Here is a 72,089-nt window from a genome sequence, read left to right on the forward strand (position 1 = left end):
CGGTCTGCACCAGCACCAAAATAAAAAAAATAAAAAAAATAATAATAATTCACGATCACGGGTCACTCTTTACTCCAGGCTCTTCCGACCTTTAATTCTGTCATCATTTCTCACTCTCACAGTATGTCTCATCTATCAGACACGAGGAATCCTTATCAATCCCTTAGTCTTCCGCTTCCGGCCACGGCAGCTCCATGTCACTCAGAAGTTGGACAATTCCAAAATTGATCAAGGAACTCAACAGCCGAGGGATTCGTTACCCAGCGTCGGCTCGGAAGGCGGAGCTATACAGACTCCTGGTGTCCGAGCCAACGGCTCCTCCGGCGGATCAAGTGCCCATGTCAACAATTCAGTTGTCGTTGGCACAGTTACATGCCACAATTAACAACATTGCCACTTCTGTCTCAGACATGCAGGCTAGATTGATCGTGGTAGAATCCAGAGGACTGTCACCTAGTCCCTCCGTCCCTCCGGTTCCAGTGGCCGCTGCTTCTTGTTCCCATTCCCCAGGTAGGGCCTCATACACACCTGAGGTAGCTCCGGTACATTTTGTCCCAGATAACATCAGGAGGGATATCCTAGACGGCAAGGGCATCAATTTAGCTTCTATTCTCATAGCTACCCATGACACCATCGATAATAGGACCATTGCTTGCTGCAACGTTTCTATCATGCTAAAGGCCAGGGATGTCCGCCTCAACAAAAAATTGTCTATCCCGGAATTTGTTCTGGCCTTCAGCTTATACAGGGACATCATCTGTTCTGCCCACCCTGGGAGACGGAAGGAACTGGACACCTATCTGTACAGGGTCACGGATCTGGGCCACAAGTATGGCGGCCACGCCTTTTACGACTACCATGGCTCATTTTCCGCTAAGGCGGCCGCCACTCTGGCCCAGTTCCAGCACACCACCAATTGGGCGTCCATGGATATGGAGCTCTTTTGTCGCCATTTCGCTGGTCTCAAGGCTCCAGCATGTGCTTCTTGCAATTCCATCCTCCACTCGTCGGATTGGTGCCCCAACGTGGTCCCTCCCGTCTCCCAGGGCATATTCCTTCCCAGCACCTCTGGTTTCCCGCAAAGACCCGCTCCATCCACCGATAAATTAGGCCGCCCCATAGTTTTCCTGGGTAATAGTCAATATGCAATAATTACAATATGGCCATCTGTAATTACAATAAATGTAGAGCCCTGCACATTTGCTCTGGTTGCTTTAGAGCCCACTCCCTGACAACCTGCCCACAGCGTTCCTCCAGGACCTCATGACTAGTCGGGGTCAACGTGAACCTCCTGGCAGCTCCCCTACATAACCATCCCAATCCCCGTTTAGTTCAGTTTCTTGCAGCCGGGTTTGCCGAGGGGTTCCATACGGGTCTGGTCGCTCTTCCCCAGTCCACTTGGGAGGGTCCTAATCTCCTTTCACCCGCCAAGGATCCCGACTCGGTAGGAATCCTTATACAATCTGAGTTAGAAAAGGGATTCCTCATAGGGCCATTTTCTACTGTCCCCTTTGATTCTTGGAGGGTCAGCCCTATCGGCATTGTGGCTAAAAAGTTTTCTAATAAAAAATGTCTCATTTACGACCTTTCTGCGCCTCATGGTTCCGACAGCCCGAGTTTAAATTCTCTGATTCCCTCTGAGGAGTTCTCCATGAGGTACTCCTCAGTCGATGAAGCCATATGTCTCATCCTCCAGGTAGGCAGAGGGGCTTGGCTATCCAAGGCGGATATCGCAGATGCGTTCAAATTGTTCCCCATTCACCCGCAGCTCTGGAGGTTTTATGGCATCAAATGGCAAAATCTTTACTATTTTGCTAGCCATCTGACCTTCGGATCCAAGAGCAGTCCCTGGCTGTTTGATCAATTTGCGCAGGCCCTGCATTGGATTTTAGTCAACTGCTGCGATTGCCCGCTGGTTATTCATTACCTGGATGATTTCCTGTTGGTTAAATCACCATGCAACAGACCCAGCCAGCTCAGGTCCCTTCTCCAAATCTTCTCCGAGCTCAACGTTCCCGTCGCCTCTTCAAAGGTAGAAGGCCCTTCGACGGTAATCACCTTCCTAGGAATAGTTTTGGACACCATAAAAATGCAAGCTAGGCTTCCGGAGGAGAAGCTCGCCAAAATCAGGGAAGAGATATCCAAAGCGGTGGGTTCCAGACGTTTTACTAAAGTGGAGTTACAATCGTTGCTGGGTATGTTGAACTTTGCCACCAGAATCATGCCGCAGGGCCGAGCCTTCACCTCCCGGTTGTTACAGTTGCTTCCATCAGCCCCCGAGCAGGATAGTCTCATCTGCTTAGACAGCCAAGCGATCGCGGATTTGGCGATGTGGAACACGTTCCTCGCCAGTTGGAACAGGGTCTCCATGTTTGTTCCTCAATGGGGTCCCACATTGGCCACGATTTTCACCGACACCGCAGCCTCTGCAGGTTACGCAGCAATCAGCGGGAATCAGTGGTTTGCTGGTTCCTGGCCCACAGAGGTGTCTTCTGCGCAGCAAGCTTTAAAGTCTTCCCCTTTGCTAGAGGTGTACCCCATTGTAGCAGCGGCTCAAGTTTGGGGCAGTCAATGGGCCAACTCATCTGTAGTTTTTGTCACCGATAATCAGGCGGTGGTAGACATCATCGCCAAAGGCAGATCTAAGTCACCGTTCATCATGTCATTTGTCCGCAGGTTGGTCTGGCTTTCACTGTGTCACAATTTTCATGTAACTTGCAGGCATATCCAGGGCACACAAAATATCGCCGCAGATGCCTTATCACGTTTTAATTTTCGTAATTTTTTCCAGGCAATGCCGGAAATCCACCTCCCTAGATGGCAATCCTTTTGGGCTCCTTGCTAGTACCGTTGTCAAAGCGGCCATGTACCTCAGCTTTTATGTTTTTTTAAGGCCAGGGGAGTTCACCAGCTCCTCTGCCAAAGTCAAAGGTTTAACCAAGGGCCAACTGGTCCGGCACGATGACCAGTTCATCCTGTACCTCGCTTCTTCCAAAACGGCCCAAGACAGCCCTTTGCTTCCGTTCAAAGTCAGATCCATCACGTCATCCCAGTTTATTTCGCACATCCGTTCACTAGTGGGGGGTTTAGGTTATGATCCGAAAACCATTTCGGGGCATTCTTTCCGCATTAGGGCTGCATCCGCAGCATCAAAGCATAATGTCCCAGCTCACATCATCCAAAAAATGGGTCGCTGGCACTCGGCATGCTACGGGCGGCACATTCCGAATCCCCACAGAGAGATATCTGAGGCTTTCTGTAGTCTGGTTTTATGACGTACTGCGTGTATAATAAACTCCTTTTCTACGCTACCTGGCTTATTCTTTGCCCCCTTATAGGCCTACCCTCGTTCATGGCTAAGGGCACACCACCAGCCATTCAATCCAGGTCTGAGTTAAGTAAACAGGGCAGGCCTGTTCCCCACTTCTCACACGAGGTCCTCGCATCCGCAGCCTTGACCACAAGTAGTTAAGGCTGACGTGTCAGCCAGTATTTGTGGGAGGGGCGGAGGTGCCTTTAAAAAGCCAAGGCGCGCGTCCCTCCTTGCCCGTGAGCTATCTGTGCCCCTCCCACCCTCCCTTATTTCTACTTTTACCAGGGTATGCCCCCTTATAGGCCTACCCTCGTTCATGGCTAAGGGCACACCACCAGCCATTCAGTCCAGGTCTGAGGTAAGTAAACAGGGCAGGCCTGTTCCCCACCTCTCACACAAGGTCCTCGCATCCACAGCCTTGACCACAAACAGAAAAATGCATTCTCAGTTCACGTCAGCGGCGGTTATATGTGTTGAAAGCGTTTCGTGGCCTATTTCGGTACAAAAAGAAAAATACATTCTCAGTTCACGTCGGTGAATACAAAATTTATTCAGCGGTCAGCACTGCAGTTATATGTGGTAAAATCTTTTGTGACTTATTTCGGTGGAAACAAAAATTGCATTCAGCGTTAAGCGCTGCACTTATATGCAGTATAATCTTTTGGGACTTATTTCAGTGGAAAAAAAATATTTATTCAGCGTTAAGCGCTGCACTTATATGCGGTAAAATCTTTTGTGAATTATTTCAGTGGGAAAAAAAATTGTATTTAGCGTTAAGCGCTGCACTTATATGCACTAAAATCTTTTGTGAATTATTTTGGTGGAAAAACAAATTTCGTTTAGCGCTGCAGTTATATGTGGTAAAATCTTTTGTGACTTATTTCGGTGGGAAAAAATAAATTATTTAGTGTTAAGCCCTGCACTTATATTCAGTAAAATCTTTTGTAAATTATTTTGGTGGAAAAACAAATTTCGTTTAGCGTTGCAGTTATATGTGGTAAAATCTTTTGTGAATTATTTTGGTGGAATTTTTTTTTCAAGATCCTCCATTAACTTCCTCCTCTCTTCAGTCTCATCCTCAACACACACACTGTCTTGAACCACGCCCCCCCCCCCAGGTGTATATATATATAAGTGGTATATTAGGGGTGAATAAAGGTAAATGACACTGCCAGCCTGTTAAAGGGAATTACAGCATGATACCATAATTCATTAGATATGACATTTAGCAAGAGTTTAAAGTGCCCACATATAGCACATAGTGCAACACTGCATCAAAATGAATCAGGCGTGGATCAGCCAGGATTTCCACTCACCAATGCCTGATGCATCAGACTAGATCACCCATGGTTCCACACAAACAATTTGGCAAAAGAGACAAGTTTCTTCTGGCTACCCTCCTCAGCTACTATTCTGATGCTGTTAGCCTGTTACCCGCCTGATGCCGCACATCTGATGCCAAGTTCTCTTTCTTTCACCCACCATCTTCAGCGAGTACTGGTATTGCCACTAACCTCCACAGTATGTCACCTTGCCACTCTGTGGCCTCCTGATGCTGCCGCCACCTCCAGACTCTGTCATTGTGCCGCTCTGTAGTCTCCTCATGCTGCTGCCACCTCCAGACTCTGTCATTGTGCCACTCTGTGGCCTCCTCCTGATGCTGCTGCTGACACCACCTCCAGACTGTGTCATTGTGCCACTCTGTGGCCTACTCCTGATGCTGCTGACGCCACCTCCAGACTCTGTCATTGTGCCACTCTGTGGCCTACTCATGCTGCCGCCACCTCCAGACTATCATTGTGCCACTCAGTGGTCTCTTCATGCTGCTGCCACCTCCACACTCTGTCATTGTGCCACTCTGTGGCCTCCTCCTGATGCTGCTGCTGCCGCCACCTCCAGACTTGGTCATTGTGCCACTCTGTGGCCTACTCATGCTGCCGCCACCTCCAGACTGTCATTGTGTCGCTCTGTGGTCTCCTCATTCTGCTGCCACCTCCAGTCTATGTCATTGTGCCACTCTGTGGCTTACTCCTGATGCTGCTGCCGCCACCTCCAGACTCTGTCATTGTGCCACTCTGTGGCCTCCTCATGCTGCTGCGATCTCCACACTCTGTCATTGTGCCACTCTATGGCCTCCTCCTTATGCTGCTGCTGCCGCCACCTCCAAACTCTGTCATTGTGCCACTCTGTGGCCTCCTCCTGATGCTGCTGCTGACACCACCTCCAGACTCTGTCATTGTGCCACTCTGTGGCCTACTCCTGATGCTGCTGACGCCACCTCCAGATTCTGTCATTGTGCCGCTCTGTGGCCTACTCATGCTGCCGCCACCTCCACACTCTGTCATTGTGCCACTCTGTGGCCTCCACCTGATGCTGCTGCTGCCGCCAACTCCAGACTCGGTCATTGTGCCACTCTGTGGCCTACTCATGCTGCCGCCAACTCCAGACTGTCATTGTGTCGCTCTGTGGTCTCCTCATGCTGCTGCCACCTCCAGTCTATGTCATTGTGCCACTCTGTTTCTTACTCCTGATGCTGCTGCCGCCACCTCCAGACTCTGTCATTGTGCCACTCTGTGGTCTCCTCATGCTGCTGCCATCTCCACACTCTGTCATTGTGCCACTCTATGGCCTCCTCCTTATGCTGCTGCTGCCGCCACCTCCAGACTCGGTCATTGTGCCACTCTGTGGCCTACTCATGCTGCTGCCGCCACCTCCATACTCTGTCATTGTGCAACTCTGTGGCCTCCTCCTGATGCTGCTGCCGCCACCTCCAGACTCGGTCATTGTGCCACTCTGTGGCCTACTTCGAATGCTGCTGCTGCTGCCGCCACCTCCAGACTCTGTCATTGTGCCACTCTGTGGCCTCCTCCTGATGCTGCTGCTGCCGCCACCTCCAGCCTCTGTAATTGTGCCGCTCTGTTGTTTCTTCATGCTGCTGCCACCTCCAGACTCTGTCATTGTGCCACTCTGTGGTCTCCTCATGCTGCTACCACCTGCAGACTTGGTCACTGTGCCGCTCGGTGGCCTCTTCATACTGCTGCCACCTCCAGACTCGGTCATTTTGCCACTCTGTGGCCTACTCATGCTGCTGCCACCTCCACACTCTGTCATTGTGCCACTTGGTGGCCTTCTTCTAATGCTGCTGCTACTGCTGCCGCCACCTACAGACTCTGTCATTGTGCCACTCCGTGGGCTCCTCATACTGCTTCCACCTCCAGACCCTGTCATTGGGCCACTCTGTGGTCTCCTCATGCTGCTTTCACCTCACCACTATGTCATAGGTCCACTCTGTGGACTTCTCATGCTGTTCTCACCCTCCCACTTCAAAACTGGTCCACTATTTTGGCTTTCAGGCTGGCTGACATCATCATTTATTTGACACTTCATTAGATTTGAGCGGACACCTGGATGTTCGGGTTCGGCCGAACTTCGGAAAAAAGTTTGAGTTCAGGAACCGAACTTGACCCGAATTGACCCCGAATCCGAACCCCATTGAAGTCAATGGGGACCCGAACTTTTGAGCAATAAAAAGGCTCTAAAAATGTCATGGAAAGGGCTAGAGGGCTGCAAATGTCGTCAAAATGTGGTTAAAAGCATGGCAAGTGCTCTGCAAACAAATGTGGATAGGGAAATGACTTAAAATAACATAAAATACGTAAAAATAAAAAATAATAATCTTGATCTAGGAGGACGAGGTCCATATGGAGTAGGAGGTTGAGGAGGCAGTGGATGTGGCGGTGTAGGTGGAAGTGGCGGTGGAGGAGGAGGAGGTAGCCTACACTGCTTTTTGGTTTAAAATTTATTTTTATTTATTTAAATTTTGGTACACCCCAAAACATTGGGAAATATAAACCTCCAGTCGTGCTAAACACACGTTCAGACAATACACTGGCTGCAAGGCAGGCCAGCACCTCCAAGGCGTAAAGGGCAAGCTCAGGCCATGTGCCCAATTTGGAGACCCAGAAGTTGCAGGGGCTGACCCCTGTCAGTTAGTTCGTGTAGGAGTGTGCATACTTACTGCCCCACGATTTCGCACGTCCCCGTGATGTTCACAATCCAATTTGATATCTGCTCTATCAACTTTCGATGTTCTTTTATGCGCCTACCATGGTGATCACGGGTGGCGGGGAATCAGGGTTCCAGGCCGGAGAGGGAGCATGAGAAAAAGAGACCAAATTTAAGGGAGATAAATTTATTTAAAAAAATTGCAATCGAGCAGAAATGTGGGAAAAGCTATTGAGGCGCAAATGTGGGACAAATTACAGAAGCCCAAATATGGGCCAAAAGAGTCAAGAGTAGAATTGAGCGAACACCTGGATGTTCGGGTTCGAGAAGTTCGGCCGAACTTCCCGGAAATGTTCGGGTTCGGGATCCGAACTCGACCTGAACTTCGCCCCGAACCCCATTGAAGTCAATGGGGACCCGAACTTTTCGGCACTAAAAAGGCTGTAAAACAGCCCAGGAAAGGGCTAGAGGGCTACAAAAGGCAGCAAAATGTAGGTAGATCCCTTGCAAACAAATGTGGATAGGGAAATGAATAAAAATAAAAATTAAATAAATAAAAATTAACCAATATCAATTGGAGAGAGGTCCCATAGCAGAGAATCAGGCTTCATGTCATAGCAAAGAATCCTGGCTTCACGTCACCCAACACTGGAACAGGCCACTGTCAGATATGTTTAGGCCCTAGCACCCAGACAGAGGAGAGAGGTCCCATAGCAGAGAATCAGGCTTCATGTCATAGCAGAGAATCATGCTTCACATCACCCAACACTGGAACAGGCCACTATCAGATATTTTTAGGCCCCGGCACCCAGACAGAGGAGAGAGGTCGCATAGCAGAGAATCAGGCTTCATGTCATAGCAGAGAATCAGGCTTCATGTCACCCACCACTGGAAAAGGCCCCTGTCAGATATTTTTAGGCCCCGGCACCCAGACAGAGGAGAGAGATCCCATAGCAGAGAATCAGGCTTCATGTCATAGCAGAGAATCATGCTTCACATCACCCAACACTGGAACAGGCCACTGTCAGATATTTTTAGGCCCCGGCACCCAGACAGAGGAGAGAGGTCCCATAGCAGAGAATCAGGCTTTATGTCACCCACCACTGGAACAGGCCACTGTCAGATATTTTTAGGCCCCGGCACCCAGACAGAGGAGAGAGGTCCCATAGCAGAGAATCAGGCTTCATGTCATAGCAGAGAATCAGGCTTCACGTCACCCAACACTGGAACAGGCCACTGTTAGATATTTTTAGGCCCCGGCACCCAGACAGAGGAGAGAGGTCCCATAGCAGAGAATCAGGCTTCATATCATAGCAGAGAATCAGGCTTCATGTCACCCACCACTGGAACAGGCCACTGTCAGATAATTTTTGGCCCCGGCACCCAGACAGAGGAGAGAGGTCCCATAGCAGAGAATCTGGCTTCATGTCATAGCAGAGAATCATTCTTCATGTCACCCACCACTGGAACAGGCCACTGTCAGATATTTTTAAGCCCCGGCACCCAGACAGAGGAGAGAGGTCCCATAGCAGAGAATCAGGCTTCATGTCACCCACCACTGGAACAGGCCACTGTCAGATATTTTTAGGCCCCGGCACCCAGACAGAGGAGAGAGGTCCCATAGCAGAGAATCAGGCTTCATGTCATAGCAGAGAATCAGGCTTCACGTCACCCAACACTGGAACAGGCCACTGTTAGATATTTTTAGGCCCCGGCACCCAGACAGAGGAGAGAGGTCCCATAGCAGAGAATCAGGCTTCATATCATAGCAGAGAATCAGGCTTCATGTCACCCACCATTGGAACAGGCCATTGTCAGATATTTTTAGGCCCCGGCACCCAGAAAGAGGAGAGAGGTCCCATAGCAGAGAATCTGGCTTCATGTCATAGCAGAGAATCAGGCTTCATGTCACCCACCACTGGAACAGGCCACTGTCAGATATTTTTAGGCCCCGGCACCCAGACAGAGGAGAGAGGTCCCATAGCAGAGAATCTGGCTTCATGTCATAGCAGAGAATCATTCTTCATGTCACCCACCACTGGAACAGGCCACTGTCAGATATTTTTAAGCCCCGGCACCCAGACAGAGGAGAGAGGTCCCATAGCAGAGAATCAGGCTTCATGTCATAGCAGAGAATCAGGCTTCATGTCACCCACCACTGGTACAGGCCATTGTCAGATATTTTTAGGCCCCGGCACCCAGACATAGGAGAGAGGTCGCATAGCAGAGAATCTGGCTTTATGTCATAGCAGAGAATCAGGCTTCACGTCACCCAACACTGGAACAGGCCACTGCCAGATATTTTTAGGCCCCGGCACCCAGACAGAGGAGAGGTTCATTCAACTTTGGGTTGCCCCGCAATTTAATGGTAAAATGAAAATAGAAAGAGGATTGAATGAGGAAGTGCCCTGGAGTACAATAATATATGGTTATGGGGATGTAGTTATAAATGTCTAATCTGCGCAAGGGATGGACAGGTCCTGTGGGATCCATGCCTGGTTCATATTTATGAACGTCAGCTTGTCCACATTGGCTGTAGACAGGCGGCTGCGTTTGACTGTAATGATGCCCCTTGCCGTGCTGAATACACGTTCAGACAAAACGCTAGCCGCCGGGCAGGCCAGCACCTCCAAGGCATAAAAGGCTAGCTCTGGTCACGTGGACAATTTGGAGACCCAGAAGTTGAATGGGGCCGAACCATCAGTCAGTACGTGGAGGGGTGTGCACACGTACTGTTCCACCATGTTAGTGAAATTTTGCCTCCTGCTAACACGTTCCGTATCAGGTGGTGGTGCAGTTAGCTGTGGCGTGTTGACAAAACTTTTCCACATCTCTGCCATGCTAACCCTGCCCTCAGAGGAGCTGGCCGTGACACAGCTGCGTTGGCGACCTCTTGCTCCTCCTCTGCCTTCACCTTGGGCTTCCACTTGTTCCCCTGTGACATTTGGGAATGCTCTCAGTAGCGCATCTACCAACGTGCGCTTGTACTCGCGCATCTTCCTATCACACTCCAGTGCAGGAAGTAAGGTGGGCACATTGTCTTTGTACCGGGGATCCAGCAGGGTGGCAACCCAGTAGTCCGCACAAGTTAAAATGTGGGCAACTCTGCTGTCGTTGCGCAGGCACTGCAGCATGTAGTCGCTCATGTGTGCCAGGCTGCCCAGAGGTAAGGACAAGCTGTCCTCTGTGGGAGGCGTATCGTCATCGTCCTGCGTTTCCCCCCAGCCACGCACCAGTGATGGACCCGAGCTGCGTTGGGTGCCACCCCGCTGTGAACATGATTCATCCTCATCCTCCTCCACCTCCTCCTCATCCTCCTCGTCCTCCAGTAGTGGGCCCTGTCTGGCCACATTTGTACCTGGCCTCTGCTGTTGCAAAAAACCTCCCTCTGAGTCACTTCTAAGAGACTGGCCTGAAAGTGCTAAAAATGAGCCCTCTTCCTCCTCCTCCTCCTCCTGGGCCACATCCTCTTCCATCATCGCCCTAAGTGTTTTCTCAAGGAGACATAGAAGTGGTATTGTAACGCTGATAACGGCGTCATCGCCACTGGCCATGTTGGTGGAGTACTCGAAACAGCGCAACAAGGAACACAGGTCTCGCATGGAGGCCCAGTCATTGGTGGTGAAGTGGTGCTGTTCCGCCGAGCAACTCACCCGTGCGTGCTGCAGCTGAAACTCCACTATCACCTGCTGCTTTTCGCACAGTCTGGCCAGCATGTGCAAGGTGGAGTTCCACCTTGTGGGCACGTCGCATATAAGGCGGTGAGTGGGAAGGCCCAAAGTTACGCTGCAGCGCTGACAGGCGAGCAGCAGCAGGGTGAGAACGCCGAAAGCGCGCACAGACGGCCCGCACTTTATGCAGCAGCTCTGACATATCAGGGTAATTTTTAAGGAATCTCTGCACCACCAAATTCAGCACATGCACCAGGCAAGAGATGTGCGTCAAACCGGCTAGTCCCAGCGCTGCTACAAGATTTCGCCCATTATCGCACACCAACAGGCCGGGCTTGAGGCTGACTCGCACAAACCACTCATCGGTCTGTTGTTCAAAGCCCGTCCACAACTCCTGCGCGGTGAGGGATTTATCCCCCAAACAGATACGTTTTAAAACTGCCTGCTGTCGTTTACACCTGTCTGTGCTTAAGTTGGTGGTGAAGGTGTTACGCTGACCGGATGAGGAGCTGGTAGAGGATGAGGAAGCAGAGTAGGAGGAGGAAGCAACAGGAGGCAAACTGAAGCGCCCTGCAATCCTCAGTGGTGGAAGGACATGCGCCAAACTGCTATCCGCCTCAGGCCCATCCGCCACTGCATTTACCCAGTGTGCTGTTATGGAGATATAACGGCCCTGACCGTGCTTACTGGTCCACGTATCCATAGTGAGGTGCACCTTGCCACAGATGGCGTTGCGCAGTGCAAACCTAATTTTGTCCCCTACTTGGTTGTGCAGGGAAGGGATGGCTCGCCTGGAAAAGTAGTGGCGGCTGGGCACTACTTACTGTGGGACAGCCACCGCCATAAGGCCTTTAAAACTATCCATCTCCACCAGACGGAATGACAGCATTTCAAAGGCCAGTAATTTAGAAATGCTGGCATCAGGGCTAGTGATCCCGGGTGGGTAGGGGTTTACTTCCTCTTGCTCTCCAGCGTTTGGGAGATGGAGAGCTGAACGCTTCCGTGGGACATTGTGCAGATGCTTGGTGACCCAGGTGGTGGTGTTGCTGGAAGATCCTCTGTTTGCGAGGTGGCACTGTCACTCCAGAGGTGGATAAAGAGGCCGAAACTGCAGCAGAAGAGGAAGCAGGAGGAGCCAGAGACTTTTCTTGGTTTTTGAGGTGTCTACTCCACTGCAGCTCGTGCTTTGCACTTAAATGCCTGGTCATGCAGGTTGTGCACAGGTTGAGAACGTTTATGCCTCGCTTCAGGCTCTGATTGCACAGCGTGCAAACCACTCGTGTCTTGTCGTCAAAACATTGTCTGAAGAACTGCCACGCCAGGGAACTCCTTGGAGCTGGCTTTGGTGTGCTCGGTCCGTTGCTGCGGTGGGCAGTAGCAGGCGTACTGTCTAGAGGACGGCCGCTCTGCTTTTGCACCCTGCTTCCTCTTCTGCTGTGCTGGTGGCTCTGTGCGACCACCACCTCTTCCTCCGAACTATGTGGGGTCGAGGACCTCATCGTCCTCCACATCATCTTCCACCCAGTCTTCACCCCTGCCTTCCTTGTCGGTCTGCACACTTTCGAAAGCCCCAGAAGTTGGCACCTGTGTTTCGTCATCATCATCCGAGACGTGCTGTGATGGTCCTCCCATGTACTCATCTTGAAAGATTAGTGGTTGGGCATCGGTGCACTCAATCTCTTCCACTTCTGGGGCAGGGCTAGGTGGATGGCCCTGGGAAACCCTGCTAACAGAGTCATCAAAAAGCAGAAGAGACTGCTGCATGACTTGGGGCTCAGACTGCTTGGCTGATTTGCAAGGGGGTGAAGTTAAAGACTGATAGACATTGGCTGCAGGTGCCAACTGTGGTCTTTCAGCAGGAGACTGGGTTGGAGACAATGTGAAGGAACTGGATCCACTGTCAGCAACCCAATCTACTATCGCCTGTACTTGTTCAGGCCTCACCATTTGTAGAGCCGCATTAGGCCCGACCAAATACTGCTGAGGAAGGGGTTTCACTTGTGCGTGTAGCTGGCACAGATCGACCACGTCCTCTCCCTGCAACAGGAGCTTCACCAGCAGCACCACGACCAGGGCCACGTCCCTTATTTACGCTCTTGTCATATTTCTCGAATTTAGGATCGTTCCCTAAATGGGTGTTTAATTACTAGTAGAATAGAACGACAGTATGTAAAGGGTGTATCTCACAAGGCCTGAACAGACTAGGCCTCAATTAAAGATTTTTTTGCCAAAAATGGCTGTATTTCAAATGCCTGAATCAAACCCCTGTATGTAAAGGGTGTATCTCACATGGCCTGAACCACTGTAGGCCTGAATTAAATATTGGTGCACCAAATGGCGGTATTTCAAATCTCTGAATCTAACCCAAATGTATTAAGGGTGTATCTCACAATGACATCTGCATCAAAGGCTGCCAACTAATTTTTTTTTGCCAAAACGAGTGTTTGTTTAACAACTGAATTTGACAGCAGTATATAAGCCTGTAATTTCACACGTGCTGATGCTGCAAGGCCTGAAAATAGTGGTTTTTGGCTAAAAAGTGTGTTTTTAAAACCCCAGAAAATGATGGCTGTACTTCTAGCTTAAATTCCAAACTGACTAATCCAGATGTTGTATATTGCCAAAAAAGTAGTTTTTGGTAACAGAATATGAAAGCTGTATATATTAAACTTGAATTTAACACTTGCAGATCAGGAAAATAGTGTTTTTTGGCAAAAAAGTGTGTTTTTAAAACCCCAGAAAATGATGGCTGTATTTCTAGCTTTAATTGCACACTGACTAATGTTTTTTGGCAAAAAAGTGTCACTTGCTCTAGCACCTGGAATCTCAATTGGGAGATTCTATGTTGGTGCTTATGAAAATGAAAAGGTAGGGGGAGCAACAAATTGCCTGTGCGAATATGCGATTTATGCTTGCTAATGCGATCTTTTACTGCTTGTATGGTTTCCCCTATGTATACCAGACCGCAGGGACATTTCACCAAATAAACAACATTTGCAGAATCGCAAGTAAAAAAAACTTTAAATTTAAAGGTTTTTCCTGTATAGGGATTGTGGAAGGAGTCTCCTTTAATTATATGGGAACACTGTACACAGTGCAAACAAGGGTAAGTGCAATTCTTGCCACTACCAATTGTCCTCTGTATTAGTGTGGTTTTCATAGTGCCAATATCTGCACGTACCAGTTGGTCTCGGTAAGTGGCCCTTTTCGCTTGTTGCAAATCAAAAGGTGCATTATTAAATTCAACAATCGGTGGGTACGCCTTACCTAACAGTGGCCAATGTTTACGTATAATACCATCAAATTTTCCATTATATGGATGGTATTTATGGGTAAATGCAATACGTAGATCTCCCTTGTTACCACTCGCCCGCCTGCCGCCACCACCAACACTAGCACCACAGCCGCTTCACTTGATCTGTCAGAGGAGTTATTTACACATCAGTTGGAAGAAATGAGTGATGCACAACCATTATTGCCAGAGGATGTAGATAACAGGGATATGTCTCAGTCAGGCAGCATTACACACATGGACGTACGGTGTGATGATGATGATGTTGTACCCGCTGCTGCTTCCTTTGCTGATTTGTCAGATACAAGTGAAGCGGTTGATGATGACGATGTGTCCGTGGATGTCACGTGGGTGCCCACTCGAAGAGAAGAAGAACAGGGGGAAGTTCAGATGGGGAGACAGCGAGGAGGAGGAGACAAGTTGGAAGCAGGGGGAGGTCGTCGCAAGGAGCTAGTGGCACAGTCAGACAGCATGCATCGGCACCCGGGGTCAGCCAGACAGCATGCCAATCAACGCATGCTGTTGCCACCACTAGAATGCCGTCTGTAACAGTCGCGTACACACACACACAGGGGGAGGGAAGTGACCACTGCGCTCCACCATTACCCCTGGCCCTGCCTACTTGCCTCGCGAGTCCTAATGACAGGGGACAACTAGACGGCAATCCCTAGCTTGGACTAAGTGCAGGGATGACAGACAGACAAACAACAGAACGAGAAAGGACCGAGTCAATACCAGGAAAGCTACAAAGTACAAATGGAGCAAGCAGAGAATTGTCAGGAGAAACCGGGGTCATAAATACCAGGAGAGTCGTGTAGTACCAAAGGAGTCAGCAGAGGATCGTCAGGAGGAGGCCGTGGTCAGAATACCATGAGAGCAGCAAAGTACACAAGGAGCAAGCAGAGGATCGTCAGGAATTCAGCAGGAGGTAAGTACGCCAGGAAAGACAAAACCACAGGTGGAACCTAAATTAACAGGCAACCTGTGGCCAGCAGACTGCCTGTATTTATAGTGGGGAGTGAGGATCATGTGACGTGGCCAGCGTCACATGACTGACAGACCAACCAGTCGAGTACCGAGGTATCAGCTCGGCGCTCAAGGCAGACTTAGGAGCAGGGAGCCACCCAGCTAGTAAAGCCGCCCTGGGAACGAGGTCAAACACAGATCCTCGCTCCCGAAGCTAAGCAGCAGGTCTGCGGCTAATGGGGGACGAGTGCACCTTCGGAACCCCGTTACACCGTCATTGCAGAGCTCAGCAGTGTAGCATTTTTTTTGTGTGTCTGTGTCATGCCCCACTCTGACGATGTGCGGAGGTCAGCCAGGATTGCAGCACAAGTCTAGTATTTGTTTTGATGCTGTGCTGGATCCACCTCGCATCAGGTGCACTGGGTGGAGTCATTAGTTTAAATAGTCTCCAGCTAAGGTGCTCTGAGCGGATTATACTATTCATTGTGGTCTTGGAAGCTAGAAAGGAAGGTTGGCTGTTTGTTCCTGCTCTCAGCAGATAAGTGTCTTTGGTTGTTTATGTCATCTATCCCATCCAGGTTCTGTGCGAGCTGGCAGCTCCTTTCTCCCCACTTCACCATCTCAGGGAGTTCAGGGTTCTGTTAGCATAGGCTGGTGGACACAGCAAATCTACCTTTAAGATTTGATCTGTGGGCTGAGCATTGTAGGGAAAGAGGTCAGGGATTAATTAGGAGGTGACCCTTCCCCCGTCTCTCGTCCAGAGCCTGGTTGGTGTGTTATCTGCTTTACTGTGCACGTCCGCCGTGACAGTCTGCCTCTGACAACAGCGATGCCATTTGCAACCTGTGCCAAAAGAAACTGAATCGTGGGAAGTCCAACACCCACCTAGGTACAACTGCTTTGCGAAGGCACATGATCGCACATCACAAACGCCTATGGGATCAACACATGAGTACAAGCAGCACACAAACTCAAAGCCGCCATCCTCCTCCTGGTCCAGCATCTTCAGCCACGTCAACCACTGCTGTCCTCCTTGCCCCCTCTCAACCATCCGCCACTCCGTCTCTCGCCTTGAGCAGTTCCTGCTCATCTGCCCACAGTCAGGTGTCTGTCAAGGACACGTTTGAGCATAAGAAGCCAATATCACAAAGTCACCCCCTTGCCCGGCGTCTGACAGCTGGCTTGTCGGAACTCTTAGCCCGCCAGCTTTTACCATACAAGCTGGGGGAGTCTGAGGCCTTCCAAAAATTTGTAGCTATTGGGACACCGCAGTGGAAGGTACCCAGCTGAAATTTCTTTGCACAAAAGGCAATCCCGAACCTGTACTTGATTGTGCAAAAGGAAGTAATGGCATGTCTGGCACACAGTGTTGGGGCAAGGGTCCATCTGACCACTGATACCTGGTCTGCAAAGCACGGTCAGGGCAGGTATATCACCTACACTGCACATTGGGTAAACCTGCTGACGGCTGCCAAGCATGGAGTTGGTGACACCGCCACGACTTGCAGGCAGGCCTGCTGCCACCTCCTCTACTCCTCCTACTCCATCCTCTTCCATAACCTTCTCGGCTGAGTCCTCTTCCGCTGCTGCGTCTTGCTCCGCATCAACCCCCCCCCCCCCCCCCAGCTCCCCCGGATACGACAGTGTCACGCCGTCTTGGGGTTGACTTGTCTGAAAGCAGAGAGTCACACCGGACCAGCACTCCTGTCCGCCCTGAACGCACAGGTGGATCAGTGGCTGACTCCGCACCAACTTGAGATCCGCAAAGTGGTGTGTGACAACAGAAGCATTTTGTTGGCAGCATTGAATTTGGGCAAGTTGACACATGTGCCGTGCATGGCACATGTGTGTAATCTGATCGTACAACGCTTTGTGCATAAATACCCAGGCTTACGGGACGTCCTCAAGCAGGCCAGGAAGGTGTGTGGCCATTTCAGGCGTTCCTACACGGCCATGGCGCACTTTTTCGATATCCAGTGCCGAAACAACATGCCAGTGAGGCGCTTGACTTGCGACAGCCCGACACGTTGGAATTCAACACTCCTAATGTTCGACCGCCTGCTCCAACAAGAAAAAGCCGTCAACGAGTATTTGTATGACCGGAGTGCTAGGACAGCCTCTGCGGAGCTGGGAATTATTTTGCCACGTTACTGGACGCTCATGCGCAATGCCTGTAGGCTCATGCGTCCTTTTGAGGAGGTGACAAACCTAGTCAGTCGCACCGAAGGCACCATCAGCGACATCATCCGATTTGTTTTCTTCCTGGAGCATACCCTGCGAAGAGTGCTGGTCCAGGCTGTAGATGAGCGTGAGGAGGAAGAGTTGTGGTCACCATCACCACCAGAAACAGGCTTATCAGCATCGCTTGCTGGACCTGCGGCAACGCTGGAAGAGGAGTGTGAGGAAGAGGAGTCAGAGGAGGAATGTGGCTTTGAGGAGGAGGAGGAAGACCAACCACAGAAGGCATCCCAGGGTGCTCGTTGTCACCTATCTGGTACCCGTGGTGTTGTACGTGGCTGGGGGGAAGAACATACCTTCAGTGAGATCACTGAGGACGAGGAACAGGACATGAGTAGCTCGGCATCCAACCTTGTGCAAATGGAGTCTTTCATGCTGTCGTGCCTGTTGAGGGACCCTCGTATAAAAAGGCTGAAGGAGAACGACCTGTGCTGGGTAGCCACGCCACTAGACCCCGGTATAAGCAGAAAGTGCTTGAAATGTTACCGAATTACCGCAAGTCGGAAAGGATGCAGCAGTTCCAAAATAAATTAAAAAGTATGCTTTACACAGCATATAAGGGTGATGTCCCAGCACAACGAGAATCTAACAGGGGAAGAGGTGAAAGTAATCCTCCTCCTACCACGACCACGCCGGCAAGGACAGGATGCTATACAGACGTGTTGTTGATGGAGGACATGCAGAGCTTTTTAAGTCCTTCGCATCGCCACTGCCCTTCGGGGTCCACCCTCAGAGAACGACTCGACCGACAGGTAGCAGACTACCTCGCCTTAACTGCAGATATCGACACTCTGAGGAGCGATGAACCCCTTGACTACTGGGTGTGCAGGCTTGACCTGTGGCCTGAGCTATCCCAATTTGCGATAGAACTTCTGGCCTGCCCCGCTTCAAGTGTCCTGTCAGAAAGGACCTTCAGTGCAGAAGGAGGTATTGTCACTGAGAAGAGAAGTCGCCTAGGTCAAAAAAGTCTAGATTACCTCACCTTTATTAAGATGAATGAGGCATGGATCCCGAAGGGACTGACAGTGGGCGATACATTCGACTAAAAAAGGCCTGATGAGATGAGCTGCCTTGGGCTAAAAATGGTCCACACGCTGCTGTATTTTATTTCTGAATGCCGGATGACTTGCGTGACTTATCCGCCACCAACTAGGGTTCAAGCCGCAATGTTTTAGGGCACTTTCTGCCTGGGAAACATAAAATTTTCTGGCCGCTGCTACAGCAGCGGCTGCAACAATACCAAATTTTTCAGGCATCTGTACATGCCAAATATTTCTGGCCTCTGGTGCTGCACTGTGGCTGCAAAAACAAAACAAAAAAAAAGGCACATACATGTGTCAATTCCCCTTCGTGATCGTTACCTTGTTGTGGTGAAGGGGCTTGCGTATCACAATGAAGCAACCACCTCTATGAGTGTGTTGGCAATGGCAATGTTGGCACACCCCAGATGATAAGGTCGTTGCTTCATTGTGAACAGACCAAAAGCGATCGGCTGGATAATTTTGCATAGAAAAAACATTAATTTTCTTTGTGATCATCTAAGGTGATCATTAAAGCCTACTAGGCCAACAATGGGCCCACACTGCAGAATCATTGTTTTCTGGGTCACTTAACTGTCACTGAACTACCTCAGCACGACCATAGGCTTTGAAAAACCGCCATCGCCTGCAATCTCCCAAACGTGCGCACGAGCACAGTCATCACTACACCAAGATTGACGAATAGAGGAATAAAATTTATGTCATGAGTGTGTCAACTATTGACAACTCTTTGCGGTTGTCTAAAATCTATTCCATACACGTCCCCTGATAGGGGACGTTACAGGGATTAAACTGATAGGAATAGTACTACTTAACACACCACTCGTATCTGGTAGTACAGTAGATTGCACGCACAGTGCCCCAAATTGGAAGTAGGAGGACCGACCAAGCATCTTTTTCCATATCCCGGTTCCTAAAATCTATTCCATATACACGTCCCCTGATAGGGGATGTAACAGGGATTAAACTGATAGAAATATTACTACTTAACACACCTTATAATAATAATAATACTAGTGGATGTAACAGGGATTAAACTGATAGGAATAGTACTACTTAACACACCACTTCTATCTGGTGGCACAGTACATTGCACGCGCAGTGCCCCAAATTGGAAGTAGGAGGACCGACCAAGCATCTTTTGCCATCTCCCGGTTCCTAAAATATATTCCATATACACGTCCTCTGATAGGGGATGTAACAGGGATTAAACTGATAGGAATAGTACTACTTAACACACCTTATAATAACGCAGAGAGAGGCAATGCAGAGAGAGGAGTCTGAAGAAGAGGAGTCAGAGGAGGAAGGTGGCTTTGAGGAGGTGGAAGACCAAACACAGCAGGTGTCCCAGGGGGCTTGTTGTCACCTTTTGGGGACCCTTGGTGTTGTACGTGGCTGGGTGGAGGAAGAGACCTTCAATGACATCAGTGAGGACAAGGAACGGGACATGGCTAGCTTGGTATCCAACCTTGTGCAAATGGGGAGTTTGCGGTTGTACAAATGGACTGTTTGCGGTTGTTTGTGGTGCATTAAACAGGCAATTTGGTCTGTCATAGTTTTGGTCTGTCACTGTGAAGCGGGCGTAACCCTTACACTACCTAATCGATACAACATCATACCTGATGTTTTAAAGCACCTTATTCCAAACAATTTAGGAATGTTAGGTGATTTATGGATTAAAACCCGACTCTGCGTCAACTATGTAATTTTCCATGGGAGTTTTGCCATGGATCCCCCTCCGGCATGCCACAGTCCAGGTGTTAGTCCCCTTGAAACAACTTTTCCATCACTATTGTGGCCAGAAAGAGTCCCTGTGGGTTTTAAAATTCGCCTGCCTATTGAAGTCTATGGCGGTTCGCCTGGTTCACGAACATTTGCGAAAATTTGCGTTCTCCGTTCGCGACATCTCTAGTGGTCACTAAGGGGTTAAGCTTTGGATTTTGGACAGGGATGATGCAGTACATGTATACAGTATATCTACATGTATATGTAGATGTTTCACCTAATAGACAAACGAGTATATCTAATAAAAAAATAACTGACATTCACATTTACTAAATGTCTAGAAATCAAGACTCCTAATAACTTAGGGGGTCATTTTTTATTAGATGTACGCCAATTTCTGGCGTATATCTGTTGCAGATTCGGTCGCAAGGGGTATTTACAGGCAAATCTGCAACTTCTTCCCCATCTGTGCCACGTACACCAGTTCTAAAAATTGGAGGCGTAGCAGGGGCGGGGAAGGGGTGGGCCGGCCAACCAGTCTCATTTATCATTTTCTACGCCTGTTTCAGATTTAGGCCGGTGGTGGATGCACCTAAGTTATGTATAGGTCGATGCCTCTACTTAACTTAGGCACATTAAGCGCCAGCGCAGGGCTATTAAGACCAGCGTCTAAAACACTGGTCTTAATAAATGACCCCATTAGTGTCTAAATGAATTTAATTTATCTTGATTTACCAGTCTGGATTAGTGTTGAGGGAAGTGTTGGATGTAAATATATATGTATATATGCCCTTACATATATGCATGTATATTGGCCCTTTTGCATGGGCCGGTCCAGGTGGTATGGGTGTATACATGGAGATGTATGTATGCCCCCTTGTCAGCATACATCTCTATGTATAATATATCCATAGGCAGGTGGGCTTATTACGGGCCATTTATACCCCAGAATTATATTGTGTATATGTACATGCAGGTAGATGTGCCCCAAACATCTATATGGATGTATATACCTAAATGTGGGCCCAGTATATATATATATATATATATATATGTGTGTGTATGTGTATGTATATGTGTATATATTGGTCAGCCTGGTTCTGTTATGACGTAGGCGTGTGATTGTGGCATCTGGGGGGATGCTCTCATTTACACCTTGGGCAGGAAGTCTTTTGATTCCTGAGCTAGCCTCAGGGGGGGGGCAACTGATTCAAGCATTCCGTCACACGCCCACGATGATGTCATCACCCTCATGTTGAAGAAGGAGGAGGGGGCTGCTTTTGGGCTATATTAGCCCAAGCAGGACAGAGGTGCAGCCTCTTGGAACCACACTACAATCAGAGACACATGGGAACTGCTCCCTGAAGGAAGAGAGGCCACATGCCCCTGAAGATGCCTGAGTAACCCTTTCCCTCCATACCCCTAATCCCCCTATAACCCTTACCTTCCCCTGTATCTCATTTACCCTTACCCCCTGAACCCTTGGTAACCCTTACCTTCTCCTGCCCTGAGTCCCCCTATACTCCTAATATCCCCTGTGTTCCCCCAGGATTGTAGATCCCTCATATCCCCTGTTACCCTGGTATTGCCCCTGTGCTTCTACCCCTTCACGGCTGCCCTGCTTACCCCAGTAGCAGCAGTGTCCGTAATAACCCCTTGTTATTCCCCGTAGAGATAGTATATTGACAGGATTGGGTGGGCTACTGATATTTGTGTGTGTGTATGTGTATTATTGTAATTGTAGTTAGATTCTGGGGAGGACTTGGGACTGTGTTAGTGTAGTTAGAACCGTATTAGTGTGTTGTTATAGTGTGTGTACTTATATTGCTGTGTGCTGCTATAAATATATATATCTATTCCCTTGATATAGATATATATAGTTATAAGCAAATATTTTATACTGTGACGTATAGTGTGTTAATAAATACCTTTTATTTAAGCACCACAGTGTGTAGTCTTTTGTAGTATAAGGCGCCGCAGCAATAGCCGCAGGTAGTTCAGTGGAGTGTATAGGTAACAGAGGTAGTTAGTTAACATAACTTAGCTCAATAGGTTAGTTATTTATATTATGATTTAGGCATAAATAGGCGGAGTCATCACTAGACAACTCACGCCTATTTATGAATATTAATTATTGAGATTTGCATAAATATCAATAATTAATATCCCCTTTAACAATTAGAAAATATCAAAATAGATAATTAACATTTATGAAACTGTCTAAACTAAAAGTAAAATTGTGTTGCCAATAGCAACCAATCACATTGCATATTTCATTTCTTATAGCACCCTTTAATGATGAAAGCTGTGCTGTGATTGGTTGCTATGGGCAACAAAGACAGATTTCTTTTAGACAGTTTTCATAAATATGCCCCTGTAAAGTTTTTTTTTCTTGGCTTGTTTTTTACAGTGCAAAAGATATGAATACGCAACAAAACCTGATGAAAAGTCCCATCTTTTTGACTCCCCAAACATGTGATAGTAAGTAGATCACAAAGTAAATAAATATTCTAAAACGTACATGTGCTGAAGAATGGACTTCTTTCAGTCTCAACAGTATTGGCTAGAGAAAGCATAGAGTGAGTGGTAGAAAGTGAAGCCATACTCATTTTAAAATCCATGGGGAACTGTCAACCAGTCCAGTATGCAAAGCCACTTCTTTACTCTCGCTCCCATACTTTCATATCTGTCATTTCAAAATATGCAAAACTTTGATATTACCCTTTAGGCATTTTCAGTTTGATTAATAGATGAGGATTCTCAACTGTAAGAGCAGTGAAACTACGGAACTCTCTGTCTGAGGAGGTTGTAATGGTTGATTCATTGAACAATTTTAAGAAGGGCCTGTCTTGAATGCTTTTCGTGGAAGTAATATCATAATTAATAGTTACTAGATTACTGGTGAAGGGATATTCACCAGGGGGCCTCCGTGATCAGTGGTATTGGTATGTGCCAGGTTTGGATAAATAAACATTATAATTCATAGCAATATTTATACTACATATCCATACACACCAATGTTGTGCCTGTTTTTTTTATATACCATACATTTATTATATATTTTTTAACTTCCATATTAACCTTCCTTCTGTTCCAATCCCTATTTATTTAGATGTTTCTGTTTTTGTGGCAGTTAGAACTGAGAATTTGTCATCTGCACAATATACTGTACAGTAAACATAGCCAGATTTATAAGAAACGTGTCTGGCTTTGTTTGCTTTGTGCTGTTTGAGACTACTACATTGCTCACTATGGGCAACATTTATTAACCCCTTAAGGACATAGGACGTACCGGTACGCCCTATTTCCCGAGTCCTTAAGGACACAGGACGTACCGGTACGTCCTGACTTAAAATCGGCATTCCGGCGCCGCGGGGGTTAATCGGAACGGGATGCCGGCTGAAATCATTCAGCCGGCATCCCGTAACAATGCAGGGGGGGGTCATTTGACCCCCCCGTATCGACGATCGCAGAAAACCGCAGGTCAATTCAGACCTGCGGTTTTCTGCGTTTCCGGTCCATTCGGGTGTCCTGTGACCCGATGAACCGGAAAAAGACTGCGATCGGTGGCGTAATTATACACCACCTATCGCAGTCCGAGGATTTGGAGAGGCGGTGCTGGCCCTGGTGCTGAACGCCGCTGTCCAGGGTGCTGATTGGAGCAGGGGAGAGAGGCGCGAGATTCAAACTTCCTGCGCTCCTCTCTCCCCTCCTCTTCCTGTCCAGCACCCTGACCGTGCAGCACCGTTCGGCACCAGCTCCTGCGTCCCCCTAATCGCCATCCATCACCCTCCTGCACCCATCGCCACCCAGGTAGGTTAGGGTCAGTGAGGGAGAGGCATCGTTAGGCAGGGAAAGAATGGAAAAGTTAGAAAAAAAAAAAAGTTCTTTTATTTCAAAACTTTTTTTGATCCATCAGACCCCAGACCCCCCCTGCCACTTGTGCCCCCCCACCAGCCCCGCACCCCCCCCACCCCCACCAGCCCCCCACCCCCCACCAGCCCCCCCTTCCCCTACCAGCCCCCCCACCCCCCACCAGCCCCCCTTCCCCTCACCACCACTTTTTTTTTTTTTTTTTTTCTGCGTGCGCTGACTGGCCGGCACTTTTTAGCGTCCGTCCACTGTTAGCGCATCGCCCACCCCACCACCGCACCACCCCACCGACCGCTGATCAGCGTTGTACCGCTAGGGATCATGCTAGGGATCCTGTGGCCCACCCTAGTACGAGCCGCCCTGGGGTTCGTACTGGTTTCCCGGCCCACCAAATAAGTCCACCGGAGCCCCCTGCCGATGAACTTAGTTGGTGTCCCCCAGTGGACTTTGAGCCTAAGATTCCGGATTTTGCTGGCAATCCTGGAATCCAGATTCCCACAGTGGGGTTTACTGAAATTGACTATTTTAGTTTTTTTTTCAGTAACCCACTGGTGAATCTGATGGTGGAGCAGACGAATCTGTACGCCCAACAGTTCGTCGCTCAAAACCCAGGCTCATTTTTGGCTAGACCCGGTGGCTGGACGCCGGTCAGTGCAGCCGAGATGAGGACATTTTGGGGCCTCGTGCTGCATATGGGTCTAGTCCAAAAACCCAGTGTCAGGCAATACTGGAGTGGGGACGTCCTATACCAGACCCCACTGTACAGTATGGTCATGACACGCTCCCGGTTTGAGGCCGTCCGGAAATGTCTGCATTATTCCGATAATGCAGCATGTCCACCCCGAGGTGATCCTGCCTATGACCGGCTGTATAAGATACGGCCGGTCATCGATCACTTTGGGGCCAAATTCATGGAGGCCTACGTACCTGGAAGGGAGGTCGCGGTTGATGAGTCTCTCGTTGCGTTCAAGGGGAGACTCAGTTTCCGCCAATACATTCCCACAAAGCGGGCGAGGTATGGCGTGAAGCTATACAAAATTTGTGAGAGTACCTCAGGGTACACTTACAAATTTCGTGTGTACGAGGGGCGAGATTCCCGTATTCAACCCCCAGAATGTCCCCCCACTCTGGGTGTTACCGGGAAACTCGTGTGGGACCTTATGTACCCACTGCTGGATAACGGTTACCACTTGTACGTGGACAACTTTTATACCAGTATCCCCTTGTTCAGGTCCCTTGCCGCCAGATCCACGTTCGCTTGTGGGACCGTGCGGAAAAATCAACGCGGCCTCCCTGCCTACCCCCTCCAGGTACCTATCCCCAGGGGTGAGACCTGTGCCCTTACCAGTGGAAACCTGTTGCTGGTCAGGTATAAGGACAAGAGGGATGTCCTTATGCTGTCCACAATCCACAGTAACAGCACCACCCCAGTCCCTGTGCGAGGTACCGCGGCAACGGTCCTCAAGCCCGATTGTATCGTCGACTACAATCGGTATATGGGAGGAGTTGATCTCTCTGATCAAGTCCTCAAGCCATATAACGCCATGCGCAAAACCCGGGCATGGTACAAAAAAGTTGCGGTCTACTTGGTGCAGGTTGCCATGTACAACTCTTTTGTACTATCCCGAAGCGCTGGCAGCACAGGGACATTCCTCCAATTCTATGAGGCAGTCCTCAAGGCCCTGATCTTTTCGGACCGGGAAAGAGCAGGCCGGAGTACCTCGGGAATTGGAGGCGCCCGGATCGTCCCTGGCCAACACTTTCCAGGTGTGGTCCCCCATACTGGAAAGAAGGGACGAACCCAAAAAAAGTGCAGAGTGTGTCACAAGAGGGGGATACGGAAGGACACCACCACTCAGTGTGACACGTGCCCCGATCATCCGGGCCTCTGCATTATCGATTGCTTCAGGGAGTATCACACTTCCATGGAGTACTAAATTTTTATAATCCCCAACAGTCCACTAGAGAACATAAAAAACTATGGCTCTCAGACTTTGGAGACACGGAAACATTTTTTTTTTCCCAAAAAAATATTAGTTTTAGTGCAGGCATCCTCAAACTGCGGCCCTCCAGATGTTGTAAAACTATAACTCCCAGCATGCCCAGACAACCTACAGCCATCAGCAGGGCATGGTGGGAATTGTAGTTTTACAACATCTGGAGGGCCGCAGTTTTTAGGATGCCTGCTTAGTGTCTCCAAAGTCTGAGAGCCATACATATTGGGCATCGTCGCGTGCGTAAAAGTCGTCGCTATAAAAATAACTTTTGCCCAAACGCCTCGGATGAACGGTGTTAAAAATATAAAATAAAAACGGTGCCAAAACACCCATTTTTGGGCAAAATTTCCATTTGAATCCTTTTTGCCGGTAATAAAGCTAGAGTTAACAGCCAAACAAAACTCAATATTTATGGCCCTGATTCTGTAGTTTGCAGAAACACCCCATATGTGGTCGTAAATGGCTATATAGCCGCACGGCAGGGCATAGAACGAAGGGAACTCCATATGGTTTCTGGAAGGCAGATTTTGATGGACAGTTTTTTTTTTGACACCATGTCCCATTAGAAGCCCCCCCTGATGTAGCCTAGACTAGAAACTCCAAAAAAGTGACCCCATCTAAGAAACTACACCCCTCAAGGTATTCAAAAGTTACTTTACAAACTACGTTAAACCTTTAGGTGTTCCACAAAACTAAATAGCTAATGTAGAAACAATTTTAGAATTTAATTTTTTTGTTACATTGCCTCAAAAAGAGTAATATAGAGCAACCAAAAATCTAATTTACCCCTAAAATAGTCCCAAAACAACAACCACCTTATCCCGTAGTTTCCTAGATGGGGTCACTTTTATGGAGTTTCTACTCTAGGGGTGCATCAGGGGGCTTGAAAGGGTACATGGTGTCAATAAACCAGTCCAGCAAAATCTGCCTTCCAAAAACCATATGACATTCCCCTTCTTCTATGTCCTGCCGTTTAGCCAAACAGTAGTTTACGACCACATATGGGGTGTTTTTGCAAACTACAGAATCAGGGCAACCCATTTTGAGTGTTGTTTGGCAGTTAACCCTTGTTTTACTCCTGGAAAAAATTGATTATATTGGAAACTTTTCCAAAAAATAGAAATTTCAAAATTGTTTCTCCATCTGCCATTAACTCTTGTGGAACACCTAAAGGGTTAACAAAGTTTGTAAACCCAGTTTTGAATACCTTGAGGGGTGTACTTTCTTAGATGGAGTCACTTTTTTGAAATTTCTATTCTAGGGGTGCAACAGGTGGCTTCAAATGGGACATGGTATAAACAAAACCAGTCCTGCCAAATCTGCCTTCCAAAACCCATATGGCGTTCCCCTCCTTCTATGTGCTACCGTTCGGCCAAACAGTAGTTTACGACCACATATGGGGTGTTTTTGCAAACTACAGAATCAGGGCAACCCATTTTGAGTGTTGTTTGGCAGTTAATTTCACTGGAATAATTTGGTACACGGTATACGTTCCACCTATTAAATTATATCACTGTCGTTTGGAACGCTATTTTACTGCTAAAACTAATATTTTATTAATTCAAAAAAGGGGGGAAAGGGAAACTACCTATATTTAAAATTCTAGGACACCATCTAACCAGTATAAATTCGATGGAATGGACCATATGAGACCGCATGCGGTGCATATAACTGTGGATGGGGTCACTGGAAATGCCGCAGCTAGTGCTATACTAAAGGCTGAATCATAAGGCCATGAGGCCGTACTAGATCCACTCCACCAGAAGTATGCACTGTGGCGCGGTCAAGGTGCTCTGAACCATTGCCAGCTAGTGTGGCCCTAGGCTAAAGTTTAATCAGTTAGGACTAATCCGTTGATAAACATCTACCTGCAGAAGCCGACCTCACTGAAAGCATCCGTTCAGGTAGAATCAGATGTCTGAGTGTCAGCCCTGCAGGCACGAATCAAGGGACCTAAACTAAGCTGGATAGAGCAGAACGGCCTGATTGCATGTACTCATCAGCTGCAGAGGGCTGGAATCCACAGACCTCAACTGCAATGTGAGCGCGTTACAGGCACTATAGACATTAGTTCATCCCCACAACACACTCGACGCGTTTCGCCATACTCGGCTCGTCAGGAGCATAGTTCTGTGGGTATTTGGACAAACAATCAGAGCTGCTAAGCCTCCATGGCAGAGGCTGCAGCTGTCAGTACGAGGTGGCCGAACGCGGCCGCTCAAGTGCACGATATATAAGGAGAGTCCTCCTCCCCTGTGCTGAGTCACGCCTTCAGGACGGCCAATGAGAAGGTGGGAGGCGCGGCACCGCCGCATCATCCATCCCGCCCCCATTGTTCCGCCCCCTCTGTGAGGCGGGCCCAGATGAATGTCACAACATTCATACACTAAAGACAAAGTTGATACATACGGCGACTTGGTAATCCGGTCGCATGGTATAGCAGCCGTAGGAACAAGGATTATAAAGCGGTCTCAGGTATATTATGTAAAAGACGTCATTCAGTTGTGGTCAGAGTATCGCTGCAGGGTCATGGAAAAGACCCTGTAGCATTTCTCATCATGGGCGATATCACAGCGATCAGGTCAATACGTAATGTGATGGTGAGCCCTGCTAAAATTAGGTTGGGATATAATATGGTGTGTGCAACCTGTACTTAATAAATACACTCCCATACCCCTGCTATCATTGTGGCCCTATTAAGCGCTCTAAGAATCACATTACTGATGGCCTCCTGACAATAATGTCTAGTGATCCGTATTTATGAGGCACATACATCACGGAGAGATAATATTACTCCTGATGTTCCACCTGTTGCACTCTTTAGGAAGAAATATTTTACCTGTTACACCTGTTGGTGAGGGTCCATACACGGATCTGAAATTACCCTCCACAAAAAACCCACCCCTAAGTGATGGTACACCGCCTGACATTTTTCTTAAGGTCGTGACTGACCAATTGAGAATTTTGGACACATCCAGAGGGATTGAGTCCAATCTCCATAAAAGGGAGATTGATGCACTAATCTCACTGGAACGCGACAACTCCCTTGTCATTAAACCATCGGACAAGGGAGGTAACATTGTCGTGATGAATTGTGAACAGTACAAGACCATGTGTCTTAACATTCTCAGTGATGATGCCTGTTATCGTGTGCTGGAAACGAATCCAACTGAGACATTCAGGAGACAATTGAAGGATCTTTTGGATACAGCACATGATCATGACCTTATCAGTCGGTCTGAGTTTGATTTTTTGTTCCCCAAATATCCCCAGATCCCTTGCTTCTATGGGTTACCCAAGGTGCACAAGGGACTTTCCCCATTAAAGGGACGTCCCATTGTTTCAGGGACTGGGAGCTTGACACATCCAATCAGTACATACGTGGATAGGATTTTACGACCCTTTGCGGTGGCCCTATCCTCGTATGTACGTGATTCTATGGATGTGATCAAGAAACTGGAGGGAATTCATCTTGGTGAGAACGTTATGCTGGCCAGCTTGGATGTCGAGGCCTTATACAGCTCCATACCCCATGATAGGGGATGTGGAGTTGTGGCCTCATTTCTTAAACAACGTGGCATCCATTGCTGGCAGCATAACGAGTTTGTCCTTGAACTAATGAAGTTCATCCTTGAACACAACTGTTTTATCTTTGATCACCGTATGTACCACCAGCTCAGGGGAGTGGCGATGGGGAGCCCTTGTGCCCCGACCTTCGCCAATCTCTACCTGGGCTGGTGGGAACGGGAAGTTGTGTTCGCGGACAACCAGAGATGGGCTAACCACATTAATTTGTGGTTACGCTTCATCGATGATGTGCTGATTTTATGGTCGGGGAGTGTAGATGATTTTAATCAGTTTGTCTCAGACCTGAACATAAACACTATGGGACTATTCTTCACATCGGAGATCCAGGAATCTCAAATCACCTTTCTGGATTTAACCATCTTCAGGGACAAGATGGGTAACATTGGCACACGACTGTTCCGCAAAGAGACGGCGACCAATAGCCTCCTTAGGTGGGACAGTTGCCACCCCTTGCCCCTGAAGAGGGGAATTCCCAAAGGGCAATACCTTCGGGTAAGGCGCAATTGTTCCAGCATGTCGGATTTCAGAACGGCATCCAGTGATCTACAGACCAGGTTCAGGAATAGGGGGTACCCGCAACATGTATTAACTAAGGCATACCATCATTCGCTGGCCCAAAATCGGGATGCCCTTCTTACCCCTAAACCAGGATCATTGGAAACGGAGCAGTTGCGCATCATAGCCACGTATGATGAAGCGCATAACACAGTGAGAGAGCTGTTGACGACCTACTGGGGCATTTTAAAATCAGACCCAGATATTGGACACATGATAGGCGACACACCTCTAATCACATACAGACGTGGACGTAATTTGAGAGATCGCCTGGTCCACAGCTTCTTTCAGGCCCCTACCACATCCACTTGGCTTAGCACCAGCCTCAAAGGTACCTTCCGTTGTGGAGGGTGTGTGGCTTGCCCTGCAATTCGGTTGGGCGCTACATTTGTTTGCAGCGTTACTGAGCGGAGATTCACTATTAGATCGTTTGTGAATTGCAAAACCAGAGGTCTGGTATACCTGGCCACTTGTGTTTGTGGAAAACAATACGTGGGTAAAACCACAAGGGAATTCCGCAGAAGAGTAGCAGAACATCTAAATGACATCCGCAAAGGGGCTGATACCCCGATTGCTAGACACACATCCACTGTACATGGTGGTGATGTGGATGTCATTAAATTTCAGGCTGTGGAGGTGGTTAGAAGATCGCCAAGAGGAGGCGACTTTGACAGGCGTTTATTACAAAAAGAGACACAGTGGATCTACCGCCTGTATGCACTCCAACCTTATGGATTGAATGAGTATAACTCTTTCACATGTTTTCTCTAGATTTTTTTCTAGAGAGTGTAACAGGTAAAATATTTCTTCCTAAAGAGTGCAACAGGTGGAACATCAGGAGTAATATTATCTCTCCGTGATGTATGTGCCTCATAAATACGGATCACTAGACATTATTGTCAGGAGGCCATCAGTAATGTGATTCTTAGAGCGCTTAATAGGGCCACAATGATAGCAGGGGTATGGGAGTGTATTTATTAAGTACAGGTTGCACACACCATATTATATCCCAACCTAATTTTAGCAGGGCTCACCATCACATTACGTATTGACCTGATCGCTGTGATATCGCCCATGATGAGAAATGCTACAGGGTCTTTTCCATGACCCTGCAGCGATACTCTGACCACAACTGAATGACGTCTTTTACATAATATACCTGAGACCGCTTTATAATCCTTGTTCCTACGGCTGCTATACCATGCGACCGGATTACCAAGTCGCCGTATGTATCAACTTTGTCTTTAGTGTATGAATGTTGTGACATTCATCTGGGCCCGCCTCACAGAGGGGGCGGAACAATGGGGGCGGGATGGATGATGCGGCGGTGCCGCGCCTCCCACCTTCTCATTGGCCGTCCTGAAGGCGTGACTCAGCACAGGGGAGGAGGACTCTCCTTATATATCGTGCACTTGAGCGGCCGCGTTCGGCCACCTCGTACTGACAGCTGCAGCCTCTGCCATGGAGGCTTAGCAGCTCTGATTGTTTGTCCAAATACCCACAGAACTATGCTCCTGACGAGCCGAGTATGGCGAAACGCGTCGAGTGTGTTGTGGGGATGAACTAATGTCTATAGTGCCTGTAACGCGCTCACATTGCAGTTGAGGTCTGTGGATTCCAGCCCTCTGCAGCTGATGAGTACATGCAATCAGGCCGTTCTGCTCTATCCAGCTTAGTTTAGGTCCCTTGATTCGTGCCTGCAGGGCTGACACTCAGACATCTGATTCTACCTGAACGGATGCTTTCAGTGAGGTCGGCTTCTGCAGGTAGATGTTTATCAACGGATTAGTCCTAACTGATTAAACTTTAGCCTAGGGCCACACTAGCTGGCAATGGTTCAGAGCACCTTGACCGCGCCACAGTGCATACTTCTGGTGGAGTGGATCTAGTACGGCCTCATGGCCTTATGATTCAGCCTTTAGTATAGCACTAGCTGCGGCATTTCCAGTGACCCCATCCACAGTTATATGCACCGCATGCGGTCTCATATGGTCCATTCCATCGAATTTATACTGGTTAGATGGTGTCCTAGAATTTTAAATATAGGTAGTTTCCCTTTCCCCCCTTTTTTGAATTAATAAAATATTAGTTTTAGCAGTAAAATAGCGTTCCAAACGACAGTGATATAATTGTTTGGCAGTTAACCCTTGTTTTACTCCTGAAAAAAATTGATTATATTGGAAACTTTTCCAAAAAATAGAAATTTCAAAATTGTTTCTCCATCTGCCATTAACTCTCGTGGAACACCTAAAGGGTTAACAAAGTTTGTAAACCCAGTTTTGAATACCTTGAGGGGTGTACTTTCTTAGATGGAGTCACTTTTTTGACATTTCTATTCTAGGGGTGCAACAGGGGGCTTCAAATGGGACATGGTATAAACAAAACCAGTCCTGCCAAATCTGCCTTCCAAAACCCATATGGCGTTCCCCTCCTTCTATGTGCTACCGTTCGGCCAAACAGTAGTTTACGACCACATATGGGGTGTTTTTGCAAACTACAGAATCAGGGCAACCCATTTTGAGTGTTGTTTGGCAGTTAACCCTTGTTTTACTCCTGGAAAAAATTGATTATATTGGAAACTTTTCCAAAAAATAGAAATTTCAAAATTGTTTCTCCATCTGCCATTAACTCTTGTGGAACACCTAAAGAGTTAACAAAGTTTGTAAACCCAGTTTTGAATACCTTGAGGGGTGTACTTTCTTAGATGGAGTCACTTTTTTGAAATTTCTATTCTAGGGGTGCAACAGGGGGCTTCAAATGGGACATGGTATAAACAAAACCAGTCCTGCCAAATCTGCCTTCCAAAACCCATATGGCGTTCCCCTCCTTCTATGTGCTACCGTTCGGCCAAACAGTAGTTTACGACCACATATGGGGTGTTTTTGCTAACTACAGAATCAGGGCAACCCATTTTGAGTGTTGTTTGGCAGTTAACCCTTGTTTTACTCCTGGAAAAAATGTATTATATTGGAAACTTTTCCAAAAAATAGAAATTTCAAAATTGTTTCTCCATCTGCCATTAACTCTTGTGGAACACCTAAAGGGTTAACAAAGTTTGTAAACCCAGTTTTGAATACCTTGAGGGGTGTACTTTCTTAGATGGAGTCACTTTTTTGAAATTTCTATTCTAGGGGTGCAACAGGGGGCTTCAAATGGGACATGGTATAAACAAAACCAGTCCTGCCAAATCTGCCTTCCAAAACCCATATGGCGTTCCCCTCCTTCTATGTGCTACCGTTCGGCCAAACAGTAGTTTACGACCACATATGGGGTGTTTTTGCAAACTACAGAATCAGGGCAACCCATTTTGAGTGTTGTTTGGCAGTTAACCCTTGTTTTACTCCTGGAAAAAATTGATTATATTGGAAAATTTTCCAAAAAATAGAAATTTCAAAATTGTTTCTCCATCTGCCATTAACTCTTGTGGAAGACCTAAAGGGTTAATAAAGTTTGAAAAAACAGTTTTGAATACCTTGAGGGGTGTAGTTTCTAGAATGGGGTCATTTTTGGGAGGTTTCTATTATCTAAGCCTCACAAAGTGACTTCAAACCTGAACTGGTCCATAAAAAGTGGGATTTTGAAGATTTCTGAAAATTTCGAAATTTGCTTCTAAACTTCTAAGCCTTGTAACATCCCCAAAAAATAAAATATCATTCCCAAAACAATTCAAACATGAAGTAGACATATGGGGAATGTAAAATCATCACAATTTTTGGGGGTATTACTATGTATTACAGAAGTAGAGAAACTGAAAGTTTGAAATTTGCTAATTTTTCAAAATTTTTGGTAAAAATTGTATTTTTTTATGCAAAAAAATTAAATTTTTTGACCCAATTTTAGCAGTGACATGAAGTACAATATGTGACGAAAAAACAATCTCAGAACGGCCTGGGTAAGTCAAAGCGTTTTAAAGTTATGAGCACTTAAAGTGACACTGGTCAGATTTCCAAAAAATGGCCTGGTCCTTAAGGTGAAAATGAGCCCGGTCCTTAAGGGGTTAAAACGGGCATATTACATGCCAGTATTAAAGTATTCTACGCTGATATCAGATGTTTCACAATTTTCAAGAGCCGCATTCCCCTTAATAATTGTGGTGCATTTACGCAGGTCTGTGCACCGGAACAGACATCTACACCAGCAAGGAAGCTGTTATAAATGTCTTCTATAATCTAGGCCAGTTTCCTGGTGTAGATTATAATAAATGTGTTGGGCCTGCTATAGTCGCCTCTGAATCACCCATTCTCCACTCCACAAAGCGGAGGGGGGCTCTAAACCCCCAAAAGGTTTTGGGCATCCATGGCAAGCGTTAAACTCTGCAACTTCTTGATGCCAGTTTTATGGCTTCCAGGGGATGATACATTTCTCCCCTATGGAACACAGAGTACTAGCTCCATGACAATCAAACTACATAGAAACCTTGGCACACATAAGTGCATATTCTTAGAAAAAAAAACAATATTCATGTACGTTCTGTGGCTGTTCAATAGCCCTTGGGGAAATGAATTTAATTAATTCTATTAATACAGCAGTGTTCAATGACGTCATATACGTATACCATTTTACACAGCAATGTGCCATTTGGGCTAGCTACATATACATGTATTTTAGTTCCTGTTTGGAAAGGAAATGTAACATGATATTTGAAGTGCACTTATTAATGTTTTGAGGTACTACAAAGAAAATATTATCTACTATACCTATGATTAGTAATTGCCATATAGTAAAGAATCAGTATGAATACTTTTCCATCTATCTTGAAGACAATTCCAAGACTCATTCAAGCTGAGCACATTTTCTGCTTGTCACAGTCCAAATCATCACAAACGCATATAATCCTGCTTAGGTTTGCAGTCTCATTCCTCAGAGAATACCAACTTCTTCTCTGTTTGATAAATTATGTCTTGATCTTCCCATGAGTGTGCTTGGGGATGAAAACATGTGTTGTACATAACAAGTTTCCCAGTGGTATCTTGCAGGTGGCATCTTGTGATATATGTGCTAAAAAAGGTTTAAAGTCAAAATTCATGATTCTTTCAATCAAAAGCAAATCGGAAAACCAGAAATGTCAATGACAATTCCCCAAACTGATGCTTCATTGGTGGTTGATCACCATCACTTTTCCAGGGGTCTCTTGCTTGCACAGGGCATACAGACTTCTGACCCATTGCCTCAGATCCTTGAATGAGCATTGCCACCTCTACCTATGGTAGAGATATAGATTTCTTATCCTGCTATTCTCTGACTTGTTGATCAAAGAGAGCTTTAGGCCTGCGGCCTTCAATATGCCGACACACAGTGTCAGTATATCTGCCAAGACAACTTCACAGGCTAGATAAGACTTCTGCAGCTTTTCTCATTGTGGTATCTAGATTAGGTGAATCTTTTCCTATGAAAAAGAATGGGCACTATTGTGCCAAGATCATTCATTTTTAGGTACACATAGGGGGCATTATTGATTTCTAGTGAGCACATACCGTAGGAAGCATTATGACTTTATTGTGTGGTGCATTACTATATGTAAACTCTGAAGTTCAATATTGGGAATTGTATGTTTTGAAATATTATTTTTGCGGCATTATCCATCTAGCACCACTGTTTTCAGAGGTGATTCCTATGTGCACAGTTTTTTGGGGGAGGGGTAATTATACAGTCAGGTCCATAAATATTGGGACATCGACACAATTCTAACATTTTTGGCTCTATACACCACAACAATGGATTTGAAATGAAACGAACAAGATGTGCTTTAACTGCAGACTAAAATACAGTATACTGGGCACTCACACTATAAATAGAACCATGAGAGAGAAACCGTAATATTCAAATAGATTAATTTATTAATATACCCATAAATTGATAATAATAAAATATACAGTATACTAAGACTACCTAAAAGTTAATAGAATAGAATATTAGCTGGATTAATAAACAATAAGAACACAATGAATTAACACAATATTAAGCGGCTTAAACTCATACAGTAATAAATAACATCTGTTACCATAAAAGGTTAAATGAAAGATCCGCTATTTGGGACAAAGTCTCTGAGTATTGAGAAGTCCAATATTACATTGAATTTGAGTCCTGTGATACAATGAGTGTTTGATGCGGCGTCCCGCTTATACTCACTGTTCGGTGATTAAGTGAATTCTACTTCTGCAGCTATGGTTCAATGTCTCACCAAAAAACTAGTTCTCAGGTTATGTTTGCCACCGGTCTGTATGGCTCTGGGCACCGCTCCATATGATTGAAGAGCCGGTGTCCTCCAAGCCTATAGTTTGCCTGCTTCCACGCTGAATAGTCTCTGCGGTCACGATGTTAGATATACTCGTGCTGAGGTCTTGAAAAATCAACGCTTAATGAGTCAGCGTGCCAGGACCTCTTGCCTTACTGGATATTCCGGTTTTGTGGCATCAGCCTGGAGTAGTTTCGGCAAAATATTCAATGTAGATTCATACAGAGATGGAATGGGGGTCTTGGATCAAACGCGTTTCGAGGCTTCACGTTGCCCCTTCCTCAGTGATAAACAATCCCCCTTACAAAAGCTCTTTTTATGTGAAAAAGCCATACTGATTCCAATTATTCAATTAGATGTTACTCCTCCTATTTTTCACATTGTGATACAAATCAGTGAGTTCTGGGTTTGAAAGTCTTTGTTACTCTACCAGAATATATCTTTATGTCTTCATCACATTCCTGCATTTATATTCAGATTCTATATACATGCCACATTGGATCTTATTTGTATGACAAACGATATAAATAAATAAAGAACATATCTAAATATAAATGTCTCCATAAATATGTGCATATAATATATATATAAATAAACATTATTATAGGAGTCTCCTCTAGAATGTGTCTTTATAATTATTATAACCATATAGCTGATAACAAATTATTCCTAAGAATGTTGAAGAAATATTAAAGAGATATTAAACATTATTGCAAAAATAGGAAAAATATTATTTATTTCAATCCTTATGATCCCAAATATTATATTCCATTATATATAAAAAACAGATCTCCTTCACTAAGGCCCCTAGTTTAGGCACTTTAGTAGCCCCAACGATAAAAAGAAAAGATACAAATAACAAAAGTATACAAAAATGGCTAAATATGGAAGGTTTTCATAGATGTGGTAAATGTGGGAACTGTAGGGAAGACCACATTTCCTCGCAAAACCAAAGAAATCACATCTAGGACAAATAATCATAAACACATAATAAAAGAATTTCTTACTTGCAATTCGGATAATGTTATATATATTATTGAATGCCCATGCGGACGTCAGTATGTGGGAAGAACAAAAAGAACTTTAAAAAAACGCATTTCTGAACACGTTGCGAATATTAAAAAAGGTTTGGAAACGCATGCTTTGTCTAAACATTTTAAATTAAAACATGACAAGAACCCAAAAGGGATGATATTCGCAGCAATAGATAAAGTGGAGAAAGGATGGAGGGGAGGGGACCATATAAGTAAGATGTCAAGGCTAGAAACGCAAAGAATCTATGAATTGAATACATTAATGCCGGGTGGATTAAATGCAGAATTCGAATTGTTCGGGTTTCTGTAAAATTGGGTGGATGTCCCCCGCGGATGGCAAAACCCTTCCCAGTGTATATATTCTGGGGGGTTCAGCCCTTCGCGGGGCACTTCCACCTATACACCACATCTTCAGATCAAAAGATCAACTAGTCCCCTATCTTCACTGTTGGTACGAAGTTGTTTATATATAAGAATGGAATAACCAAAAAATTTGTGCAAAGATTTTGTTTTTAAAAAGAAAAGTTTTTTAAAAAAGTTTTTAAAAAAACATTTTGAAACATTTTTGGAGAATTTTTCTAGAGAAGTTTTAAATTAAAACATTTTTTGAAATTTTTTTTTTTTTAATAAAAGCTTTTAACTGAATATTGTTTAACAAACGATTTTGCATATTTGCTCTCTTTTTTTTATATATAATGGAATATAATATTTGGGATAATAAGGATTGAAATAAATAATATTTTTCCTATTTTTGCAATAATGTTTAATATCTCTTTAATATTTCTTCAACATTCTTAGGAATAATTTGTTATCAGCTATATGGTTATAATAATTATAAAGACACATTCTAGAGGAGACTCCTATAATAATGTTTATTTATATATATATTATATGCACATATTTATGGAGACATTTATATTTAGATATGTTCTTTATTTATTTATATCGTTTGTCATACAAATAAGATCCAATGCGGCATGTATATAGAATCTGAATATAAATGAAGGAATGTGATGAAGACATAAAGATATATTCTGGTAGAGTAACAAAGACTTTCAAACCCAGAACTCACTGATTTGTATCACAATGTGAAAAATAGGAGGAGTAACATCTAATTGAATAATTGGAATCAGTATGGCTTTTTCACATAAAAAGAGCTTTTGTAAGGGGGATTGTTTATCACTGAGGAAGGGGCAACGTGAAGCCCCGAAACGCGTTTGATCCAAGACCCCCAGTCCATCTACGTATGAATCTACATTGAATATTTTGCAGAAACTACTCCAGGCTGATGCCACAAAACCGGAATATCCAGTAAGTCAAGAGGTCCTGGCACGCTGACTCATTAAGCGTTGATTTTTCAAGACCTCAGCACGAGTATATCTAACATCGTGACCGCAGAGACTATTCAGCGTGGAAGCAGGCAAACTATAGGCTTGGAGGACACCAGCTCTTCAATCATAAGGAGCGGTGCCCAGAGCCATACGGACCGGTGGCAAACATAACCTGAGAACTAGCTTTTTGGTGAGACATTGAGCCATAACTGCAGCAGTGGAATTCACTTAATCACCGAACAGTGAGTATAAGCGGACGCCGCATCAAACACTCAATGTATCAGAGGACTCAAATTCAATGTAATATTGGACTTCTCAATACTCAGAGACTTTGTCCCAAATAGCGGATCTTTCATTTAACCTTTTATGGTAACAGATGTTATTTATTACTGTATGGGTTTAAGCCGCTTATTATTGTGTTAATTCATTGTGTTCTTATTGTTTATTAATCCAGCTAATATTCTATTCTATAAAATTTTAGGTAGTCTTAGTATACTGTATATTTTATTATTATCAATTTATGGGTATATTAATAAATTAATCTATTTGAATATTACGGTTTCTCTCTCATGGTTCTATTTATAGTGTGAGTGCCCAGTATACTGTATTTTATTGTTAACTTTGTAAAGGAGGGGCGAATCCTTTTTTACTGTGAGCACCTCCTTCTGTGGTCCCATCCACTCCTGTGCGTCTCATAACTGTTACTACATTATTTTAACTGCAGACTGTCAGCTTTAATTTGAGGGTATTTACATCCAAATATAGGTGAACGGTGTAGGAATTACAACAGTTTGCATATGTGCCTCCCACTTGTTAAGGTACCAAAAGTTATGGGACAACTGGCTTCTCAGCTGTTCCATGGCCAGGTGTGTGTTATTCCCTCATTATCCCAATTACAATGAACAGATAAAAGGTCCAGAGTTCATTTCAAGTGTGCTATTTGCATTTGGAATCTGTTGCTGTCAACTCTTAAGATGAGATCCAAAGAGCTGTCACTATCAGTGAATCAAGCCATAATTAGGCTGAAAAACAAAACAAACCCATCAGAGAGATAGCAAAAATATTAGGCGTGGCCAAAACAACTGTTTGGAACCTTCTTAAAAAGAAGGAACGTACCGGTGAGCTCAGCAACACCAAAAGACCCGAAAGACCACGGAAAACAACTGTAGTGGATGACCGTAGAATTCTTTCCCTGGTGAAGAAAACACCCTTCACAACAGTTGGCCAGATCAAGTACACTCTCCAGGAGGTAGGTGTATGTGTGTCAAAGTCAACAATCAAGAGAAGACTTCACCAGAGTGAATACAGAGGGTTCACCACAAGATGTAAACCATTGGTGAGCCTCAAAAACAGGAAGACCAGACTAGAGTTTGCCAAACGACATCTAAAAAAGCCTTCGCAGTTCTGGAACAACATCCTATGGACAGATGAGACCAAGATCAACTTGTACCAGAGTGATGGGAAGAGAAAAGTATGGAGAAGGAAAGGAACTGCTCATGATCCTAAGCATACCATCTCATCAGTGAAGCATGGTGGTGGTAGTGTCATGGCGTGGGCATGTATGGCTGCCAATGGAACTGGTTCTCTTGTATTTATTGATAATGTGACTGCTGACAAAAGCAGCAGGATGAATTCTGAAGTGTTTCGGGCAATATTTTCTGCTTATATTCAGCCAAATGCTTCAGAACTCATTGGACGGCGCTTCACAGTGCAGATGGACAATGACCCAAAGCATACTGCAAAAGCAACCAAAGAGTTTTTTATGGGAAAGAAGTGGAATGTTATGCAATGTCCAAGTCAATCACCTGACCTGAATCCGATTGAGTATGCATTTCACTTGCTGAAGACAAAACTTAAGAGAAAATGCCCCAAGAACAAGCAGGAACTGAAGACAGTTGCAGTAGAGGCCTGGCAGAGCACCACCAGGGATTAAACACAGTGTCTAGTGATGTCTATGCGTTCCAGACTTCAGGCTGTAAATGACTGCAAAGGATTTGCAACCAAGTATTAAAAAGTGAAAGTTTGATTTATGATTATTATTATGTCCCATTACTTTTGGTCCCTTAACAAGTAGGAGGCACATATGCAAACTGTTGTAATTCCTACTCCGTTCACCTGATTTGAATGTAAATACCCTCAAATTAAAGCTGACAGTCTGCAGTTAAAGCACATCTTGTTTGTTTCATTTCAAATCTATTGTGGTGGTGTATAGAGCCAAAAATGTTAGAATTGTGTCGATGTCCCAATATTTATGGACATGACTGTAACTATGATAAATATCTAACAGTATTTCATGGCACTGTGCAACACAGCAGAAACAGTAAGGGGAACAAATGGGGCAATAACAGGAACAAAATTGGGGGTAGCAGAAGATTTACGAGTTTGTTTAAGCAAGGAAAAGGTAAAGAGGGTGCTGTAAAATTGAGGAGCCAAAGATATCCGGTCAACAATCTCTGCAGACAAGACATCTTTATGGTGGTCTGGGCCAGATGAAAGACATGGCAAAAGCTGTGAGGCATTGGGCTAAACTGTACTGTTGTTAGGGTCATGTGCCAGAAGATGGAATCCCTAAGCCACAATCTGTTTGATGCTCACTGACTAGTATGGAGTGTGCAGCCTGAGGTATCCACTATTTTTCACCCATAATCACCCCATAAGGAGTTTTTGGAATTTGCCATAGCAAGATCCCAAGGTTACAGTCCACAGAATAGTCATGGATTGGTAACAATAGTGCTGATTGAGTAGTATCATAATCAATAACTGAGACAAAGGATGTCACATCACAAGGAGAGCAATCAGGATGCAACAGAAGAAGCAGATGGGAGCATAGTCAGAAACATAGCCCAGTGTCAAAGCGAGAAATAGAACAACAGATCCTAGATGAACTATCCAAGGGACAAGACAAACTTACAGATGTAGCCAGCATTATTTTGACAGCGGGCTGCACAGGACGGTCACTTGAACACAATTTGTTGTATTGCTGTACGGTGCTTTTGTTCCATTGACACATTAAGCCAGTCAAAATAATGGTGGCTACATCTGTAATATCTGAGAATAAAGCTGCAGTAAGAATTAATCAGGAATCTGTGAGATTGAGATTGAGAAACAGCTCCCATTGTTTGAACACTGTTTGGGTGTGGATTAAAATAAATGCTCTGGACTGACGTTCTGCTGTTTGGCCACAAGATGTTGCTGTTTCCCAGGCACAGCTGACTGACTGCATATATATTTCCATATTCATGGGAGGTGTGGTTTGAGAACCTGCTAGAAAAAGGTGCAGCCATCTTAGCTAAGAGCTAAAGAACTGTGCGTGAGCAGACAAACTGATGGATCCAGGAGAAAGAGGACCCACTCAGTGACCACAGCTGCAGCTGAGTGAAGCTTGTTCAAGACCCAGATCCTGTCTATGGAAAGAAGGATTGTTTCCAGGAAGGCTGACAAGAGCTAAGGAACAATAGCAGCATACTCTGCGGGGCCTCATGTTTGCTGGAGAAACTTGTTGTTCGGTTCAGAGACATCAGTGCATAAAGAGCAAACCCGGGTCGGTAAGATTGTGCACGCAACTTACTGCAGTTTGGCGACTAGAAACTTCGACCAGGGCTGTAGTTAGTTAGTTAGGGTCTCTGCTCTGTGTCAGGTCTAAAGTGTTGCTACTGTTACTAAAAGGGACATTGCACATTTGAGAGCTGATAAATACCCCACGAACTCTATCCAGTTCAGCGTTTTGCGCATGCTACCGGACTAGTTATAGGAGGGGGAATAATATAGAGCACGGTAAGATTGTGAACTACTGTATTGCACTGCAGGCCAGCCCGTACTAAGCACCAAACCAATTGTTTGTGTTTGTTCCAGGGTAATAATAGGTACGGCAAGGCAGTTTTAGTTGTGCCTGCCAGTAGGTAAATTACTGCCAAATTTCCGCTGGCATCCATCAGGGGGCGCCATGCTGTGCAACACAGGGATCTCAGCCTTTGGGCTGGGTGTATGTAAAGTTATTTTATGTTCTCAGCATTTGTGGTTGTGTTTAGTATCATGTGTTAGTAAAATTCAGTTTTTGCAAAAGCTGGTTGTCAGAGTTGCTTTCCTCGTTCATGACTTTGCTGTATCCTGGGGAGCCCACCCTGGTACACAGCTTACAAATCAAATCAGGAACAATAGCAGAGGGAGTAAGAGAAAGGACAAAAATGAGCCTCAAACACTCGGTAAGATATAGCAAAGTGATGCATATTAAATAGGCTGCCAAGTCTGCTGTCTTCTTTATGCGCTATTTCCTTTAGTAAATCAAAAGCCAAAGCCAGGACCCAAAACCAGGGCCACAGTGTCAAACAAGATCCAGAGCAGAGAAGAAAAAATAAACCTTTTGCTTAGCAACCTGATGAAATCATCAGCAGGAACTGCAACTGCATATGTGACAAGATGAGTAAAAACTGTATTCACTCAATATGGTCTGCCAAGTACCTATATAGAACTAGTATCACTATCTACCACTCTATTTTGACTGTATGGTAGTAAAATTGGTCAGGTTCATCATGGAATATTGATTTTCAGTAACAGTATGGTGGTATCATTCAGACACTTAGGGGCAGATTTACTAATCCTGTAGATCAGTGTTCCTCAACTCCAGTCCTACCTGCCAGTCATGTTTTCAGGATTTCCTTAGTATATAATTAGTGTAAATGCATCAGGTCTTACCACAGGTATTCATTCTGTGGGACAGCCTCCAATCATGACTGACAAGTGGGCATTAGTAAATGTGAGCCTAGGTAGGATAATAAGTGGTCATGATGTGGTGGAATAATTATTTGGGCATTGTAGAGGGATATTATTGGTTATCTTGGTCTTTGTGTAGTGCATTTTGTTTTGTATGGAAGTAATATTTAATCACTGTACAATGTTTATATTTGCTCCTAGTAGTTTGGCAATGTTATATTTTATAAATATGTGTATAAATAATTTTCTTTCTTTTTGAGGGAGTTCATATGGGTTGCGCTTGTGATCCTGATCTTTTAAGGCAAAATGGCTAAACGGTTACATTGCATCCATGGTTAATGGGGATGCATGCAGTGTGGCAAACCATGACTGTGACATGAAAGAGGCAAAATAAAATTCAACACTGTTAGATTTTTGGTTACAGTTTGCAAGTGGCACGTGACTTTCCCAACTGTCCTAAATTCTCTGTGATTGTTTCTGATTTTCAGAGACAGGCTCAGCAAATTCAGGCTGTCTCGTGCTGAAAACAGGCAAGGATAATGTAAAGGCCTCCCACATGTGGGCATTCCCTGTTCGGGCAAGGCTTAGATATCTCGATTTTACCATTGGTATGTCATCACAAACCCTATTGCAAGTTGTGTGTGACTGCAACTTGCCTGTGATTTTGGCTGTTCTTTTACAGGCAAATTACCGCTCCTAAAAAGTCACATGGCAGCAAGTTGCAGACAAGTCACACAAATGTTTTTGGTAGCGCAACTTTTCTGAGATTTGCTGAGTGAGACACATGTCACCATGTAGCCCCAGCCTTAGACTTTAGCAACGACATAATGTCAGTGGCATCTATGGAAACACTCTTTGTTACAAATACACAGCTATAATTTATGAATTTAAAGTTAGCGTACCATGAGAACCTTTAGTCATGCAAAAATTGCTGTAAAATTATATGTTACTATGAACATCACCAAACCTCTTTGGTCATTTGCTTTTGCTGAGACAGTATTTTATGCTATACTGTGCTATTTGGTTCAGTTGGGGCACTGTTTTGTGCTGCACTACAGTATGGCAGGCCCTGACTACTTCTGCTGTCCCAGCCTACTTGCGTTGCTTCGCCTTCTGTCAGTCACATTATAAAATCTGAAGGTTCATTTAAAGATTATAATGTAAACCTAATATAATTCTATGTTCTGTTGATAATAGTGTAATATTGCAAAGTCAACATGGGCCTCTGTCTTTGATAAATTACTGTATTTTAGTCACGGTCATAGCCATGGCCGTGACTCCTGAACCGCATGCGGTTGTCAGCGGTTTTCATTGGTGTTCAATCACAGGTGAGGGCTGTGGTATTGGCCTCACCTGTGGTTGCCGCTGGCAACAGTATGTATGTGGCAGCGTAGCAGGCTGAGCTGTGCCATGCAGCTCGCTACGCTGCGCATGCGGTTTTGTGTGTGATGTGTGGATGTGTGCACTGTGTTTTATGTTATTGTGTGCACGTTCCCTTTAAGTGGTGTTTTCCCTTCCCTGGCGTTGGAAGGGTTAATCCCCTTCCTAGTGTGTGTGATCACTGGGTGTGTCCGACTGTGGGGTGTGGCTTCTTGGCCTATAAAGCCTCACTGCTTTTGCAGGCCTTCAGGTTGCTTCAGCCATGCTTAGCTGAGAGCAGCCTCATGTATTTATTACCTGCCAGTAAGAGCCACCCCTGTGGTCATAAACCTTTATGTCTAAACCTTAATGTCATAACTATATTGTGCTTTAGTTATTTCCAGTTATGTGTGATGTCCGTGTGATGTTTTATATGTGATTTTGTGCAGCTATGGATCTGGGTCCCTGTGTAGGGATGCGCTTGTGATCTGCACCCTGCTAACACAGGGATCCAGTCAGCAAGGCTGTGGCAGGTAGGTGGAACTCCTTGTTCACCTGCCATATCCATAGAGCTGTTTATGTCTCCCCTTTTCCTGCAGCTTGGCCGTTGAGACTCCTGCTCCTCCGTGTCTAGGAGGAGTGGGCTTGTCTTACTCAGCTCCTAGGTGAGGGTCATCTTGAGGGCCAGCAGGGACTTTTAGGTTCCGGAGCATGGGCCCTCCTACCATCAAGGTTGGCCCATGTAACTAGGAGCTAGGGTCAGGTTAGGGATGCCTTAGGAGGTGACCTGCTCCCTAATCCTGTCTACATGGCCAAGCAGCCGAAACATCACCGGGCTGCACACGGCTGAGGATTTCCCCCATCCTCAGCCGTGACAATTTTGTGTACTATAAGATGTACTTTTTTAGCAAGAAAAAAATCTGTGTCTTATAGTCTACAGTCAGGGTGGTCCAAAAATGCCAGAACTCCCTGACAGCTTCTTTAATGATCTGGCATAGTGTTCATACAGCACTTTGCTGGATCACTAGGGCAGCATGCTCTACAGCTTTGGAGGTTAGTGGTAGCAACATTATCCTACCAACACAGAGGCTCTTCACATAGCCGCCCAATTCACCAATGCGCTCTATAGGCTCCAGCTTGGAGTGGAAGCTCAGTGATGTGGATGGACAGGCAGTCTCCGCCAGCAAATGCTGACCATGAGTCGATGATGTGGGCATTAAGGGGTAAACAGACTTCCCACTGGCAAAGCCATAGGATGATTCTTTCCATTGCCATTGCTTTAAAATGGCTGATCACTCAGCCATGATTTTAGAAGTCTCCGCTCAATTGCTGAGTTTTTTTTTTTTACTCATCTTCTCCCACTTCATCCACCTGATGGTCAGGACATGTCAGTTCTAGGGCACACTTGATATACAGAAAGGTCCATTTTCATCAAGGAGTCAACAATCAGAAGTTCAGCGAGGCAGGAAAAGTGTGAGTAACGCGCAGGGCTCTATTCCCTGTGATAATAATTATTGTTGAGCAAATCAAACAAATTGACTTTGATCTGGATTTCTGGAAAAAAATCGATTCGCCACAAAGCCAAATTTCCTTGCGCTTTTTGGTAACGAATCTATTTTTCTTGAAATGGCAGGAAAAAAAAAAAAAACTCACCTCATCCATTTGTTCTTAGAGAGGATGTTGTGGCCATCTTGATTGAAGATTCTCTGCAAAATCTGGTGCGGGGTGACATACGATGTCACCGCACCCTGCCAGCGTGATGATGTGATGACGTCGCCGGGTTTGGGTAGTGAAGGAATTCCGTTATGGATTCTGTTATAAAGGAATATAACGGAATTCGATGGCAGAATGCAAAACGGAATCCTTTAAGAGGCATTCCGTTTTGATCCATCACTATAGAAGTCTATGGCCAAGCATAACGGGTCCGTCTGGTTTCCATTATGCAGGACATTGTTTTCTGTCCAAAATACTGTATTTTTCACCCTATAGGATGCCCTTTTTATTCCCCCAAAGTGGGGGAAACTGTCACTGTGTCTTATGGGGCAAATACTAATGAGCACTTCCATTATGGAAGCGTTCATTAGTACTGAAGGATTGGGAAGCGGTGAAGGCTCTGTACTCACCGCTTCCTGGTCCTCGGCTGTCATGGCTGTGCACAGGGTGAGGGTGCTCTGTGAACTCATGCTGTGTGCGCATCGGGTCACAGCACAGTCGCGGCAGGAAGAAGAGAGAGAAAGCTGGTGGTGAGGAGCGGTGGCGTCCGGAGCAGGAGAGGTACGTGTTTTTTTTTTATTTTGTTTGCTCTGTGGCATGGGCGCTGATTGATATAAGGCATGGGGGCTGATAAATGGTATGGGGGATGATTAATATAAGGTATGGGGGATGATTGATATAAGTTATGGGGGCAAAGTGGCATGGGGCTGATTGATATAAGGCATGGGGGCTGATAAATGGCATGGAGGGGCTGATATATGGCATGGGGGCTGAACTGAGGCATAGGGGGGCTGATCTGAGGTATGGGGGTCTCATGTGAGGTATGGGGGGTCTCATCTGAGGTCTTATTGGGGTCTTATTAACATAGGGGTCTGATCTGAGGTATGGGGGTCTCATGTGAGGTATGGGAGGTCTCATCTGAGGTCTTATTGGGGTCTTATTAACATAGGGGGTCTGATCTGAGGTCTGATTGATGGTCTTATTAACATTAGGGGTCTGATTGGGGCTCTGAGATGAGGTCTGATTAACATTGGGGGTCTGATTGCTGGCCTGATCTGAGGTCTAATGAAATTATACACTCTATTTATTAAGACTAATATTTCAGTCCAATAAAGACCTAAAGACACGCATTCCCACATTATATGCATAAGATTGACATCTTGTACACCACACCATGGTCAGGTAGAGCCAGACCAGACGCCCCATTTATATACTGTAGCATACTAGTTTTTTATATGCACTGCTCTCTGCTTGTAGTATCTGTACTACATGTATTGTACTGCTTTCTACCAGTGAGAAATGTAATGTACTGTACCCTACTTGTATAACATATGCTTTCCTGTTCTCTCCCAGTGTTACATTTACCGTGTACATGCAACATGTACTGTACTGCTCTGTACCCATGCTACATGTACTCTTCTGACCCAACCTGCGCTCCTATAGTCTAAGAATCTGTACCTGTACTACATGTATTGTGTCTCTCTCTACTTGTGCCTGGATAAGCCAAAGAACCCCCAAAACAATTGTAGCCATAGCATCTAAAACAGTTGTTGAAAAAGTGCTGCCAAACAGCAACACTAGCTTAAAAACATTTGACACTCAGATAGCCCCTTCAATAAAGCCACCAGCAAAAAGAGGTCATTACCAGTAGGCATTCACAGAGGTTGGCACAAGAGGGGGGATTATCCGAGAAGAGGAGATTTATTACTGTTGAGACAGACCTGTGGTTGTGTATAATAGAATCTGATGTGTCAGAAAGTGGATGTGAATTAAATATGCACAAAAGATAAATAGACAGTAGACAGATGACACCCGGTGACATTAGACAAATCTAATTCTCTGGTGGTTGATCACACCTTATTCAGATTTCATCCCATTCCTAAGACTAAAGCGCACATCAGAATGTAGTGTCTCAGAAAGACCATTCAAAGGAAAGCATGACTCAAAACGCTTGGAATCTGAGAGCACGAGGTTTCATAAAGATGTCTAAGACAGAACATTAAAAGCTTAGATTTCAGTAGCATTTCGCTTTATAGCTAAAAGGCGGTCTGGGGGACATCTGGTCCAGCACTTCATAAAAGCCATTCAAAGGCTTAGGCCTAGGATCTTAGACCCAGTTTTCAAATAGTATATCTGTGTGCTTTGAGTTGTGAAGTGATGTCATAAATATTAATTCTTTCACACTTTATCTACTGCCCACACAAACTAGAAAGAAGGCTGTGCTGGTGACAGAACAATAAAGAGAATTATGTACCAAATACATGTCTCTGTACATCCTATACGAACCCAATTATAAATATACTGTGGCAATGAATAATTAGGGTGGTCAATCTGAAAAGGCTGATTCCAGTGTTGTGAGATTGAATGATGTTATAAGGGTTGATGAAGGTTTGAAGAGGTCTCAAAGATGAGGTATCAGAGAACTAGTCATACAAAAGAAAAGATAAGGAGAGAGTTCATAGGCAAGACTGCAAGTAATGAAAGACACAAAGCAGACAAATACAGGCTGCTCACCCTGTGTTGTTGCACTGAGGGCACAGCATGCTGTTTGGCGACGTAGGATAAGGTTCAGCTGCTGCACGCCATCCTTCTGGTGTCCAGGAGATCTGGAACTAACCAGGTTAGGAAACAATAGGACTTACAGCGGTGTTGCAATAAACTCTGCAGGAAAAAAATCTTGACGGTGAGAAATGCTTTATCGGTGAGACAGACAACACGTCTAACTTCATCTTGCCTGACGAAGAAATCTGTTTGATCTCAAAATGCATTGTCTGTTCCACCAATCCATTGTTTCTCACTTTTCAAGATTTTATCCCTGAAGAGTTCACTGCAGTGCCGGTGTCAGAGAACTAGAGCTTTGAACAGATAAGGCTGCGTTCACACGGGCGAGATTTCCGCGCGGGTGCAATGCGGTAGGTGAACGCATTGCACCCGCACTGAATCTGGACCCATTCATTTCAATGGGGCTGTTCAGATGAGCGATGATTTTCACGCATCACTTATGCGTTGCGTGAAAATCGCAGCATGCTCTATATTCTGCGTTTTGAACGCAACGCAGGCCCCATAGAAGTGAATGGGGTTGCGTGAAAATCGCAAGCATCCGCAAGCAAGTGCGGATGCGGTGCGATTTTCACGCACGGTTGCTAGGTGACAGTCTATTCACTGCATTATTTTCCCTTATAACATGGTTATAAGGGGAAATAATAGCATTCTGAATACAGAATGCATAGTAGGTGATCAATTGAGGGTTAAAAAATAAAAATAATTAACTCACCTTGTCCTCTTGTTCGCGTAGTTCTCCCGGTCTTTAGTTCTTTAAAAAGATGAACTATGGGCTAAAGGACCTTTGGGCTAAAGGAGGTTCGGGGTGTTTGCCGCAGAGCGCGGCGCTGGGGGGGAGGGAGTTTGAGCACTCAGCCGCGCCTCTGGGAGGCGATTTAGCTGAACTTGTAGGAGGTATTCGTTTTCAAATTTCGGCGGGCACGGCACTTCAGAGGGGCGTTCCTGGGCACCGTGGAGAAAGAAGAACGCCCCTCTGGGCTCCTTACAGCTTGATTTGCATATCACAAAAAGCCTTTTTATGAAGAAATGACAAGACTCGCAATAAAAAGAACAAGACATCTGGATATAAGGTAGTTTATTACACATGGATTCATGAAAAAAAAAATTTGATAATATGCTGGTGACAGATTCCCTTTAACTTCATGTGTTCAGGAAAATGAATCATGGAAGGCATTTCTATCATCTACAGTGAAATGTTATGCTCTATAATTATATAATGAGCTGGGAAACCATTTCAAATAAAAAATTATCACACGGCATAAATCATGTGTGAATTACAGCTAAGATGGCATTTAACCCCTGCTTGTCAAGCCAGAACTTGTCCTGCTAACTTGGAACTGTACTAGCATCAGATGACCCTGACTGGCGAAGGCAACTTTAATCTGTACAATATGTCAAAAAAATATCTCCCTTCTACTGAAGCCACAGTAGCCCTGCGGAACCTTTCATTTGATATTATACCCTATACATTTATATGGGTTGCCAATGGGATTTTTGTGGAAGTCAGATCACATCTGGCATCCAACTGGAAAATGACTATAGACTAAAGATTAGCTATCGATTCTAAATGATCAGATTCATTTTGAATTTCACAACACTTTGTCTTACCAAACACTTTCACAACACTTTGTCTTCATTTTGAATTTCACAACACTTTGTCTTACCAAACAAATCAGTTGCTTACTTTCTGACTAATCTCATAAAAATGGTGCCCAGGGCCATTTTACTGTGAATATTTACAGGGAAAACCATGAGGGAGGAAGAAGATGGAGGATCATATGACACTGAGAAATATGACACTAAATGCGTTAAGCAAACACCTTCAATTGCTTTTCAATGACTTTTGTCTCAAGATAACGCGATGAGTTAAGAAATTTGAGTTAAGAGCTTGAGTGCTAAGGGCTCTTTCACACCTGCGTTCTTGTCTTCCGGCATAGAGTTCCGTCGGCTCTATGCCGGAAGAATCCTGATCAGGATTATCCTAATGCATTCTGAATGGAGAGAAATCCGTTCAGGATGCATCAGGATGTCTTCAGTTCCGGAACGGAACGTTTTTTGGCCGGAGAAAATACCGCAGCATGCTGCACTTTTTGCTCCGGCTAAAAATCCGGAACACTTGCCGCAAGGCCGGATCCGGAATTAATGCCCATTGGAAGCTAAACGTCGTTTCGGCGCATTGCCGGAGCCAACATTTAGCTTTTTCAGAGTGGTTACCATGGCTGCCGGGACGCTAAAGTCCTGGCAGCCATGGTAAAGTGTAGTGGGGAGGGGGGGAGCAGTATACTTACCGTCCGTGCGTCTCCCCGGGCGCTCCAGAGTGACGTCAGGGCGCCCCAAGCGCATGGATCACGTGATCGCATGGATCACGTCATCCATGCGCATGGGGCGCTCTGACGTCATTCTGGAGCGCCCCTGGAGCCGCACGGACTGTAAGTATACCGCTCCCCCGCTCCCCGCTCCTACTATGGCAACCAGGACTTTAATAGCGTCCTGGGTGCCATAGTAACACTGAAAGCATTTGGAAGACGGTTCCGTCTTCAAATGCTTTCAGTACACTTGCGTTTTTCCGGATCCGGCGGGCACCTCCGGCAACGGAAGTGCACGCCGGATCCCAACAACGCAAGTGTGAAAGAGCCCTAACACTGCTACATCTGTACACTATACCCTGATTGCATTCTGAAGGTAGCACCATTGATTGAAGTCCCCCTTCTTTTCTTCTGAATAGTTATCTAGTATCTAGATAGAACAAAAGTAATACTGAAATAACACAAGTTTTATACCTGTGGCGTGTTATTAACCCCTTAAGGACGCATGACGTACCGGTACGGCATGTTTCCCGAGTCCTTAAGGATCCATGACGTACCGGTACGTCATGTGTTGTTCCGATCACTGCAGCCCGGCCGGCTGTGATCGGAACACGGTGCCTGCTCAAATCATTGAGCAGGAACCTAGGCTAAATGCGCGGGGGGGTCCCGTGACCCCCCCATGTCGGCGATCGCAACAAACCGCAGGTCAATTCAGACCTGCGGTTTGTTGCGATTTCTGCAGTTTCTGATCCCCGCGGTCCCTGACCGCGAGGATCAGAAACTTTATAATGCCCAAAATCTATCTGTATCCCCTCCCCCTGCACCCCCGAGTGATTTTAGCCCGGTGGGAGGTGCAGGGGGAGGGTTGCGGGCGGTGCGGGAGGCGGGCGGTGCGGCAGGCGGGATCGCGATCCCCCGCCCGCCTCCCCTTGAAAATTCATTGGTGTTCAGTGGGTATACCAGGGTGCCAGCACATTGCTGGCACACTGGTATAAACGGCTGACATCGGCGATGTGATGTCAGCCGTTTAACCCTTTCCATACATCGGTCCGTACGGACCGCTGTATGGAAAAGGTTAACAGCTCAGGGAGCTCCCTCCCTCTCCCATCGGGGGGCTGCTGTGCCTTTGCAGCCCCCCGATGGAGAGGGAGAGAGCTCCCAGACAGCCCCCCGCCAGCCCCGTACTCACCCTTCCCCGTCTGCGAAGTTGTGGCAGACGGGGAAGGTTCCCATGGCAACAGGATGCCGTCTCAGGCGTCCTGCTGTCCATGGTGCTGAACAGATCTGTGCTGAAAGCATAGATCTGTTCAGTGTAAGTAAAATACAGTGCAGTACAATATATATTGTACTGTACTGTATTATACAGACATCAGACCCACTGAATCTTCAAGAACCAAGTGGGTCTGGGTAAAAAAAAAAGTAAAAAAAAGTGAAAAAAAAGTAAAAATCAAAAAACACATTTATCACTGATTAAAAATGAAAAAAAATAAAATTCCCTACACATGTTTGGTATCGCCGCGTCCGTAACGACCTGATCTATAAAACGGTCATGTTACTTTACCCGAACGGTGAACGCCATAAAAATAAAAAATAAAAAACTATGATGAAATTGAAATTTTGCCCACCTTACTTCCCAAAAAAAGGTAATAAAAGTGATCAAAAAAGTCGCATGTACGCCAAAATTGTAACAATCAAACCGTCATCTCATCCCACAAAAAATCAGACCCTACTTAAGATAATCGCCCAAAAACTGAAAAAACTATGGCTCTTAGACTATGGAAACACTAAAACATCATTTTTTTTGTTTCAGAAATGAAATCATTGTGTAAAAAAAGTATACATATTAGGTATCGCCGTGTCCGTATCGACCGACTCTATAAAAATATCACATGACCTAACCCCTCAGGTGACCACCGTAAAAAAATAAAAATGAAAACGGTGTAAAAAAAGCAATTTTTTGTCATCTTACGTCACAAAAAGTGTAATAGCAAGCGATCAAAAAGTCATGTGCACCTCAAAATAGTGCAAATCAAACCATCATCTCATCCCGCAAAAAATAACACCCTACTTGAGATAATCGCCCAAAAACTGAAAAAACTATGGCTCTTAGACTATGGAGACACTAAAACTTTTTTTTTTGTTTTAAAAATGAAATCATTGGGTAAAACTTACATAAATTAAAATAATTGTATACATATTAGGTATCGCCGTGTCCGTGACAACCTGCTCTATGAAATTACCACATGATCTAACCTGTCAGATGAATGTTGTAAATAACAAAAAAAAAACTGTGCCAAAAAGCTATTTCTTGTTACCTTGCCGCACAAAAAGTGTAATATAGAGCAACCAAAAATCATATGTACCCTAAACTAGTACCAACAAAACTGCCACCCTATCCTGTAGTTTCTAAATTAGGGTCACTTTTCTGGAGTTTCTACTCTAGGGGTGCATCAGGGGGGCTTCAAATGGGACATGGTGTCAAAAAAACAGTCCAGCAAAATCTGCCTTCCAAAAACCTTATGCCATTCCTTTCCTTCTGCGCCCTGCCGTGTGACCGTACAGCGGTTTACGACCACATATGGGGTGTTTCTGTAAACTAAAGAATCAGGGCCATAAATTTTGAGTTTTGTTTGGCTGTTAACCCTTGCTTTGTAACTGGAAAAAAAATATTAAAATGGAAAATCTGCCAAAAAAGTGAAATTTTGAAATTGTATCTCTATTTTCCATTAAATGTTGTGCAACACCTAAAGGGTTAACAAAGTTTGTAAAATCAGTTTTGAATACCTTGAGGGGTGTAGTTTCTTAGATGGGGTCACTTTTATGGAGTTTCTACTCTAGGGGTGCATCAGGGGGCTTCAAATGGGACATGGTGTAAAAAAAAACAGTCCAGCAAAATGTGCCTTCCAAAAATCGTATGGCATTCCTTTCCTTCTGCGCCCTGCCGTGTGCCCGTACAGCGGTTTACGACCACATATGGGATGTTTCTGTAAACTACAGAATCAGGGCTATAAATATTGAGTTTTGTTTGGCTGTTAACCCTTGCTTTGTAACTGGAAAAAAAATATTAAAATGGAAAATCTGCCAAAAAAGTGAAATTTTGAAATTGTATCTCTATTTTCCATTAAATCTTGTGCAACACCTAAAGGGTTAACAAAGTTTGTAAAATCAGTTTTGAATACCTTGAGGGGTGTAGTTTCTTAGATGGGGTCACTTTTATGGTGTTTCTACTCTAGGGGTGCATCAGGGGGCTTCAAATGGGACATGGTGTCAAAAAAACAGTCCAGCAAAATCTGGCTTCCAAAAACCAAACGGCGCACCTTTCCCTCTACGCCCTACTGTGTGCCCGTACAGTAGTTTACGGCCACATATGGGGTGTTTCTGTAAACGGCAGAGTCAGGGCAATAAAGATACAGTCTTGTTTGGCTGTTAACCCTGTAAGCCTCGCAAAGTGACTTCAGACCTGTAGTGGTCCCTAAAAATTGGGTTTTTGTAAATTTCTGAAAAATTTCAAGATTTGCTTCTAAACTTCTAAGCCTTGTAACATCCCCAAAAAATAAAATATCATTCCCAAAATGCTACAAACATGAAGTAGACATATGGGGAATGTAAAGTCATCACAATTTTTGGGGGTATTACTATGTATTACAGAAGTAGAGAAACTGAAACTTTGAAATTTGCTAATTTTTCTAATTGTTTTGTAAATATGGTATTTTTTTATGCAAAAAAAATTTCTTTTTTGACCCAATTTTAGCAGTGTCATGAAGTACAATATGTGATGAAAAAACAATCTCAGAACGGCCTGGATAAGTCAAAGCGTTTTAAAGTTATCAGCACTTAAAGTGACACTGGTCAGATTTGCAAAAAATGGCCAAGTCCTTAAGGTGAAATAGGGCCGAGTCCTTAAGGGGTTAAATGAACTGCATACTGATGAAAGATAACGGGTAGTTACAGCAAAAACAATACTACAATAACACAATTTTTACAGTCATGGCCTGTTTTTAAATGTGTTGCATATTTCTGAAAGATAATGGGTAATTTTATCAAAAGCAATATTGCAATAATGCAATTTTTATACCTATGATATTGAGCGCATAGTTCAGACATTTTACCGCAAACATTATATTTTGTTATATTCATGTTATCAGACGCATTACTGCATCAGACCGTGTAGTTCAAAGACATTTTAATACATATGCATTATTATACCTGTGATATTGAGCACATAGTTCAGAGATTTTACCGTAAATATTGCATTGTTTTATGCGTATTAGCGGATACATTACTACATTAATGTTGTTGACTTACCACAAAAATTGCATTGTTTTATCCGTGATATACCGTATTTTTTGCCCCATAAGATGCATTTTTCCTCCCAAAAGTGCGTCTTATGGGGCGAATACTAATGAGCGCTTCCATTATGGAAGCGCTCATTAGTACCGGAGGACCAGGAACCGGTGAAGGCTCTGTACTCACTGCTCTATGACCTCACGCTGTACCCGCCGGTTCACAGCACAGCCGGCGGCATGATGAAGAGGATCGCGCTGGAGGAGAGGAGCGGCAGCGTCCGGAAGCGGAGGGGTATGTGCTTTTTAATTTTAATTCACTATGAGGCTGATGGGATTTAATATAACATGGCTGGGGGCTAGTGAGAGGCAATGGGGCTTATATAATGCGGCTGCGGATGGTGGCAGGCAATGGAAGCTGATATAACGCTGCTGGGGGCTAATGATAGGTAATGGTGGCTGAAGAGAGGCTGCTGGGGGCTGGAGAGAGGCAATGGGGGCTGATATAAGGCTGCTTGGGGCTGGTGAGAGGCAATGGGGCTGAAGAGAGGCTGCTGGGGGCTGGTGAGAGGCATATGGGGGGCTGATATGAGGCATATAAGGGCTGATGAGAGGCATAAGGCTCTTATCTGAGGTCTGATTGGGGTCATTCACATTGGGGTCTGAGCTGATGTCTGATCTGAGGTCTTATTAACATTGGGGGTCTTATTGGGACTGTCAGCTGAGGTCTGATTAACATTGGGGGTCTGACATTTTTTTATTATTGTCCTCCTCTAAAACCTAGGTGCGTCTTATGGGCGAAAAATACGGTAATTCAAGGGGCCAAGAAGCCCACTATGACATATCTCAGTCTGATATTTTTTTATCGCCGTGCAAACAGAGATGTACCGCCTCGGCACCCAGGTTCAGTCTTAACTGGACTCTGGCCTTTCTTAGTCTCTGATATGATATATATTGCAAAATCTGTGTTTTATGAATGATTTATGAATTGTTTTATGTATTTTTATTAATCATTGACAGCAAGTGCCCTGCTGATATATATATATACTCACCTAAAGAATTATTAGGAACACCATACTAATACGGTGTTGGACCCCCTTTTGCCTTAAGAACTGCCTTAATTCTACGTGTCATGGATTCAACAAGGTGCTCATAGCATTCTTTAGAAATGTTGGCCCATATTGATAGGATAGCATCTTGCAGTTGATAGAGATTTGAGGGATGCACATCCAGGGCACGAAGCTCCCGTTCCACCACATCCCAAAGATGCTCTATTGGGTTGAGATCTGGTGACTGTGGGGGCCATTTTAGTACAGTGAACTCATTGTCATGTTCAAGAAACCAATTTGAAATGATTCGAGCTTTGTGACATGGTGCATTATCCTGCTGGAAGTAGCCATCAGAGGATGGATACATGTTCCCATTCTGTTTACACCAAATTCTGACTCTACCATTTGAATGTCTCAACAGAAATCGAGACTCATCAGACCAGGCAACATTTTTCCAGTCTGCAACAGTCCAATTTTGGTGAGCTCGTGCAAATTGTAGCCTCTTTTTCCTATTTGTAGTGGAGATGAGTGGTACCCGGGGGGGTCTTCTGCTGTTGTAGCCCATCCTCCTCAAGGTTGTGCGTGTTGTGGCTTCACAAATGCTTTGCTGCATGCCTCGGTTGTAACGAGTGGTTATTTCAGTCAACGTTGCTCTTCTATCAGCTTGAATCAGTCGGCCCATTCTCCTCTGACCTCTAGCATCCACAAGGCATTTTTGCCCACAGGACTGCCGCATACTGGATGTTTTTCCCTTTTCACACCATTCTTTGTAAACCCTAGAAATGGTTGTGCGTGAAAATCCCAGTAACTGAGCAGATTGTGAAATACTCAGACCGGCCCGTCTGGCACCAACAACCATGCCACGCTCAAAATTGCTTAAATCACCTTTCTTTCCCATTCTGACATTCAGTTTGGAGTTCAGGAGATTGCCTTGACCAGGACCACACCCCTAAATGCATTGAAGCAACTGCCATGTAATTGGTTTACTAGATAATTGCATTAATGAGAAATAGAACAGGTGTTCCTAATAATTCTTTAGGTGAGTGTATATATATATATATATATATATATATATATATATTATTATTAAATTATCTAGATTTGCACTACCCTGTATTATACCAGGCTATCTCCGGTAGGGGAGCGGCTGCTATTATTTTTTTTTATTTTTTTTTATTTTTTTTTATTATTTTTTTACACATATACCACACGCTGGGTTGGTCTATTAGCAGTGCACCCCATTTTTCATTTAGTCAGCAGAGGTGAGCAACTGATTTTTTTGCAATTGCTCTATTTTTTTTTTATCTTACTATTTTTGGAACAGCCACACATCCTTGACATTATTGTGTTGTAGAATTTTGTGTATTTCTTTTTTTCTTGATAATTTCTTGTTGTTGGATTTTCTGATGTAAATAAATTTTTATTTTTAAATTTAAATTAAAAAAAACATGGGAAATGGTAACTCCTAGTTTTCAATTTATTCATACATTTCTAGGAGGAATAAGAAAGAAAAGTTCTAAGAAACGGTTCCCATAAAATGATTATTTCATAGGCAATACAAGCATTTACTAAAACAGAGATGTTAGGAGAGTTGGTTCTATTTGTTTCATTTATGTTCAGATCACAACCAAATAAAATTTCTGCCATCCGTAATTTGTTGAAAATTAACCATAATTTAAAAATGATCATATATTATATTAATTTACATATGTAAACAAAGCAACTAAAGTATCCTACAGTGGTTGTCTTAAGTATCATAAAGTATATTTTGCCGTTAATTAAGTTAAACGTCAAGATTTATTTTTTGTTTATTATTTGAACATTGCTGTAACGGGTTATTAGATAAAGTTAGGATCTTATTATGTGGCTATCGCATAATCAAATATACTATATACTAGCCATATACTCTATCATAGAACTGTGTTAGGGTACATTCACAAGACTATAAGAATTTTGCAGTCCGTAAAATGTTTTTTTTTTTTTGCAGACCCATTGTAACAATGCCTATTCTTGTCCACAAAATGGACAAGAATAGGGCATGTTTTACTTTTTTTTGTGGAATTGCAGAAAGGACAAATGCATTTTATGTGGCCCCATCGAAATGAATGGGTGCGGATTGGATGTGGATCAAAAATATGGTCATGTGATTGAGTCTTAGTGTGTCCCGACTGGTCACAATATTATTATTTTTTTTTATACAAAGCAATTAAGGGGGTCATTTATTATACTGAAATACGGCTATATTAGGTTTATTTCAGGTGCAGGTGGCGGCACGACAGTTAGTTGCGCTGCGCTATCTGCGACTTCACCTCGCTAATGCCAGGTCTAAAATTGTGGGCGTGGCATGGGCAGGGAAGGGCACAGGCCAGCTGTTTCAGGCTTAGAAAAAGGTCTAAAATGCCGGTCTTAATAAATGTGCCCCTAAGTTTCTCCTTCTGGTGACCACCAAGTTGGTGTAGGGAGTTTTATAGGCCAGGCAATGCCCCTTGGGAAAAGGGAATGTAAATAAGCTCTTATCCAAGAGGACAGAAAATAGCTAGTTAGTGCTACCTATTAAATGGCTACCCTATAAGAAATGGCTGGCCCTGTAAAGCAAGCCCTGGAACAATAGCTTTGAAGATAAGCCAAAACCACTGTTTCATGTTTTTTTGCCCCTCATCAGCACAGAACAGGGCACTGGTTTGATTTGAGTAGCCTTGGGTGTTCTCCACAAAGAGAAACTTAATTCCTCTGGACCCACCTCAAAGGCCTCTAATCCCATCAAACCATTATCCTCCTCTGCACTAATAAAGGACAAAAACTGAAACACAGGATGGGTGTCTTTTTGTTATCGAAAATATTCTGGTCTGTTTAAGAGACAGGGTTGCCATCCAATAGGTGACGTTAGAAAGTCAGCTTTATCCCTCCTGTATAACTGCTTATCTACATTTACTCATACAGTTTTAACTTACTGCACTAAAAATTTGCACTAAAGGGAGGTCGGTTAGTCTTTCCAATATTTAGAAATTTTTCATGTAGTTGCAATTAACGTATATATGGCAACTGCTTAATTAATGTAAGGAAACTTGTCGGGTTAGCAGTAGTAAAAATGTGGGCGAAGTGAGTTTGATCATCCTGTGTATCTATGTAGTTGTGACAGGAAGTTTCTAATGTTTATTGTTGTAATCCCATCAAATATATAATTTTTTCTACCCACTTTTTGACATCTCCAGCATTTATTTGAAGAATGATGATATTTTTGGCTACTCTTTGTTGTGAGCCACTATCATAGGAATAATTAAAAAAAAAATATTTAAATACCCGTTCTAGTCTTCTACCTTTCTGAGGATAAGTATGAACATTGTGGAGTTAATTGATAGTTAATAGCTGCATGATATTGTCAGTACTATCACAACCAGCAAAATTGTGAGGTCATTAACTATCTTTTTGAAAATGTGGGTTTTTATTCAGCCAGGTGCTCCCTATACTACAGGTATGCTTACCCAAAATCAGACATACTTTTTAAAACTGGAATTTGCTGATAACCAGTCCACTCACACAAATAGCACAGTAGCATTGCTAATTAACCCAAAACATAACTGCATGTTCACCTTAAGCAACACATGGCCATTGCAAAATGTGTGCATACGCCACAGTTTTGCAATACAGTTTCTGGCACAATACCTCAATTAAACCCAGGTTGACTGCAATACAATTACCAATGGCATAAATCTCTCTTCATGGTATTTCAAATATCTAAATTTGAAAACTCTAGAAAACTGTTGTACCATGCTCAATATTTCTAGTTAAGTCAAAGGCTATGTTCACATCTCTGTTGTGAACTCCAGTAGGCTGCCTGGCAGAGGAACAGCCTGCCAGAGTTCATCAAATCTGGAATAGCCAGATGCTGTGCACCGCATTGACTACAATGGCATCTGACGAGAATCCGGCCGCTTTCCGGTAAAAATTCAGGACTGTTTCTCCAACTGAAGACTGGCATTTCTGTAAGAAAGTGTCTGGATCCCTGTTGAATCCCACTGTAGTATTGTAGTCAACAGGGTTCTAACAGTGCACGTCTATGTCGGCTTTGTTCACACCTTTGTCCAGAGATCCGGCAGGCTGTTCCAGCACAGAGCAGCCTGCCAGATCACACAGGACCCGGCACTGCTGGATTCTCTACTTCACCACCAGATCCCCATTGATTGTAATAAGATCCAGCCGATTTATGGCATAAATGCCAGATTTTGGCTGGACAAAAACTGTTGCATGCACCACATCAGGTAGCTGGATCTCCAAAACAGAGCTGTGAATGCAGCCTAAGGTCTCTTTCACACGACCGTATGGCTTTTTCACGGATCCGTTGTTCCATTTTTTGTTTCCATTGTGTTTCCGTTTCTGTTCCGTTTTTCCGTATGGCATATACAGTAAACAATAATTACATATAAAAAATTGTGCTGGTCATAACATTTTCAATAGATGGTTCCGCAAAAACGGAACGGATATGGAAGACATACGGATGCACTTCCGTATGTGTTCCTTTTTTTTGCGGACCCATTGACTGGAATGGAGCCACGGAACGTGAATTGCAGTCAATAATAGGACATGTTCTATCTTTCAACGGAACGTAAAAACAGAAATACAGAAACGGAATGCATACGGAGTACTTAAAGTTTTTTTTTTTTGCGGAACCATTGAAATGAATGGTTCCGCATACGGAACGCCAAAAACGGCCTGTAAACGGAAAAAAATACGGTTGTGTGAAAGAGGCCTAACATGAACTCTGCAGGCTGTTCCTCTGCCAGAACAGCCTGTCGGAGTTCACAATGTAGATGTGAACAATAGCATCGCTTAATGGAATTCTCTTGCATTTAAGTGTTTTAACACTGTAATATTACTTACTCTGAATAATATCTAAGTGTCAAATATGCATTCTAAGCACAAAGTTTCAAATATCACCTCTTTGAAACCGTGATTCTTTTACAGATATCCTCAAGGACAAAAACACCAGCAAGACAATTTTGTTTAAAAATAGAAACCTGATCTGTTTTTCATATTTCATTCGTTTTAAATTAAGTGCTTTAATTAGGAAGTGGCAAGGCCAGGCAGCTGTAATTATTTAAATAATTAAATGAATGCATAGCGATAAAGTACGTCATTGTCTGCATGAAATGACATCAATGAATTAAAAAAACCTGTATACACTAGCCATAAGGTTCAACTTTTGAAGCATTATACAAAGCAACATATTTAATGTCTTCATGGAAATTAAGCGACTCAATTGCGCTTGATCAGCCTGTTAAAAGCCATATCGATTTGGAGCTTGTCAGAATTAATTACTATTAATACCATTAATTTCTAATTAAGTAGAAATGCTTATTGAACTTGGTATGAAATTACTTCTCTTAAGCATTATCTAGACTAACCATTTATTACTCTGAATGGCTTGCTTCAGAATAACAAACACTTTCTATATGTCCAACTAGATGTCTTAGGGACCCTGGGACCATCTTTATCAGCCACACTGTAGAGCCACTAGCACTTGAAATAGCAGCATGTAATTCTACATCTCTCCCACAGCATCCAAAATGTTTGGCCAGGCGCAAGTCCGGAAGCTGAACCAGTGGTGATTGGTTATATCACTTCAATTTAAAAGGTGTTTTCTTCATTAGTTTTACAGTCAAGTAAAATGGTATGGACACCCCGTATAAAATTTATTTTCCCGTGTGGACATATCGGTCATTAAGATTTAAAAGAAAACTGTCAAAAATGTACTTAAAGGGCTTCTGTCACCCCCAAAACACATTTTTCAATTTTGGGCTTGTTAAAATCCTTATTGAATGACTATTCCCTATATAGGGCTCTTACCTTGGTCTGTGGCTTCGTTTCATTAAAAATCGATCTTTTAAAATATGCAAATGACTTCACTACCAGCAAGTAGGGCGTCTACTTGCTTGTAGCCGCCGCATCCTCCTTTTAAAAAAACGCCCCCTCCTCCTGTTGATTGACAGGGCCAGCGAGCACTCTCCTCCTACGGCTGGCCCTGTCAGCATTTCAAATCCCGCGCCTGTCTTCATTCGGCACGCTCGCCTCCTCAGCACTCCCTCAGTGCACCTGCGCCCATGACGTCTTCTTTTTCGGTGACGTCATCGGCGCAGGCATACTGAGGGAGTGCTGAGGAGGCGAGCGTCCTTCTCTCAGAGCGCCTGCGCCGAATGAAGACAGGCGCGGGATTTGAAATGCTGACAGGGCCAGCCGGAGGAGGAGAGCGCTCACTGGCCCTGTCAATCAACAGGAGGAGGGGGCGTTTTTTTAAAAGGAGGATGCGGCGGCTACCAGCAAGTAGACGCCCTACTTGCTGGTAGTGAAGTCATTTGCATATTTTAAAAGATCGATTTTTTATGAAACGAAGCCACAGACCAAGGTAAGAGCCCTATATAGGGAATAGTCGTTCAATAAGGATTTTAACAAGCCCAAAAATGAAAAATTTGTTTTGGGGGTGACAGAAGCCCTTTAATAATCTGAAAAATAGGAGCCACAAAAAGCAAAGAGATGGTACAAGATAAATATAAAAAAGGCACTAATGGGATGGGATAGCCAAATCTTAGATACAACCAACAATCCACTGTAATGGGTAAATATAAATATTTGCAGATGACACTAAACTGTGTAAAGTAATTAACACGGAAGAGGACAGTATATGGCTGCAGGTGGATCTGGATAGATTGAAGACTTGCGCAGAGAAGTGGCAGATGAGGTTTAACACTGACAAATGTAAGGTTATGCACATGGGAAGGAATAATGCAAGTCACCAGTACATACTAAATGGTAAAACACTTGGTAACACTGACATGGAAAAGGACCTAGGAATTTTGGTGAACCGCAAACTAAGCTGTAGAAACCAGTGTCAGGCAGCTGCTTCCAAGGCCAATAAGATAATGGGTGGCATTAACCTGTTACGGACACAGGGCATACAGGTACGCCCTGATGTCCTGGTACTTGAGGACACAGGGCGTACCTGTACGCCCTGTGTATTTCCGATCACCGCCGCGCGGCGGGCGGTGATCGGAACCCGGTGCATGCTCAAATCATTGAGCAGGCACCTGGGGCCAATGCGCCGAGTGGTCCTGTGACCCCCTGTGCAGGTCAATTCAGACCTGCGGTTTGCTGCGTTTCTGGCTTATTCGGGTCTCTGAGGACCCGATAACTCGGAAAAGGATGGTGATCGGTGGTGTGATAATACACCACCAATCACCATCCTGCAATCCTTGGCGGTGATGGTGACATCACCTCTCAGGATCGCCTCCGATTGGTTCGCTGCAGGTGTAGGAGGTTCAAATTATCGCAGCGCTCTTCTCCTCCTCCTTTTCAGTCCGGGAGCCCGAGGAGAGATTTCAGAACCCCCATATGTCCAGGCATCACCCCATCTGTGCCCAGCAAGGTTGGGTTAGGCAGGGATATAAAGGGAAAATTAGTGGAAGTAAAAAGCAAACAAACAGTTTGTGATTGCATCACCCTAAATCGGGTGTCTGGGGTCCACAGCACAGCTGTGTGACCCTAGACCCCCCCAGGGGTTCTGCAGCTTGCCCCCCTGCCTCCCCCCCACAACTTTTTTGGGGCGCAGGCAGTTTTTTTTTTTTTGTGCGTACGCTGACTTTGACCGGCACTCTTAGCGTCCGGCCACTGTTAGCGCATCGCACACCCCACCGCTGATCAACTTCGGACAGTTGATCAGCGATTTTGAATTTTTTAATTAATTTTTTTCACATTTTTTGCCCTTTTTTTAGTTAGTCTTTTTTTTTTGTCTGTTAGGTTTAGGCTGAGTTCGCAAACACCTATGCCCCCACACACACGCACATCGAATAAAGATTTACACGCACACACACCGCTAGATTTTCTCGGCCGAGGAGGCATTCGCCCAGCTTGCCTCCGAGTCCGAGAGTCCTAGTGAGGACGAGGATGACCCCACTTTCCTGTTGTCATCCAGGTCCTCATCATTTAGCGATGATGATGAGCCCCCAAGGCGGCGCAGACGCCACCAGGCGGAGCAAGGGGACCGCCATGCTAGGGACCCTGTGGCCCATCCTAGTACGAGCATCTCTGGGGCTCGTACTAGTTTTCCGGCCCACCAGTTAAATCCACCGGAGCCCCCTGCCGGTGAACTTGTCTGGTGTACCCCAGAGCGATTTGAGCCCATGATTCCTGATTTTGTAGGCCAACCAGGAATCCAGATTTCACCAGTGGGCTTCACTGAATATGACTATTTTAATCTTTTTTTTAGTGACCACTTTGTAAATCTAATGGTGGAGCAAACAAACCTGTACGCCCAACAGTTTGTTGCTCAACACCCGGGCTCCTTTTTGGCTAGGCCCGGTGGCTGGACCCCGGTCAGTGCAGCCAAGATGAGGACATTTTGGGGCCTCGTGTTGCACATGGGCCTAGTCAAGAAACCTAGTGTCAGGCATTACTGGAGTGGGGACGTCCTCTACCAGACCCCACTTTACAGTACGGCCATGACACGTACCCGGTTTGAGGCCATCCGGAAATGCCTGCATTATTCAGATAATGCAGCATGTCCCCCCCCCAATTTGTACAGGCCTATGTACCTGGAAGGGAGGTCGCGGTTGATGAGTCTCTTATTGCGTTCAAGGGGAGACTCATTTTCCGCCAGTATGTTCCCTCAAAGCCGGCGAGGTATGGCATGAAGCTGTACAAACTTTGTGAGAGTACCTCAGGGTACACTCACAATTTTCGTGTGTACGAGGGGCGAGATTCCCGTATTCAACCCCCAGAATGTCCCCCCACTCTGGGTGTTAGCGGGAAACTTGTGTGGGACCTTATGCACCCACTGCTAGATAAAGGTTACCACCTGTACGTGGACAACTTTTATACTAGTATCCCCTTGTTCCAGTCCTTCGCCGCCAGATCCATGTCCGCTTGTGGGACCGTGCGGAAAAATCAACGCGGCCTCCCTGCCCACCCCCTCCAGGTACCTATCTCCAGGGGTGAGACCCGTGCCCTTACCAGTGAAAACCTGTTGCTGGTCAGATATAAGGACAAGAGGGATGTCCTTGTACGGTCCACAATTCATGTATCGTCGACTACAATCAGTATATGGGAGGAGTTGATCTCTCTGATCAAGTCCTCAAGACATATAATGCCATGTGCAAAACCCGGGCATGGTACAAAAAAGTTTGCAGTCTACTTGGTGCAGGTTGCCTTGTACAACTCTTTTGTACTGTCCCGCAGTGCTGGCAACACAGGGAAATTCCTTCAGTTCTATGAGGCAGTCCTCAAGGACCTGATCTTTTCTGACCGGGAAAGAACAGGTCGGAGTACCTCGTGAACTGGAGGTGCCCGGATCATCCCCCATACTGGAAAGAAGGGACGGACCCAAAAAAAGTGCAGAGCGTGTCGCAGAAGGGGGATAAGGAAGGACACCACCACTCAGTGTGACACGTGACCCGATCATCCGGGCCTCTGCATTGACGGTTGCTTCAGGGAGTACCACACTTCCATGGAGTACTAAATTTATATCCCAATATAGCCACTGACAATCGGATAAAAAACTGGTTCTCAGACTTGAGACACTAAAACGAAAAAAAAAAATTCTAAAAATATTTGTAAAACTAAAATAAAATAAAAAAAGTTGACATATTAGGTATTGCCGCGTCCGTAATAATCTGCTCTATAAAAATAACCCCCCCAACCCCTCAGATAAACACGGTCAAAAAAATAAAATTAAAACGGTGCCACCTTACATCACAAAAATTGTAATAGCAGGCGATCAAAAAGTCATATGCCCCCCAAAATAGTGCCAATAAAACCGTCCTCTCATCCCGCAAAAAAAAAAAAAAAATGACTCTTAGACTATGGAGATACTAAAATGTTTTTTTTTTTGTTTATAAAAAGATAATATAGTGTAAAACATAAATAAATTTAAAAAAACCCCTCAGATGAACACGGTAAAAAAAAAAATGGGGTCGGGAAGGAATTTTTTTCCCCTAAAGTGAGAAAAATTGGCTTCTACCTCACAGTTTTTTTTTTTTGCCTCCCTCTGGTTTAACTTGCAGAATAACAGGCTGAACTGGATGGAAATATGTTTTTTTTCAGCCTTATAAACTATATTACTATGTTACTATGTTATCCTCCAAGCCAAGGTCAACTAAACTAATAGCCAAGATGAGCAGTATAATCCCAGGTCAGCAGTCTTCTATTATACACTCGACTCAAGTCCCAACAATCGTCTCAGGAGCTGTGCATCTGCTGCCAGAGCTCCGTAACGATTATTTCAAGCATGAGCATACTAGTGAATGAGGTGCCCGAGGGTAGTAGTACTCACGGTTTCGTTGTCCCTTGGGGCCGGCAGTGCAGTGGATGGGAAGACAGCACGAGATCTTCCGGGGCCCTCTCTGTTACAGTGAACACCAGCCAGATGTTGGTTGAGGTGCCCTTAATGGTGGTGATGTTTAGGGTGCTTGTGGCTGGGCCCCTGGTTCATGACGCCAGCACCGTTAGGTGCAAATGTTGAGAGTAGTAGTTGTAAGAATGAGGAGTCAGTAATTGTAAACCAGTTGAACATTTACTGAAGATCAATAGTCTCTGGACAGTTAGTACAGTTCATCAATAAGAAGCATTTTATATGGCATAAGGGTTAAGTTCACTGGTAATCCAATTATCTGGTAGTGGCAAATGTATTCGAGGAGTTCTCGTTTTAGGAGTAGACTCTTGGCAGGCAAGGATCCTAGTAGAAATCCTATGTTTACTTCCTAGCACACTTGCACTAAAGATGCTAAAACTTGTTTATCTGGGAGTTTTCCTTTAAGGGTGTCCCCTTCACAGCAGGCAAAAACATCTTCTTCATTCTTTGGCAGGAAACTCATCTAGAAACGGATTTTATGTTTTCTCACTACCACCCGGAAGGTTAAGTTATTGATAATGACAATTTGGCCTAAATTGTCTGGTTGTGTTCAGGCACTCTGAAAGCTACTCCTCCTGATCACTGGTGCTAATGAGGTCCATAAGCCTTAGTTAGCTGTTACCCTCACTAGTCTCCTTGCATCTCGGTGTATAGACTCATTGTCTGGTGCTGGTCTTCTGCAATGATCTTTTCCAGGCTTGATCAGGACCCAGAGGGAAGTACAGCAGTTACATGGTGGCTTAGGTCTGTCTCCTTCCTACATGGATTTGCAGAGAAGTAAAGAAAAAATCGGACCATTCTCGGTGGCGCTGGTGCAGTAAGGACTCGGTGCTCAGAAGGTACCAATAAAGGTAATCTGCTTGCTGTTCTCCTTCGTTTGACATGTGCACATGTCAAACGAAGGAGAACAGCAAGCAGATTACCTTTATTGGTACCTTCTGAGCACCGAGTCCTTACTGCACCAGCGCCACCGAGAATGGTCCGATTTTTTCTTTACTTCTCTGCATACAATTTATCCTGACAACCGCAACCACGGCAAGGGATACAGACCAGGGGCAGCAGACGCAGTCTTCTCTTCTCCGTAAACTGGACGGATAAATCCAGACAAGCATTTCGGAGGCGTTGTGACCTTTCACAACCCCTTCTGGTAAGCATAATCAGTAGCTTTTTTGTGCCTATACACTGTGCTGTAAGGTTCCACACAGGAGGCGCTGCCTCCTCTCTTTCTTTTTCCTTCTATATATCCTACATGGATTTGCTTCTCTTTAGGCCTCATGCACACGGCCGTGTTCCACGGCCGAGAGCGGTCCGTGGTAACCCGGCCGGGATTCCTGCTGACAGCAGGAGCGCACGGCGTCATTGGTTGCTATGACGTTGTGCGCTTCATGCCGCCGCTGCTGTACAGTGATACACTCGTATAGATCATACTAGTGTATCACTGTACAGCAGCGGCGGCATGAAGCGCATGGCGTCATAGCAACCAATCCTGTCAGCAGGAATCCCGGCCTGGTTACCACGGACCGCTCTTGGCCGCAGAACACGGCCGTGTGCATTCGGCCTTACTGTGACTACATTCTAATGTGCTCTCAGCTAGACACATCCCCACTATATATTATGTGGTGCCAGCACCACCTAGGGGCGAATGGATGTAATGACATTGCCAGCCAGATAATGAAAAATACCATACATTGAGGTTCAATATACACATATTCAGATGTTTGAAGTGTCCCCTTTTCACACATATGTGGGAAACTGCACATCAACAGACAGGTAACAATAAAAACAAATATATTGTATAGAGGCACTCAGCCTGGAACTACATTGATAAGACTCACAAAACTGGTAATAATCACTCCACTTGAGAGGGGGGACTATCTCACATCTCCTACCCAAGAGTTGCCAGGAGTTGCATCTTAACAGACAGCTGGCAGATAGAAAACCATGCTTCTTCGCTAGTAGGAATTCTGGTATTCTTTATTTATATACTCAAAGGGGGAAGGGGGGGTATCAAACTGGTGTAAAGTAGAACTGGCTTAGTTGCCCAAAGCAACCAATAAGACTCCACCTTTCATTTTTCACAGCTCCTTTTGAAAATGAAATGTGGAATCTGATTGGTTGCTATGGGCAACAAAGGCCGTTCTACAGGGTGGGCCATTTATAAGGATACACCTTAAAAAAATGGGAATGGTTGGTGATATTAACTTCCTGTTTGTGGCACATTAGTATATGTGAGGGGGGAAACTTTTCAAGATGGGTGGTGACCATGGCGGCCATTTTGAAGTCTGACATTTTGAATCCAACTTTTGTTTTTTCAATAGGAAGAGGGTCATGTGACACATCAAACTTATTGGGAATTTCACAAGAAAAACAATGGTGTGCTTGGTTTTAACGTAACTTTATTCTTCATGAGTTATTTACAAGTTTCTGACCACTTATAAAATGTGTTCAATGTGCTGGCCATTGTGTTGGATTGTCAATGCAACCCTCTTCTCACACTCTTCACACACTGATAGCAACACCGCAGGAGAAATGCTAGTACAGGCCTCCAGTAGCCGTAGTTTCAGGTGCTGCACATCTCGTATCTTCACAGCATAGACAATTGCCTTCAGATGACCCCAAAGATAAAAGTCTAAGGGGGTCAGATCGGGAGACCTTGGGGGCCATTCAACTGGCCCCCGACGACCAATCCACTTTCCAGGAAACTGTTCATCTAGGAATGCTCGGACTTGACACCCATAATGTGGTGGTGCACCATCTTGCTGGAAAAACTCAGGGAACGTGCCAGCTTCAGTGCATAAAGAGGGAAATACATCATCATGTAGCAATTTCGCATATCCAGTGACCCCCTTAGACTTTTATCTTTGGGATTATCTGAAGGCAATTGTCTATGCTGTGAAGATACGAGATATGCAGTACCTGAAACTACGGATACTGGAAGCCTGTGCTAGCATTTCTCCTGCGGTGTTGCTATCAGTGTGTGAAGAGTGGGAGAAGAGGGTTGCATTGACAATCCAACACAATGGCCAGCACATTGAACACATTTTATAAGTGGTCAGAAACTTGTAAATAACTCATGAAAGAATAAAGTTACGTTAAAACCAAGCACACCATTGTTTTTCTTGTGAAATTCCCAATAAGTTTGATGTGTCACATGACCCTCTTCCTATTGAAAAAACAAAAGTTGGATTCAAAATGTCCGACTTCAAAATGGCCGCCATGGTCACCACCCATCTTGAAAAGTTTCCCCCCTCACATATACTAATGTGCCACAAACAGGAAGTTAATATCACCAACCATTCCCATTTTATTAAGGTGTATCCATATAAATGGCCCACCCTGTACTTTACACCAGTTTGATAAATCTCCCCCAATGTGTTTCGGGGAGTTCAATGATGCACAAGAAAGCCCGCAAACAGTTTGCCTAAGACAAACAGATTATAGACATGGATTACTGGAACCATGTTCTGATGAGACTAAGATAAACTTATTTGGTTCAGATGGTATCAAGCGTGTGTGGCGGCAACCAGGTGAGAAGTACAAAAACAAGTGTGTCTTGCCTACAGTCAAGCATGGTGGTGGGAGTGTCATGGTTTGGGGCTGCATGAGTTCCACCGGCTGTGGGGAGCTACAGTTCGATGAGGGAACCATGAATGCTAACATGTACTGTGACATACTGAAACAGAGCATGATCCCCTCCCTTCAGAAACTAGGCCATTCGTTTAGGTTCTAGGAGAGCCGTCTCACAGTAGTAGACGCCATCTGCATGCTGGTCATCTGTCTCCTGGTATTTCTTCTCCAGCAGACCGCTGGCTTTCTGTAAGGCACTGACGGCAGAGGGAACATCTTTCATGACCAGGTCCTGGCTACTCATTGCCACAAGTCTCTTGGCCTCTGTATTCATCAGTCCCATCAGTGGGCTCAGCAGAAAGATCTTCCGTCTTCTCCGCCTTGGGCGCCACCATCTCCAGACCCATTCTTAACAGGCTCTTGCTTAGACTTCTTCAACTCATAGACATTCTTCCCAACATCATCTTTTGAACTTATGAGATCTTCCATCTCTGCTCGGAGTTGCTTGTTCAGCCTCTCACATTCATCTCGATCCTCAAGCGCGTCTGCAAGGGATTGAGCCAAGGAGAGGACCTTCTGTTCCAGATGCTGTTCACTCTGCTCTGCTGCAGCTGATGTAGGAGTAGCACTATTCTCTTTTGGCCACCCTGTGGGGGTTCCACCCAGGTTCCCTTTAAGCACTTTGGTGGTTTCTACTGCAGTCTTCTTCAGTGACTCTGTGAAGACAGCTAGTTCCTTCTCTATCATATCTAGTGACCGTGTGGAGAGAGAGAAATCTTCAGGATTGCAGCTGTACTGACGTGTCAGGTCATCTACCCCTGCCTGGGTATGGGTCTCAGATACTAGGCTGCCGTCTCCCCACTCAGCTCTTGTCACGTCAGGTATGACTGTCGTCTGGTCACTACTAGTAACCGCCTGAATTTCGCAACATCTTGACCTGGTAGCTTCCCTCTCGGAGTTGATAATGGTCACAGGACATGCCTCGCCTATGTCATTCATGTCATTATTAACGCTGACCTCTAGGGGCACTTTCGAGTTAATCCCTCCCTGGGACATTACTTTATTGCTTATAAAACACTGTGGAGACTGCATGTCCACCTCTGGTACGTGTGATACACCCTGTAGGACTGCTACCCTTTCTTGCACATTCAAACACTGAGTTGGAGCTGAGCTGAGCTCCACACTACTTATATGCAATTCTTCAAATCTCTTGGTCAAGTTACATAGTTCTTCATGAAAAATAGCAGATTAAAAAATAAAGCTTCATCATCATTTACATTT

This window comes from Bufo bufo, chromosome 5, assembly GCF_905171765.1.
Source record: "Bufo bufo chromosome 5, aBufBuf1.1, whole genome shotgun sequence".
In the NCBI taxonomy this organism is placed as follows: domain Eukaryota; kingdom Metazoa; phylum Chordata; class Amphibia; order Anura; family Bufonidae; genus Bufo; species Bufo bufo.